Source organism: Prionailurus bengalensis, chromosome X (assembly GCF_016509475.1).
Source record: "Prionailurus bengalensis isolate Pbe53 chromosome X, Fcat_Pben_1.1_paternal_pri, whole genome shotgun sequence".
Taxonomy (NCBI): Eukaryota; Metazoa; Chordata; class Mammalia; order Carnivora; family Felidae; genus Prionailurus; species Prionailurus bengalensis.
Window position 1 is genome coordinate 70,532,149 of NC_057361.1, and position 72,089 is coordinate 70,604,237.

The 72,089-nt window shown below is 36.2% G+C and overlaps 1 long non-coding RNA gene across 1 annotated transcript; it reads left to right on the forward strand.

Moving 5' to 3' along the window:
* Nucleotides 1-6,923: 6,923 nt before the first annotated feature.
* Nucleotides 6,924-27,444, forward strand: LOC122477195. The gene is made up of 3 exons (XR_006295649.1): nucleotides 6,924-7,008; nucleotides 23,998-24,001; nucleotides 27,387-27,444. It is a non-coding gene; the product is annotated as an uncharacterized LOC122477195 (long non-coding RNA).
* The last annotated feature ends 44,645 nt before the right edge of the window (nucleotides 27,445-72,089 follow it).

Here is a 72,089-nt window from a genome sequence, read left to right on the forward strand (position 1 = left end):
ATGGTATTGGCCAAAAACAGACATATAGACCAATGGAATAGAATAGAAACCCCAGAACTAGACCCACAAACGTATGGCCAACTAACCTTTGACAAAGCAGGAAAGAATATCCAATGGAAAAAAGACAGTCTCTTTAACAAATAGTGATGGGAGAACTGGACAGCAACATGCAGAAGAATGAAACTAGACCACTTTCTTACACCATTCACAAAAATAAACTCAAAATGGATAAAGGACCTGAATGTGAGACAAGAAACCATCAAAACCCTAGAAGTGAAAGCAGGAAAAAACCTCTCTGATCTCAGCCACAGCAATTTCTTACTTGACATATACCCAAAGGCAAGGGAATTAAAAGCAAAAATGAACTATTGGGACCTCATGAATAGAAAAAACTTCTGCACTGCAAAGGAAACAGTCACCAAAACTAGAAGGCAACCAACGGAATGGGAAAAGATATTTGCAAATGACATATTGGTCAAAGGACTAGTATCCAAAATCTATAAAGAACTCACCAGACTCTACACCTGAAAAACAATCCAGTGAAGAAATGGGCAGAAAACATGAATAGACACTTCTCTAGAGAATATATACAGATGGCCAACAGGCACATGAAAAGATGCTCAACGTCACTCCTCATCAGGGAAATAGAAATCAAAACCACATTGAGATATCACCTCATGCCAGTCATAGTGGCCAAAATGAACAAAACAGGATATTATACCTGCTGGAGAGGATGTAGAGAAACAGTAACCCTCTTGCACTGTTGGTGGGAATGCAAACTGGTGCAGCCACTCTGGAAAGCAGTGTGGAGGTTCCTCAAAAAATTAAAAATAGATCTACCCTGTGACCCAGCAATAGCACTGCTAGGGATGTACACAAGGGATACAAGAGTGCTGATGCATAGGGGCACTTGTACACCAATGTTTATAGCAGCACTTTCAACAATAGCAAATTATGGAGAGAGTCTAAATGCCCATCAACTGACGAATGGATAAAGAAGTTGTGGTTTATATATTCAATGGAATACTATGTGGCAATGAGGAAGAATGAAATATGGCCTTTTGTAGCAACGTGGATAAAACTGGGGAGTGTTATGCTAGGTGAAATAAGTCATACAGAGAAATACAGATAGAATACATTTTCACTCTTATGTGAATCCTAAGAAACTTAACAGAAGATCATGGGGGAGGGGAAGGAAAAAAATTGGAGACGGAGGGAGCAAACCATAAGGGACACTTAAAAATTGATAACAAACTGAGGGTTGATGAGGAGTGGGAGGGAGGGGAAAGTGGGTGATGGGCATTGAGAAGGGCACCTGTTGGGATGAGCACTTGGTATTTAATGGAAACCAATTTGACGATAAATTTCATATTAAAAAATGAAAGAAAACCATAAGGAAAATATATTTACAGTTCTGAAATTTATTTATGGAAAATGTGCATATAAGCATACCTGTATAGTTTAAGCCCTGGTGTTCAAGGGTCAACTGAAAGGGTAGTTTTGGAGAGAAGTGGTGGTGAACACAGATAATTATTTCTCTCCTGTCATGAAGATGTTTATCTGTGTGAGTTAGATACTCCTGAAATATTTTGGGCACCATTAATGAACCTATTTGCCATGATTCTATCTTGAGAAAAAAGTTGTTTTAGAGTCAGAGATTGTATCTGGTTAATGATTTCTCCCTTGCCAACTCTAGATGAAGCCATTTCTGATCGTTTTATTTATTTTATTGGTTATTGTATGCTTTAGTTCCTTTTAGTAATCATTCACTGTAGTTTTTACATACACAGGAACATCAGTAATTAACCAAACCGTTTCCAACTAATTAATATACACACAATAAAATAATAAGAACTCAATTGCTATCTACTACAGCAGAAAGTCCCTTTTGTGACAGACAAAAAGAATTAAATCACCCCGACTGTAAACTTACATAGTGACTATGGGTTAAATAAAATGCAGCTTTTATCTATTTTCCTGATGCAGTTATTAAAGCAGCTATTGAGTGCCCCAGAGATGCAGCTAAAAGAAAAAACAATAAGAATGGAGAATTTCAGGTGGCTATGAAAAGATTGGCAAGGAGTCTGCTGAATTTTTTATTAAATACTTTAATAATTAAACAGTTTAAAGTGAATGTTTTACTTAGTAATGACAAATACAAAGGGAAAAGATTTATTTCTACTGGTGATGTGGCAATTTTGTTTGTTGTATAACAACAAAAGTGAAGAATTAACAGAATAATTCTATTCTTAAAAATGACTTCCTAATTACATAGCTCTGTCAGTGTTTCATTGATATAAAATGTCAGTAATGAATCTTCAAATCTCTCTGGTAATGTTATTTTCTCTGTTATATATTAATTAATTATTATTATTAATTAAAGGCATTCTTCTTGTTATTATATAGTTTCTGTTTATTTTTGGGTAGTTCATAATTATAGAAAGAACATCTAAATATCCTTTATAGTTTTAAGGACAGCATAGTGAAAGCTTAAAATGTCCATAGCAGCTAAGAAAAAAAAATTAACTTCTTTTTAAGATTGTCAATACAAACAACCTGAACTTTCATGTTTCTTGGATGACAGTTACATTAAAGGGAAACCCCAAAAGGCCATCAGCAGATTTTTCATCAGAAACTGCAGGAGAGAAGGGAGTAGCAGGATATATTCAAAGTGCTGGATGGGAACAATCTGCAGCCAAGAATATTCTATCTAACAAGGTTATTATTCAGTATGGTAGCAGAGATAAAGAATTTCTCAATGAACAAAAACTAAAAAAGCTCCCAAAAATGAAACCAACCCTACAAGAAATTTTAAAAGGGACTCTGAGTGAAAGCAAAAGACCATGTGAGAGTATGAAAAGTTGGAAGCAAAAAAAAAAAAACAGTAAAAAATATATATCTGTAAAAATCTGTCAAACGATTCACAAAATAAAATAATGACACCAGCATAAATATTGTGTGTGTGGTGGGGGGGGAGGGGAACAGGGGTAAAGAATGGTATTGAACTTAAGTGACCATCAACTTAATAGAGACTGCTATTTAGACAAGATGTTATATACAACCGTAATGGCAACTCACCAATAAATATGCAAAGAATAAAAAGAAAGGAATTCAAGTGTATCACTAAGAAAACAACAACAACAACAAAAAAACATGTAAGAGGAAGAGAAGAAAGGATCAGAGAAAAACTATAAACTCAGCCAGAAAACAAGTAACAAAATTTCAGTAAATACATTTCTTTCAATAATTACTTCAAATATAAATGGCCTAAATGCTCCAATCAAAAGACATACGGTGACATAATGTATTAAAAACACGACTTATCTATATTTCAGACCTAAAAACACCTACAGATTGAAAGTGAGGTGATGAAGAAATATGTGTCATGCAAATGAATGTCAAAAGTAAGACAGAATAGCAGCCCTTATATTTAACAAATTATATTTTATGACAAAGACTCTAACAAGAGATAAAGGATGACACTATATAATCATAAGGGGGACAATCCAGCATGAAGATATAACAACTGTAAATATTTATGCGCCCAACATGGTGAAACCCAAATAACATAAAATAATAAATAACAAACAAAGTAACTAGTTGATAGCAATGAAATAAAAGTAGAGGGCTTTAACACCTCACTTACATCAATGGACAGACCACCCAAACAGAATATCACAAGAAAACAGTGGCTTTGAATTATACACTTAGAACAGATGGATTTCACAGATATATTCAGAAACATTTTATCCTAAAATGGCAGAATACAAATTCTTTTCAAGTGCACACAAAACATTCTCCAGAACAGATCACATATTGGGCCACAAAACAAGTCTTAACAAATTTTAAAAGCTTGAACTTATTCCATGCATCTTTTCTGACCACAGTGTTATGAAACTAGAAATCAACTACAAGAAAAAAATCTAAAAAGAGCACAAATACATGGAAGTTAAATAAAATGCTACTAAACAATAAATGGGCCAACCAGGAAATCAAAGAAGAAATTTAAAAATTACATGGAAACAAATGCAATTGAAAACACAATAAGTGAAATTAGTCAGGGAAAGACAAAAATCATATGACTTCACTCATATGAAGACTTTAAGAGACAAAACAGGTGAACATAAGGGGAAAATAATATAAAAACAGGGAGGGGGACAAAACAGAAGAAACTCATAAATATGGAGAACAAAGTGAGGGTTACTGGAGGGGTTGTGGGAGGGGGGTGGGCTAAATGGGTAAGGGGCACTAAGGAATCTACTCCTGAAATCATTGTTGCACTATATGCTAACTAATTTGGATATAAATTTTAAAAAATAAAAAATAAAACATAATTAAAAAAAAACTATAGTACAAAACCTTTGGGAGGCAACAAAAGCTGTTAGAAGAGGGAAGTTTATAGCAATACAGATCTACCACAAAGAAGCAAGAAAAATGTCAAATACACAAACTAACCTTACACCTAACTGATCTAGAAAGAGAATAAAAAGAACAGGAAAAAAACAAAATTAGCAGAAAGAAAGAAATGATAAAGATTACAGCAGAAATAAATTATATAAAATAAACAAAAACAATAGAACAGATCAGTAAAACCGAGAGTTGGTTATTTGAAAAAACTTATTAAAGTTGACAAATATCTAGAAAGACTCATCAGAAAAAAAGGAGTGGTTTCAAATAAACAAAATCATAAAATGAAAGAGGACAAGTAACAACCAACACCACAGAAATATAAGCAGTTGTCAGAAAATATTATGAAAAGTTATATTCCAATAAATATGAAAACCTGGAATAAATAGATAAATTCAGAGAAATATATAATCCATCAAAACTGAAGCATGAAGAAATAGAAAATTTGAACAGACAGAATACCAACAATGAAATGTAATGAGTAATCAAAAAATTCCCAAGAAACAAAAGTCTGAGACCAAACAGCTTCACAGGAGAATTCTACCTAACATTTAAAAGAGTTAATACCTATTTTTTTCAAACTATTCCAAAGAATAGAAGAGAAAAGAAAATTCCTAAATTCATTCCATGAGGCCAGCATTACCATGATACCAATGCCAGATAAAGACACCAAAAAAAAAAAGAGAATTATAGGCCAATATCACTGATGAAGTTAGATGCAAAAATCCTCAACAAAATACTATCAAACCAAATACAACAATACATTAAAAGAATCATTCACCACTATCAAGTGGGATTTATTCTTGGGATGCAAGGATGGTTCAATATTCACAAATCAAACAATGTGATACATCACATCAATAAGAAAAGAATGAAAGCCATACAATCATTTCAATAGGTGCAGAAAAAGCATTTGACAAAGTATATCATCCACTCATGATGAAAACACTCAACAGAATAGGTCTACAGTGAACATACTTCAACATCATAAAGGCATCATATGAAAAACCCACAGCCAACATCATACTTAATGGTAAAAACTGTGAGATTTTCCCTTAAGGTTAGGAAAAAGACAGAGATATACACTATCACCACTTATATTCAACATAGTACTGGACGTTTTAGCCACAGCAATCAGACAACAAATATAAATAAAAGATATCCAACTTGGTGAGGAGGAAGTAAGACATTTATTGTTTGTAGATAACATAATACTACATATAAAAAACCCTAAAGACTCTATCAAAAAATTACTAGAACTGATAAATAAATTCAGTAAGGTCATAGGATATATAAATCAATGTACAGAAATCTGTTGCATTCCTACACACACACACACACACACACACACACACACACAAAATGAAGTAGCAGAAAGAGAAATTAAGAAAATAGTCTCATTTACAATTGCACCAAACATAATAAAATACCTAGGAATAAACTTATCCAAAGAGGTGAAATACCCTGTACTCTGAAAATTATAAAAATGTAAAAAGTCCTAGAAACATATAAACTCCCAAAACTGAAACAGGAAGAAATAGAAAATTTGAACAGATCCATAACAAATTAATAAATTGAATCAGTAATCAAAAATCTCCTGACAAACAAGAGTCTAGGGCTGGATGGCTTTCCAGAGGAATTCTACCAAACCTTTATAGGAGAGTTGACACCTCTTCTTTTGAAGCTGTTCCAGAAAAATAGAAATGGAAGGAAAACTTCAAAACTCATTCTGTCAGGCCAGCATTACCCTGATTCCAAAACCAGACTAAGAACCCACTAAAAAGGAGAACTACAGACCAATTTCCCTGATGAACATGGATGTATAAATTCTCAAGGAATACTAGCAAACCAAGTCCAACAATACATTAAAGGAATTATTCACCATGATCAAGTGGGATTTATTCCTGGAATGCAGGGCTGGTTCAATATCTGCAAATCAATCAATGTGATATATCACATTAATAAAAAAAAGTTAAGAACCACATGATCCTCTCAATAGATGCAGAGAAAGCATTTGACAAAATACAGCATCCTTTCTTGATAAAAACCCTGAAGAAAGTAGGGATAGAAGGAATATACCTTAAGATCATAAAGGCCATTTATGAAAGACCCACTGCTAACATCATCCTCAATGGGGAAAAACAGAGACTTCCCTCTAAGGTCAGAAACACAACAAGGATGTCCACTCTCACCACTGTTTTTTTTATTATTAATTTTTTTTACATTTATTTATTTTTGAGAGACAGAAAGAGACAGAGCACAAGTGGGGGAGGGACAAAGAGAGAAGGATACACAGAATCTGAAGCAGGCTCCAGGCTCTGAGCTAGCAGCACAGAGCCCAATGCAGGGCTCGAACTCTCAAACTGTGAGATCATGACCTGAGCCAAAGTCAGACGCTTAACTGACTGAGCCACCCAGGCGCCTCCACTCTCACCACTCTTATTCAACATAGTATTGGAAGTCCTAGCGTCAGCAATATGACAACACAAAGAAATAAAAGGCATCCAAATTGGCAAGGAGGAAGTCAACCTTTCACTCTTTGCAGAGGACATAATACTCTATGTGGAAAACCCAAAAGACTCCACCAAAAATCTGCTTGAAGTGATCCATGTATTCTGCAAAGTCGCAGGATAAACCATGTACAGAAATCTGTTGTATTTCTATATACCAATAATGAAGCAGCAGAAAGAGACATCAAGGAATCCACTGCTTTGCAATTGTACCCAAAACCACAAGATACTGCACCAAAACCCATAAGATACCTAGGTATAATAACCAAAGAGGTGAAAAATCTATACACTGAACTGTATAGAAAGGGTATGAAGGAAATTGAAGAATATCCCCTCAATAACGGAAAAACATTTCATGCTTGTGGAGTAGAAGAACAAATATGTTACAATGTTGATACTACCCAAAACAATCCACATATTCAATGCAATCCTTATCAAAATATCACCAGAATTCCTTACATAGCTAGAACAAACAATCCTAAAATTTGTGTGGAACCAGAAAATACCCTGAGTAGCCAAAGTACTGTTGAAAAAGAAAACCAGAGTTGTAGGCAGCGCAATTCCGGACTTCAAGCTGCATTACAAAGCTGTAATCATCAAAACCGTATGGTACTGGCACAAAAACAGACCCATAGATCAATGTAACAGAATATAGAACCCAGAGCTGGACCCAAAAATGTATGACCAACTTATCTTTGACAAAGCAGGAAAGAATATCCAATGTAAAAAAGACTGTCTCTTCAGCAAATGGTGTTGGAAAAGTTGGACAGTGACATGAAGAAGAATGAACATGGACCACTTTCTTACACCATACACAAAAATAAAATAAAAATGGATGAACGACCTTAACATAAGACAGGAAGCCATCAGAATCCTAGAGAAGAAAACAGGCAGCAACCTCTATGACCTCAGCCACAGCAACTTCTTTCTTGACATTTCTCCAGAGGCACAGGAAACAAAAGCAAAAATGAACTATTGGGACCTCATCAAGATAATAACCTTCAGCACAGAGAAGGAAATAATAAGCAAAACTAAAAGGCAACTAATGGAACGGGAGAAGATATTTGCAAATGATATATCAGATGAAGTATTAGTATCCAAAATCTATAAAGAACTTATCAAATTTAACACCCCCAAAACCCTCAAATAATCCAGTGAAGAAATTGGGAGAAGGCATGAATGGACACTTTTCCAAAGAATACATACAGATGGCTAAAATACACATGAAAAAATGCTTAACATCACTCATTGTCAGGGAAATACAAATCAGAACCGTGATGAGATACCAACTCACACATATGAGAATGGCTACAATTAACAACACAGGCAACAACAGATGTTGGCGAGGATGTGGAGAATGAGGAACACTTCCGTGCTGCTTGTGGGACTACAAACTGGTGCAGCCACTCTGGAAAGCAGTATGGAAGTTCTTCAAAAAATTAAAAATAGAACTACCCTCCGACCCAACAATTACACTATTAGGTATTTATCCAATGGCAACAGGAGTTCTGATTCGAAGGGGCACATCCACTCCAATGTTTATAGCAGCACTAATGACAATAGCCAAGGTATGGAAAGAGTCCAAATGTTTATCAACTGATGAATAGATAAAGAAGATGTGGTATATATTTACAATGGATTATTACTCAGTGCTCCAAATAATGAAATCTTGCCATTTGCAATATTGTGGGTGGAACTAGTGTGTCTTATGCTAAGTGAAATAAGTCAGAGAAAGACTAATATCATATGATTTCATTAATATGTGGAATTTAAGATACAAAACAGATGAACATAAGGGAAGGGAAGCAAAAATAAGATAAAAACAGAGAGGGAGACAAACCATTAAACACTCTTAAATATAGAGAACAAACTAAAAGTTACTGGGGGATGGGCTAAATGGGCGAGGGACATTAAGGTGGACAGTTGTTGGGATGAGCACTGGGTGTTATATGCAAGTGATGAATCACTAAATTCTATTCTTGAAATCATTATTACACTATATGTTAACTAAGTTGGATTTAAAATTTTAAAATATAAAATAAATGTGTAATAGACTTCACTGTGAAGCCAAACGGTCCTGGACTTTTTTGTTGAGAGTTTTTTTTATTACTGATTCTATTTTGTTGCTAGTAATTGGTCTGTTTGAATATTCCATTTCTTCCTGATTCAGTTTTAGAAGGTTATATGTTTTTAGGAACTTACCCATTTCATCCAGATTGTCCAACTTGTTGACATATAACAATAGAATATAACCAGTTTCACTTGTTGGTTGTGGTGGGTGCTAAGGTAAAAGTTACTTAAGACAGCTTCTTTGTTGACCTAATTTGGCCTTAAAATGAGGCAAAAATTATAGAATGTTACACATAAGGAATCATATAATCCTAACTCTAATTTTGCAGATGAAACAGACTGGAACAGAGAGATTAAGTGATTTACCTAAGGTTGTTCAGAATCTTACATGTTAAGATTGGAGTTTGAACTCAAAATTTCTTAATAGAGTCATGTGTTCTTTAAATTGTCTCCCTATTCATAGCTTAATTTGAAAATGGAGATAGAATACAGGAAAAACAAGGGATGCCTGGGTGGCTGAGTCAGTTGGGCGCCTGACACATGATTTTGGCTCTGGTCATGATCTCAATGTTTGTGAGATTGAACCCCATGTTGGGCTCTGTGCTGACAGTGCAGAGCCTCCTTGGGATTCACTCTCTCTCCCTCTCTCTGCCCTTCCTCTACTCTCTCTCTCTCTCAAAATAAATAAATAATCATTCTTTAAAAAAGAATATGGGAAAAAATTACATGACTATTAAAATACTATCTAAATCAATCTTTATGTTTCCTAGCCCTAGGGTAGATTAGCAATGCTTAGTTTCTCTTGCAAAATACATCTCATGGAAGACACTCAGATATTATGGTTAGAAATCAAAACAAATTTGGGGCACCTGGTTGGCTCAGCCAGTTGAGCGTCAAAATACTGATTTCAGCTCAGATCATGATCTCAATGGTTGGTGAGATGGTGGGAACCTGGCCTAATGGTGTGGACCCTGGTTGGGATTCTCTCTCCCTCTCTCTCTCTGCACCTCCTATGCACTCTCTCTCTCCATCAAAATGAATAAACTTTAAAAAATTAAAAAAAAAGAAATTAAAACAAATTTTATCCTGAAACTGATAGCATTAACATACTTACTTCAATATGGTTATCCAGTTGGAGTTTAGGAAACAAAATAGACTGTGCTCCAACTGTGCCCCTTCTGGTAACAACTCATTGTGAAGCCAGTTATTCTCAGTTGGTGTTGATTGATTACAGTGATTATTGTCAGAGCAGCTAGGAGGAAAGGCATGTACTAAAATTACTATTCACATGTAAATATTTCTTTTACAAATATTACTTATTTTTCATTGATATTATTCCTTGATCCTTGTATTCCTAAGAGGTGTTCCAGAAACAGAAATTAAAATAAAATTAATTAATTCAGTTGGTGAACTGACTTACTGGACTGCATTGATCCTCATTCAGATGAATTGGGCAAATGGTTTTCCTTAAAATGTAATTCCTTGATTTCAAAGTGGCTCATAAATGAGGAAGGGTCCAAGAGGGAGCAGAGATGTTGGTGATGTTAGTGGACCTTGTTAGCTAACCAATTGCACAGACTAGTGACTTCTTTTAATTTTTTTTCCTTTCATTAAATCAGTTACTTTGTGTTATTGCAGCATGGTGAACTCTTCAGTTGGTATAACATTTTTATTTTTATTTATTTTTTATTTTTTTTTCTTACAAACATTACAATGTATTTTTTCCAATATATGAAATTTATTCTCAAATTGGTTTCCATACAACACCCAGTGCTCATCCCAAAAGGTGCCCTCCTCAATACCCATCACCCCCCCCTCCCTCCCACCCCCCATCAATGCTCAGTTTGTTTTCAGTTTTTAAGAGTCTCTTATGCTTTGGCTCTCTCCCACTCTAACCTCTTTTTTTTCCCCTTCCCTTCCCCATGGGTTTCTGTTAAGTTTCTCAGGATCCACATAAGAGTGAAACCATATGGTATCTGTCTTTCTCTGTATGACTTATTTCACTTAGCATCACACTCTCCAGTTCCATCCACGTTGCTACAAAGGGCCATATTTCGTTCTTTCTCATTGCCCTGTAGTACTCCATTATGTATACAAACCACAATTTCTTTATCCATTCATCAGTTGATGGACATTTAGGCTCTTTCCATAATTTGGCTATTGTTGAGAGTGCTGCTATAAACATTGGGGTACAAGAGCCCCTATGCATCAGTACTCCTGTATCCTTTGGGTAAATTCCTAGCAGTGCTATTGCTGGGTCATAGGGTAGGTCTGTTTTTAATTTTCTGAGGAACCTCCACACTGTTTTCCAGAGTGGCTGCACCAATTTGCATTCCCACCAACAGTGCAAGAGGGTTCCCGTTTCTCCACATCCTCTCCAGCATCTATAGTCTCCTGATTTGTTCATTTTGGCCACTATGACTGGCATGAGGTGATATCTGAGTGTGGTTTTGATTTGTATTTCCCTGATGAGGAGCGACGTTGAGCATCTTTTCATGTGCCTGTTGGCCATCTGGATGTCTTCTTTAGAGAAGTGTCTATTCATGTTTTCTGCCCCTTTCTTCACTGGGTTATTTGTTTTTCGGGTGTGGAGTTTGGAGAGCTCTTTACAGATTTTGGATACTATCCCTTTGTCCGATATGTCATTTGCAAATATCTTTTCCCATTCCGTTGGTTGCCTTTTAGTTTTGATGGTTGTTTCCTTTGCTGTGCAGAAGCTTTTTATCTTCATAAGGTCCCAGTAATTCATTTTTGCTTTTAATTCCCTTGCCTTTGGGGATGTGTCGAGTAAGAGATTGCTACGGCTGAGGTCAGAGAGGTCTTTTCCTGATTCCTCTAGGGTATTGATAATTTCTGTGGGGGGGCCGGGCCCCGGTGCCAGGCTGAGACCGGGTCGAGCAATGTTCCCCGTTGACTCAAGCCAACCTGGTGGTTCCCCCTCCCATTCCCCCACTTTCAAGGACATACAAAAGCCTTGTCAACGCTGAGAGAGTTAATTCCTAAAGTCTGTGGTCTGCAGGTGTTGACAGTAATGCTACCTCCCTTTTTCTACCCCTAGTCAGATAAACACAAACATGAAAACTGGGTTTTGCTAACAATCTATCAACAAGGTCTTGTGACCCGTTCACAAGGTTCACAAGTTATACAAAACTAAATGTTTTGGCTGGCAGTGATCATGTGAAACCTGTTTATTCTTAAAATGACCTGATCCATAAGAGTCTTATATTATAAAAAATTGTGTACAACAACAATAAAGCCGTCACTTGGGCCATCAGCCCAGGGGACCCTCCTGTTCCCAAACTTTCTCTTCTCTCTTTTTTCTTACATTCCCCTACCCTCAGGACCCTAACCTCGATGATTGTCGCGCCAGTCGCGACAAATTTCCTGTCTCACATTCAGGTCCTTTATCCATTTTGAGTTTATTTTTGTGAATGGTGTCAGAAAGTGGTTTAGTTTCATCCTTCTGCATGTTGCAATCCAGTTCTCCCGGCACCACTTGTTAAAGAGAATGTCTTTTTTCCATTGGATATTCTTTCCTGCTTTGTCAAAGATGAGTTGGCCATACGTTTGTGGGTCTAGTTCTGGGGTGTCTATTCTATTCCATTGGTCTATGTGTCTGTTTTGGTGCCAATACCATGCTGTCTTGATGATGACAGCTTTGTAGTAGAGGCTAAAGTCTGGGATTGTGATGCCTCCTGCTTTGGTCTTCTTCTTCAAAATTCCTTTGGCTATTCGGGGCCTTTTGTGGTGCCATATGAATTTTAGGATTGCTTGTTCTAGTTTCGAGAAGAATGCTGGTGCAATTTTTATTGGGACTGCATTGAATATGTAGATAGCTTTGGGTAGTATTGACATTTTGACAATATTTATTCTTCCAATCCATGAGCAGGGAATGTCTTTCCATTTCTCTATATCTTCTTCAATTACCTTCATAAGCTTTCTATAGTTTTCAGCATACAGATCTTTTACATCTTTGGTTAGATTTATTCCTAGGTATTTTATGCTTCTTGGTGCAATTGTGAATGGGATCAGTTTCTTTGTCTTTCTGTTGCTTCATTGTTAGTGTATAAGAATGCAACTGATTTCTGTACATTGATTTTGTATCCTGTGACTTTGCTGAATTCATATATCAGTTCCAGCAGACTTTTGGTGGAATCTATCGAATTTTCCAAGTATAGTATCATGTCATCTGCAAAAAGTGAAAGCTTGACTTCATCTTTGCCAATTTTGATGCCTTTGATTTCCTTTTGTTGTCTGATTGCTGATGCTAGAACTTCCAACACTATGTTAAACAACAGCAGTGAGAGTGGGCATCCCTGTCGTGTTCCTGATTTCAGGGAAAAAGCTCTCAGTTTTTCCCCATTGAGGATGATGTTAGCTGTGGGCTTCTCATAAATGGCTTTGATGATATTTAAGTATGTTCCTTCTATCCCGACTTTCTCAAGGGTTTTTATTAAGAAAGGGTGCTGAATTTTGTCAAATGTCTTTTCTGCATCGATTGACAGGATCATATGGTTCTTCTCTTTTCTTTTATTAATGTGATGTGTCACGTTGATTGATTTGCGAATGTTGAACCAGCCCTGCATCCCAGGAATGAATCCCACTTGATCATGGTGAATCATTCTTTTTATATGGTGTTGAATTCGCTTTGCTAGTATCTTATTGAGAATTTTTGCATCCATATTCATCAGGGATATTGGCCTGTAGTTCTCTTTTTTTACTGGGTCTCTGTCTGGTTTAGGAATCAAAGTAATGCTGGCTTCATAGAATGAGTCTGGAAGTTTTCCTTCCCCTTCTATTTCTTGGAATAGCTTGAGAAGGATAGGTATTATCTCTGCTTTAAACGTCTGGTAGAACTCCCCTGGGAAGCCATCTGGTCCTGGACTCTTATTTGTTGGGAGATTTTTGATAACCGATTCAATTTCTTTGCTGGTTATGGGTCTGTTCAAGCTTTCTATTTCCTCCTGATTGAGTTTTGGAATAGTGTGGGTGTTTAGGAATTTGTCCATTTCTTCCAGGTTGTCCAATTTGTTGGCATATAATTTTTCATAGTATTCCCTGATAATTGTTTGTATCTCTGAGGGATTGGTTGTAATAATTCCATTTTCATTCATGATTTTATCTATTTGGGTCATCTCCCTTTTCTTTTTGAGAAGCCTGGCTAGAGGTTTGTCAATTTTGTTTATTTTTTCAAAAAACCAACTCTTGGTTTCGTTGATCTGCTCTACAGTTTTTTTTAGATGCTATAGTGTTTATTTCTGCTCTGATCTTTATTATTTCTCTTCTTCTGCTGGGTTTAGGCTGCCTTTGCTGTTCTGCTTCTATTTCCTTTAGGTGTGCTGTTAGATTTTGTATTTGGGATTTTTCTTGTTTCTTGAGATAGGCCTGGATTGCAATGTATTTTCCTCTCAGGACTGACTTCGCTGTGTCCCAAAGCATTTGGATTGTTGTATTTTCATTTTCGTTTGTTTCCATATATTTTTTAATTTCTTCTCTAATTGCCTGGTTGACCCACTAATTCTTTAGTAGGGTGTTCTTTAACCTCCATGCTTTTGGAGGTTTTCCAGACTTTTTCCTGTGGTTGATTTCAAGCTTCATAGCATTGTGGTCTGAAAGTATGCATGGTATGATTTCAATTCTTTTATACTTATGAAGGGCTGTTTTGTGACCCAGTATATGATCTATCTTGGAGAATGTTCCATGTGCACTCGAGAAGAGAGTATATTCTGTTGCTTTGGGATGCAGAGTTCTAAATATATCTGTCAAGTCCATCTGATCCAATGTATCATTCAGGGCCCTTGTTTCTTTATTGACTGTGTGTCTAGATGATCTATCCATTTCTGTAAGTGGAGTGTTAAAGTCCCCTGCAATTACCACATTCTTATCAATAAGGTTGCTTATGTTTATGAGTAATTGTTTTATATATTTGGGGGCTCCTGTATTCGGCACATAGACATTTATAATTGTTAGCTCTTCCTGATGGATAGACCCTGTAATTATTATATAATGCCTTCTTCATCTCTTGTTACAGCCTTTAATTTAAAGTCTAGTTTGTCTGATATAAGTATGGCTACTCCAGCTTTCTTTTGGCTTCCAGTAGCATGATAAATAGTTCTCCATCCCCTCACTCTCAATCTAAAGGTGTCCTCAGGTCTAAAATGAGTCTCTTGTAGACAGCAAATAGATGGGTCTTGTTTTTTTATCCATTCTGATACCCTATGTCTTTTGGTTGGCGCATTTAATCCATTTACATTCAGTGTTATTATAGAAAGATACGGGTTTAGAGTCATTGTGATGTCTGTATGTTTTATGCTTGTAGTGATGTCTCTGGGACTTTGTCTCACAGGGTCCCCCTTAGGATCTCTTGTAGGGCTGGTTTAGTGGTGACAAATTCCTTCAGTTTTTGTTTGTTTGGGAAGACCTTTATCTCTCCTTCTATTCTAAATGACAGACTTGCTGGATAAAGGATTCTTGGCTGCATATTTTTTCTGTCTAGCACCCTGAAAATCTCTTGCCAATTCTTTCTGGCCTGCCAAGTTTCAAAAGAGAGATCAGTCACGAGTCTTATAGGTCTCCCTTTATATGTTAGGGCTGTTTATCCCTTGTTGCTTTCAGAATTTTCTCTTTATCCTTGTATTTTTCCAGTTTCACTATGATATGTCATCAGAAGATCGATTCAAGTTACGTCTGAAGGGAGTTCTCTGTGCCTCTTGGATTTCAATGCCTTTTTCCTTCCCCAGTTCAGGGAAGTTCTCAGCTATGATTTCTTCAAGTACCCCTTCAGCACCTTTCCCTCTCTCTTCCTCCTCTGGGATACCAATTATGCGTATATTATTTCTTTTTAGTGTATCACTTAGTTCTCTAATTTTCCCCTCATACTCCTGGATTTTTTTATCTCTCTTTTTCTCAGCTTCCTCTTTTTCCATAATTTTATCTTCTAGTTCACCTATTCTCTCCTCTGCCTCTTCAATCCGAGCTGTGGACGTTTCCATTTTATTTTGCATCTCGTTTAAAGCAGTTTTCAGCTCCTCCTGACTGTTCCTTAGTCCCTTGATCTCTGTAGCAAGAGATTCTCTGCTGTCCTCTATACTGTTTTCAAGCCCAGTGATTAATTTTATGACTATTATTCTAAATTCACTTTCTGTTATATCATTTAAATCCTTTTTGATCAGTTCATTAGCTGTTGTTATTTCCTGGAGATTCTTTTGAGGGGAATTCTTCCGTTTGGTCATTTTGGATAGTCCCTGGAGTGGTGCGGACCTGCAGGGCACTTCCCCTGTGCTGTGGTGTATAACTGGAGTTGGTGGGCGGGCCGCAGTCAGACCTGATGTCTGCCCCCTGCCCACCGCTGGGGCCACAGTCAGACTGGTGTGTGCCTTCTCTTCCCCTCTCCTAGGGGTGGGATTCACTGTGGGGTGGCATGGCCCATCTGGGCTACTTGCACCCTGCCAGGCTTGTGGTGCTGGGGATCTGGTGTATTAGCTGGGGTGGGTAGGCAAGGTGCACGGGGGTGGGAGGGGCAGGCTTAGCTCACTTCTCTTTCGGTGATCCAGTTCAGGAGGGGCCCTGTGGCAGTGGGAGGGAGTCAGACCTGCTGCTGGAGGGGTGGCTCCGCAGAAGCACAGAGTTGGGTGTTTACTCGAGCTAGCAAGTTCCCTGGCAGGAACCGGTTCCCTTTGGGATTTTGGCTGGGGGATGGGCGAGGGAGATGGCGCTGGGAGTGCCTTTGTTCCCTGCCAAACTGAGCTCTGTCGTCCAGGGGCTCAGCAACTCTCCCTCCCTTTGTCCTCCGGCCTTCCTGCTTTCGGAGCAGAGCTGTTAACTTTTGACTTCCCAGATGCTAAGTCCTGCTTGCTGTTGTAACACACTCCATCCAGCCTCTCCACTTTTGCAAGCCAGATTCGGGGCTCTGCTTAGCCGGGGGGCGCTCCTCTGCCCTGGCTCCCTCCCGTCAGTCCGTGGAGCGCGCTCTGCCTCGCTGCCCTTCCTATCCTCTTCTGTGTGCCTCTCATCTGCACTTGGCTCCGGAGACTCTGTTCTGCTAAACTTCTGGCGGTTTTCTGGGTTATTTAAGCAGGTGTAGGTGGAATCTAAGTGATCAGCAGGACGCGCGGTGAGCCCAGCGTCCTCCTATGCCATCTTCCTCCCACATCCCAGTATAACATTTTTAAACAGTGATTTAAATTGTGGGCATAATGATAGATATACTAATAAGTTATGCTTTTATGTACATTCCTCAGAAGCTTGCAGTTCTTTTAAGCCCTATCTCTTTCGTCATCCATAACAAATAATAAAATTTTAGAATCCTAAAAATGAGGACAAGGTAGTATATCTGTCATAACTGAGGCCAAAATTATAGATTTGACTCAGTAGGGAAAGGAGGCACAAAGAGAATTGAATACCTTTAACCAAGAGAGAGAGACAGAGAGGAGTAACACCACAAGTTCAGGGATAGGAACTTTTATTTAGGTGTTTACCATGATTTTATTACTATCCAAATAGAGGAACAAAATAAAGTATTTGTCATTCCAGTCCAAAATAGGCCTGGGATGTTTGAAAACATGTTAGAGTCCTATGCTCCATGTCAGCTGTGCCCTTGCCATGAACTAAGGTGTGGTACTTATAAGGATGCTGTACCAATAGCATAGTCATGATTAAACAGGTGATGTGAGTTCTCAGTCAATATGCCCATGTCTAGCCTTTTGTGCCTTCCTCTAATACATCCTTTTTCTCATTAGAAAATTGAAATGGCATTGTCATTTGAAGCAGTCCTATTGTGGCTCTGTAGCCAGTTAAATTGTCAGGCCCTCGTTGAAGGCCAGTATTTTTTGGCCAAGTACTGTTATTGCAAATTGTTGAATTAGTATAAAAACCATAGACCGGGTGGTCAATATAAAAACTAGACAGTGATGAGCAATATGATTATCTGTGTGCTTTCTCTTTTTCCTAATGAGGCTCATTAGAGGCTGGTATGTGTAAGGGATGATTTAGTGTTGAGCACGCCTTTCTAAATGTCCCTATTCAGTTGTCTCTTTGTAAAAAGACAAAAAAAATTAGAGGCCATTTTGTCTTGCTTCTTTTATAACATGAAAGATAAAATTTTCCTTTTTCTCTTTTCTAATGTTGTTAAGCAAGAATGGACAACAAGTTTAAAAGGCCCCCCCAAAAAAATGTTCTTACTTGCATAGTATTCCTATGAAATGATTTACCTTACATTTACTATACAAAGCATTTTCTCATAAATTGTGTAATTTGATCTTCAAATCAGCACTAATTTCATCATCAGAGTAACACTTTGAAGTGCTGTTAGTCCAAATTTGTAGATAAAGCAATTGAGACTCAGAAATATTAAATGACTTGCTAAAGACATAATTGTCTTTATTCCCTTTGTGCCTTCTTTGGCTACTGAGATGAATCTATATTTTTGGCCTCAGTTATGACAGATAAGGTAGGAATAAAACTGCTGGATTTCTACGTAAAAGGAAAAACAGAAATTCAGATCAGTGAAATACTTTAGATCATAGAAGTCTTGAGAAGATTCATTTGTCAGTTTAAGAAGCAAGTGGATACAAGGCTTTTAATATCTTTTAAGCAAATGTAGGACTTTTGAATGTAGTCTACATAAGTATATTCAAATCTCCATTTACAACTACCAAAAAATAATAGTGAAACGAAGCATTTTAAATCTTCCCATTCAGAATCAGTGCATGATATCCATGTTTTTTTAAGTATCTTATTTGAACAGAGAAATCACTATTTTGTACAGTCAAGAAACAGGTAAGGTCACATTCTTGGTCAGGCATCACTTGGCCTTTAGAGTAGGCAAAAATACTATTACTGCAATCCCAAGGGGATCTACTGTCCCTAATTTCCTTAGTGAAGGCATTTCCTTAGTTCACAAAGAATATTGAGAATGCAGCCAGTTTTCCCTTATGTGTAACTACTTTTGATATGGTGAATATACTGTTTTCTCATGACACTGAACCAATAAGGAACTTGGAAACTTTATAAATAGGGAGTATTTTTGCAGAATTTGGACTGGCAGTACAGCAAGTGTTCTGCAAAGCTATATGTATTACCTTTCAGATATATTTTGGCTTTGCTATTTTGACATTAGCTCCTCTCCTTTAATGTTTTGCAGTGTATTCTTTGAGGAGGAGGAAATCTATTTGATTTGTCTGATAGTAGAACAGATTTACTCAGGAAAGAAGCCATAGCAAACACCAAGCTTACCTTCTGAAGCAAGTGTGCTCAGATTTGAAAGAACACAAATTGATAGATGGCAAAGCTGAGGCATATGACTTGATATTTGGCCAAAATGAGAAATATGACAAGTATGTTTTAATCCCAACTCCCTACCTTTCTGTAGGGATGCTACCGTTAATGTAGCATCTGAAGTTCTGTATCTTTTACTGGTATCTTTTCCCCCTTCTCCACTTAAACTAAAACTTTAATGTCCTCTGCTTCAATCTCTTGGATAAGAAATTGATAAACCACCAGTAAATTGTTAATAAGCACAAATTGTATTTAATCTTTAATTCTTTAGACCTTCAGATTTGGGTATTAAGCCATAGGAGGAAGTGAAAATATTGCCCACTGTGACAAGCTATTAGCTACTAGGGAATTTGAGGGATGATGTGTGTTTTACATGTCCCTCATTTGACACTATATACAGGTATTTCCACTACTTGTAGATGTACTCTAAATTCTGGTGGAGATGGGGCGCCTGGGTGGCGCAGTCGGTTAAGCGTCTGACTTCAGCCAGGTCACGATCTCGTGGTCCGTGAGTTCGAGCCCCGCGTCGGGTTCTGGGCTGATGGCTCAGAGCCTGGAGCCTGTTTCCGATTCTGTGTCTCCTTCTCTCTCTGCCCCTCCCCCATTCATGCTCTGTCTCTCTCTGTCCCAAAAATAAATAAATGTTGAAAAAAAAATTTTTTTAAATAAAAAAAAATAAAAAAATAAATTCTGGTGGAGAATGTAAAAGCCAAGGGTGTTAAGGTGGTAAAGAGAAGAATTGGGAGATGTTTCTCAAATTAATGCTATTGATTTCAAAACATGAAAGATTCTATACTTACCCATATAATAATGATTTCTGGGATTAGTAGCACACAGACCTTCTGCAGAGTAGTTCTCACTGGGATAATTTACTTATTTTCTATGCTTACTAGAACACATCTAGTAAGTGCCATACTGAGACTTCAATTCAGGTCTTTGTGCCTAATTCCAAAGCAATTTTTTCTAATACATCAGAATTTCCACAAAGCATAAACCACTCTCCCTGCTCTCTATCTTCCATGTTTTTAAGCCCTCTGAATTTAATAGAAAACCCAGAAATAGACCCACAACTGTATGACCAACTACTCTTGTACAAAGCAGGAAAGAATATCCAATGTAAAAATGACAGTCTCTTCAACAAATGGTTATTGGAAAACTGGACAGCAACATGCAAAAGAATGAAACTGGACCATTACATATACCATGCACAAAAATACATTAAAAATGGATGAAAGGCCTAAATGTGAAACAGGAAACCATCAAAATCCTAGAGAAGAACACAGGCAGCAACCTCTTTGACCTTGGCCAGAGTGACTTCTTACTAGACACATCACCAGGGGCAAGATAACAAAAGAAAAAATAAACAATTGGGACTTCATGAAGATAAAAATCTTCTGCATAATGAAGGAAACAGTCAACAAAACTAAAAGGAAGCCTATGGAATGGGAAAATATATTTGCAAATGACATATCTGATAAAGGGTTAGTATTCAAAATAGATACAAGACTTACCAAACTCAACACCCAGAAAACAATCCAGTTAAGAAGTGGGCAGAAGACATGAAAAAATATTTTTCTTAAAAAAAAAATCCATATGGCTAACAGACACATGAAAAGAGGCTTGACATCACTCATTAACAGGGAAATACAAATCAAAACCATGATGAGATACTACCTCACGCCTGCCAAAATTAACAACACAGGAAACAACAGATGTTGGCAAAGATGTGAAGAAAGGGGAACCCTCTTACACTGTTGGTTGGAATACAAACTGGTGCAACCACTCTCAAGAATAGTATGGACAGTTCCTTATAAAAAAAAATAGAACTACCCAACCATCCAGCAATTTCACTACTAGGTATTTACCCAAAGATACATAAATACTAATTCAAAGGACACATGCACCCCAATGTTTATAGCAGCATTATCAAGAGGCAAAACTATGGGGGCACCTGGGTGGCTTGGTCAGTTAAGCATCCAACTCTTGATTTCAGCTTAGGGCATGATCTCACGGTTTGTGAGTTGGAGTTCCGCATTGAGCTCTGCACTGATTGTGTGGAGCTTGCTTGGAATTCTCTCTCTCTTCCTCTGTATCTGCCCCTTCAGTTCTCTTTCTCTCTCCTTCCCTTCCTCTCTCTGTCTCTCTCTCTCAAAATAAGTAAGAACACTTTAAAAAATAACCAAACTATGTAAAGAGCCCAAATGTTCATTGACTGATGAATGTATAAAGATGTAGCATATAGACATATACAATTGAATATTACTCATCCATAAAAAATAATGAAATCTTGCCATTTGCAATGACATGGATGGAGCTAGAGTGTATAATGCTAAGCGAATAAGTCAGTAAAAGAAAGACAAATGCCATATTATTTCTTTCATATGTGGAGTTTAAGAAACAAAAGAGATGAACATATGGGAAGGGGGAACAAGAGAGGTAAGCAAACCATAAGATACTCTTAATGATAGAGAACAAACTGAGGGTTGATGGAGGGAGATGGGTGGGGGAATGTACTAAATGGGTGATGGGCATTAAGGAGGGAATTTGTTATGATGAGCGCTGGGTGTTAGATGTAAGTGATAATTCACTTAATTCTACTCCTGAAACCAGTGTTACACTATATGTTTATTAACTGGAATGTAAATAAAATTTTGAAAAAGAAAAAGAAAAAAACTGTATAATCCCATTGAATTCAATTCTACTTATTCTTATGTCCTTCCTCCTGTCGCATCAGTCCACCTCTCTGGTATCTCATCTATTGTATATTTGACACTCTCATTTTCTTTACTTTATTGAGAGAGAGCGTGAGTGGGGGAGGTTGGAAAGAGGGAGAAATAGAGAGGGAGAATCTTAAGCAGGCTCAGTGAGGAGCTTGACACGGGTCTCGATCCCACCACCCTGGGATCACGACTTGAGCTGAAATCAAGAGTGGGATGCTCAACTGACTGAACCACCTAGATACCCCAACAGTCATTTTCTCATGAATAAACACTTCCATATCTATGTGCAAGGGATTTGGAACCAGATAGTTTGGGTTCAAATTCTGAATCCACCCACCACTTATTAGCTTTTTTTTTTATGTGAACTTAACCTGGATACTTAACCTCAGTTTCTTGATCTGTAAAATGAGGAGACCATTAGTTCCTATATTACAGGTTGTTTTTTGGATTAGATGTATCAAAATATGTAAATCACCTAGAAGAATTCCTGTAATATTTTAATTGTTCACTAAATGTTGGCTGATTATTATATTTCTTCCATTTTACTTTAATTAAAACATGAGTTTTACCTGAAAAGATACTTAAAATTATACCTTACCGCTGTTCTTCTTATTCTCAATACAGATGGACTCATGTACCTCTACGATCTTCACTGGACCTCAGGATTTCCCCATATGTTCATACTTCTTTCCTTCTGTTGTAAAATAACATGTTCCTGGTTTTATTGGTTATCCCTTTCTCTCCCATTTCTTTAGCAATATAACTTCTTTCTTTCCTGTATCTCTGATCGTTTCCTCTCCATTAACTCCTTACCTGTAGTCTGCAACTACCTCCTTCTTTCAAATATTCCCTCAGCTCTATTGGTTACTCAAATTTTAGTTCCATATCTATTCTTTATATCACTGTTAAACTTTTAAAAGGCATGTGCAACATGAGCTTTGCAGGTAGAGGGAAATATCCCAACCCCCTCTCTATTACTTACAAATTGGATAATCTTAAACATGTTAACATCTCGGAGCCAGTTTCCTCATATAAAAAATGGGTATGAGAATAACTGTCTCATTGACTTGTTGTAAGAATGAAATACTGTATTTAAAAAAGTTCTTAGTGTGAGTAACATGCTGCTTCTTTATCTTGGTGCAGTTATATAGGCATGTTCATTTCTGGAAAGTTCATTAACATGTACACAAATGACATTTGCCCTTTTTGGTATATATGTTATAACATATGTTATACTTTTATGTTTAAAATTAAATAGATGATAGTGTAGTTCCTGGCATGGAGTAAGTGCTCAAAAATTGTGGCTATTATAATTTTTATTACTAGTGATTGCAGTTTGAATTCCACTTCTATGACTAGTTCACTAATGTATACAATGTCTTTTCCTATTTAAAGAGTGAATAGGGGGATGAGGGGAAGATAGCAGCGTAGGAGGACGCTGGGCTCACCATGTCCTGCTGATCACTTAGATTCCATCCACATCTGCCTAATTTACCCAGAAAACCACCAGAAGTCTAGCAGAACAGACTCTCCAGAGCCAAGCATAGATGAGAGGCCCACAGAAGAGGGTAGGAAGGGCAGAGAGGTGGTGCGCACTACACAGACTGGTGGGAAGGAGCCAGGGAGGTTGAGGGGCCGCCAGCCCACCCGGCAAGGCAGAGCCCCTGAGTCTGGCTTGCAAAAGCAGAAGGGCTGGACAGAGTGTTTTCTGACAGACAGTAGGACTTAACATCTGGAATGTTATAAGTCAACAGCTCTGCTTGGAGAGTGGGAGAGTTGTTGAGCCCTGGAGGACAGAGCTCAGCTTGGTGTGGAACAAAGGTGCTGGGAAACGCCATCTCCCTTGCCCATCACCCAGCCAAAATCCCAAAGGGAACCAGTTACCATCACTGTACTTGAATGCACAGCACAAACACACAACGATGTGCTTCTGCAGATCCATCCCTCCTATGGGTCTGCCTCCTTCCTGGTGCTACAGGGCCCCTCCCGAAGCAGACCACCGAAGCCAAAGTGAGCTGAGTCTGCCCCTCCTGCCCCACTGCACCTTGGGGATCCACCCTGGCTAATACACCAAATACCATCAAAGCAGTACCACAAGACTGGAAGTATGCAACTAGCCCGGACAGGGACCAAACCACTCCAAAGTAAGTCCTGCCCCAGGAGCAGGGGAAGATAAGGTAAACACCAGTCTGACTGTGGCCCCAGCTATGGGCTTGGGGCAGACATCAAGTCTGACTGCAGCCCCACCCACCAACACAAGTTACTCCAGACAGCACAGGGGAAGAGCCCTCCAGTTCCCTGACACTCCAGGGACTATCCAAAATGATGAAACGGAAGAATTATCCTCAAAAGAAACTCCAAAAAGTAGCAACAGCTAATGAACTGATCGAAAACGATTGAAGCAATATAGCAGAAAATGAATTTAAAATAATGGTCATAAATTAATCGCTGGGCTTGAAAAAAGTAGAGGACAGCAGAGAATCTATTACTACAGAGATCAAGGGACTAAGAAACAGTCAGGAGGAGCTAAAAAATGCTATAAATGAGCTGCAAAGTAAAATGGAGGCGACCACAGCTCGGATTGAAGAGGCAGAGGAGAGAATAGGTGAATTAGAAGATAAAATTATGGAAAAAGAAGAAGCTGAGAAAAAGAGAGATAAAAAAATCCAGGAGTATGAGGGGAGACTTAGAGAACTAAATGACATAATTAAAAGAAATAATATACGCATAATTGGGATTCCAAAGGAGGAAGAGAGAGGGAAAGGTGCTGAAGATGTACTTGAAGAAATCATAGCTGAGAACTTCCCTGATCTGGGGAAGGAAAAAGGCATTGAAATCCAAGAGGCACAGAGAACTCCCTTCAGACGTAACTTGAAACGATCTGTGCAACATATTAGTGAAACGGGCAAAATACAAGGATGTAGAGAAAATTCTGAAAGCAACAAGGGATAAACATGCTCAAACATATAAAGGGAGACCGATAAGACTCATGACGGATCTGTCTACTGAAACTTGGCAGGCCAGAAAGGAATGGCAGGAAATCCTCAATGTGATGAACAGGAAAAAATGCAGTTGAGAATCCTTTTGCCAGCAAGTCTGTCATTTAGAATAGAAGGAGAGATAAAGGTCTTCCCAAACAAACAAAAACTGAAGGAATTAATCACCACTAAACCAGCCCTACAAGATATCCTAAGGGGGATCCTGTGAGACAAAGTACCAGAGACATCACTGCAAGCATGAAACCTACAGACATCACAATGACTCTAAACCCATATCTTTCTATCATAACAATGAATGTAAATGGACTAAATGCTCCAACCAAAATACATAGGGTACCAGAATGGATAAAAAAACAAGATCTATGTATTTGTGGTCTACAAGAAACTCTTTTTAGACCTGAGGACACCTTCAGATTGAAAGTGAGGGGATGGAGAACTATCTATCATGCTACTGGAAGTCAAAGAAAGCTGGAGTAGCCATACTTATATCAGACAAACTAGACTCTGAAGTAAAGGCTATAACAAAAGATGAAGAAGGGCATTATATAATAATTACAGGGTCTATCCATCAGGAGGAGTTAAGAATTATAAATGTCTATGTGCCAAATATGGGAGCTCCCAAATATATAAAACAATTAATCACAAACATAAGCAACCTTATTGATAAGAATGTGATAATTGAAAGGGACTTTAATACTCCATGTACAACATTGGATAGATTATCTAGACACAGGATCAATAAAGAAACAAGGGCCCTGAATGACACACTGGATCAGATGGACTTGACAGATATATTTAGAACTCTGCATCCCAAGGCAACAGAATATACTTTCTTCTCGAGTGCACATGGAACATTCTCCAAGATAGATCATATACTGGGTCACAAAACAGCCCTTCATAAGTATACAAGAATTGAAATTATACCATTCATACTTTCAGACCACAATGCTATGAAGCTTGAAATCAACCACAGGAAAAAGTCTGGAAAACCTCCAAAGGCATGGAGGTTAAAGAACACCCTACTAAAGAATGAATGGGTCAACCAGGCAATTAGAGAAGAAATTAAAACATGCATGGAAACAAATGAAAATGAAAATATAATAATCCAAACGCTTTGGGATGCATCGAAGGCAGTCCTGAGAAGAAAATACATTGCAATCCAGGCCTATCTCAAGAAACAAGAAAAATCCCAAATACAAAATCTAACAGCACACTTAAAGGAACTAGAAGCAGAACAGCAAAGACACCCCAAACCCAGCAGAAGAAGAGAAATAATAAAGATCAGAGCAGAAATAAACAGTATAGAATCTCAAAAATCTGCAGAGAAGATCAATGAAACCAACAGTTAGTTTTTTGAAAAAATAAACAAAATTGATAAACCTCTAGACAGGCTTCTCAAGAAGAAAAGGGAGATGACCCAAATACATAAAATTATGAATGAAAATGGAATTATTACAACCAATCCCTCAGAAATGCAAGCAATTATCAGGGAATACTATGAAAAATTATATTCCAACAAACTAGACAACCTGGAAGAAATGGACAAATTCCTAAGCACCCACACACTTCCAAAACTCAAACAGGAAGATATAGAAATCATGAACAGACCCATAACCAGCGAGGAAATTGAATGAGTCATCAAAAATCTCCCAACAAATAAGAGTCTCGGACTAGATGGTTTCCCAGGGGAATGCTACCAGACATTTAAAGCAGAGATAATACCTATCCTTCTCAAGCTATTCCAAAAAATAGAAAGGGAAGGAAAACTTCCAGACTCATTGTATGAACCCAGCATTACTTTGATTCCTAAACCAGACAGAGACCCAGTAAAAAAAAGAGAACTACAGGCCAATATCCCTGATGAATATGGATGCAAAAATTCTCAATAAGATACTAGCAAATCGAATTCAACAGCATATAAAAAGAATTATTCCCCATGATCAAGTGGGATTCATCCCTGGGCTGCAGGGCTGGTTAAACATTCACAAATCAATCAATGTGATACATCACATTAATAAAAGAAAAGATAAGAACCATATGATCCTGTCAATCGATGCAGAAAAAACATTTGACAAAATTCAGCATCCTTTCTTAATAAAAACCCTTGAGAAAGTCGGGATAGAAAGAACATACTGAAAGATCATAAAAGCCATTTATGAAAAGCCCACAGCTAATATCATCCTCAATGGCGAAAATCTGAGAGCTTTCTCCCTGAGATCAGGAACATGACAGGGATGTCCACTCTCACCGCTGTTGTTTAAGATAGTGTTGGGAGTGCTAGCATCAGCAATCAGACAACAAAAGGAAATTAAAGGCATTAAAATTGGCAAAGATAAAGTTAAGCTTTCACTTTTCGCAGATGACATGATATTATACACGGAAAACCCGATAGACTGCACCAAAAGTCCATGAATTCAGCAAAGTCGCAGGATACAAAATCAATGTACAGAAATCAGTTGCATTCTTATACACTAAAATGAAGGAACAGAAAGACAAAGAAAGAAACCGATCACATTCACAATTGCACCAAGAAGCATAAAATACCTAGGAATAAAGCTGACCAAATATGTAAAAGATCTGTATTGTGAAAACTATAGAAAGCTTATGAAGGTAATTGAAGAAGATATAAAGAAATGGAAAAACATTCCATGCTCATGGATTGGAATAATAAATATTGTTAAAATGTCAATACTACCCAAAGCTATCTATACATTCAATGCAATCCCAATCAAAATTGCACCAGCATTCTTCTCGAAACTAGAACAAGCAATCCTAAAATTTGTACGGAACCACAAAAGGCCCCAAATAGGAAAGTAATTTTGAAGAAAAAGACTAAAGCCGGAGGCATCACAATCCCAGACTTTAGCCTCTACTTCAAAACTGTAATCATCAAGACAGCATGGTAGTGGCACAGAAGCAGACACATAGACCAATGGAATAGAATAGAAACCCCAGTACTAGACCCACAAAAGTATGGCCAACTGATATTTGACAAAGCAGGTAAGAATATCTGATGGAAAAAACACAGTCTTTTTAACAAATGGTGCTGGGAGAACTGGACAGCAACATGCAGAAGGATTAAACTAGACCACTTTCTCACACCATTCACAAAAATAAACTCAAAATAGATAAAAGACCTGAATGTGAGACAGGAAACCATCAAAACCCTAGGGAAGGAAGCAGGAAAAAACCTCCGTGACCTCAGCCACAGCAATTTCTTACCTGACACATACCCAAAAGCAAGGGAATTAAAGGAAAAATGAACTATTGGGACCTCATGAAGATAAAAAACTTCTGCACAGCAAAGGAAATAATCAACAAAACTAAAAGACATGGGAATGGGAAAAGATATTTGCAAATGACATATCAGACAATGGGCTAGTATCCAAAATCTATAAAGAGCTCCCCAAGCTCCACACCCGAAAAACAAATAATCCAGTGAAGAAACGGGCAGAATATATGAATAGACACTTCTCTAAAGAAGACATCCCGATGGCCAACAGGCACATGAAAAGATGCTCAACATCGCTGCTCATCAGGGAAATACAAATCAAAACCACACTCAGATATCACCTCATGCTAGTCAGAGTGTCTAAAATGAACAAATCAGGAGACTATAGATGCTGGAGAGGATGTGGAGAAACGGGAACCCTCTTGCACTTTTGGTGGGAATGCAAACTGGTGCAACCGCTCTGGAAAACAGTGTGGAGGTTCCTCAAAGAATTAAAAGCAGACCTACCCTATGACCCAGCAGTAGCGCTGCTAGGAATTTACCTAAAGGATACAGGAGTACTGATGCATAGGGGCACTTGTACCCCAATGTTTATGGCAGCACTCTCAACAATAGCTAAATTATGGAAAGAGCCTAAATGTCCATCAACTGACGAATGGATAAAGAAATTGTGGTTTGTATATACAATAGAATAGTACGTGGCAATGAGAAAGAATGAAATATGGCCTTTGTAGCAACATGGATGGAACTGGAGAGTGTTATGCTAAGTGAAATAAGTCATACAGAGAAAGGCAGATTGCATATGTTTTCACTCCTATGTGGATCCTGAGAAACTTAACAGACGACCATGGGGGAGGGGAAGGAAAAAATGGTTAGAGAGGGAGGGAGCCAAAACATAAGATACTCCTAAAAACTGAGAACAAACTGAGACTTTATGGGGGGTCATAGAGAGGGGTGGGTGGGTGATGGGTATTGAGGAGGGCACCTGTTGGGATGGCCACTGGATGTTGTATGGAAACCAATTTGACAATAAATTTCATAATAATGAAATAAAAATAAAAAAATTAAAAAATAGTGAACACCATTACTTTGAATCTTTTCTCTTCTTTGGCTTCTATTACATTCAAATATGACTCAGCCAGGCTTTGTTAACAGTTTTATTTTTAATTATGGGTAGTTCTGTGAATTCACATACACATATACATACCTACAGAACTTTCCATAATTTGCACATATATGGATGACAGAGAAGGAATTTTTAGAGAGTTAGGGTTGGAGTCATAATAGTGTATCACCTAGAAAACCAAACCTTTGCTTGTAATATGCAATTAATTGTACATTGATCTATGAAGGTAAAAATGAAATAATTGCAAGAAAATGTGCAAAACATTAAAAAACACTGATATTTCCATTTTAGGGATAGTAGAAAGAAAACTAAGACATAAGTTTGGCAATCTAAGTTCAATTATCAGCCCTTCTACTTGCCAGTAGTGTTGCACTTGGTAAATTTAACAAAAATTAAGATTTGTTCATTTTTAGAGTGAGAGAGACAGAGCAAGAATGGGGAAGGGGCAGAGAGAGAGGGAGACACAGAATCAGAAGCAGGCCCCGAACTATCAGCACAGGGCCCAATGCAGGGCTCAAACTCACGGACTGCAAAATCATGACCTGAGACAAAGTGGGACACTCAACTTACTGAGCCACCCTGGCGCCCCCAGCTGGTAAATTTTTTAAACCCTTGAGCTTCAGTTTTCTCATCTTCTGATATATATAATAGTCTCTCCTTGCAGTCATTTTCAAAAATTTTCTGTGGGGCTCAGGTAAGATGATATATGTAAAGATGCTTTGCAGCTCACATGACATCAGACAAATGCAGGAGATGTCAGTGTTGTTGTTTACTTTAAATTTTTTTTAACATTTATTTATTTTTGAGACAGGGAGAGACAGAGCATGAACAGGGGAGGGTCAGAGATAGGGAGACACAGAATCTGAAACAGGTTCCAGGCTCTGAGATGTCAGCACAGAGCCTGACACGGGGCTCGAACTCACGGACTGTGAGATCATGACCTGAGCCGAAGTTGGTGGCTTAACCGACTGAGCCACCCAGGCGCCCCTAAGTGTCAGTGTTATTTAAATTCCATTCTGAATGTGACAACCTGCTGCTTATTCATAGTTGAGTCATTCTTTCTTATATTTATAATCAAATCCCTGTAATCAACTGTGCCTGACTTATATGGGGGCTTCAGTGAAGAAAATAGGAAAGAAATACATGAAGTGCTTTTGTTCCTACTACTTATATTAGCTAATGGAAAGATGAAGAATAGATATTTTAGGAGTTAAAGGATCAATTCGATTCTCAGAAGGATGTTTGTGAGTTTTTAACCTGGAGAACTGAATTTTATTGTAAATGCTAAACTTCAGGGTTAAATTTTTGGGACACAGGACTTTATAACATATATATATTATATTTATATGTAATATATACATATATATATTAATATATATAATATACATACATATATATTAATATATATATTAATGGAAACTTTCCTGCTTAAAACAGATGTCTATCTTGTCTGAAGTACTTGAGCCTTACAAATAAAAAGAAAGAAATGGGAAATATGAATCAAGTGTGATTACACAGTTAAATTGGATTCATGTTTTCATTTATATCTTAATAAAATAAGGAAATTTGCTAATAGCATTTTAACCCTGTCTTGCTATTTGGCAGAATTTTGCACTTGAAGTAGAAGAGACAAAAAAAGCAAGATATTCTGTTTATGAGATAATATATTGAAAATAGCAAATCCATAACATCTTTGAAAATCTTGGGAAGCTGTACTTTTTGCACTAATGTTTGGTATGGTTATTATTATGGAAATTGTGCCAGAGGTTCTTTGCAAATACTCCCCAGGAGTAATATGAAACTCACCAAATATGTTGTAGTTGTAATAGTCATCAAAATGAGTTATTGACTTTATTACATTTTAATTAATAGCTATTATCAAGCCACAAATTTAATTGTCTCTGTTGACAAAATGTAGCAGTGGCTATGTACTCATAAGAATTTAGTCTTGTTTTCTGGCAAATGGTATATCATCAGTGGAAGGAAATGAGAAAATAGATGGGGAAAGCCCTTTGAAATCTGGACATGATATTCATAAGCCCTACTACTGTATTTTTCATTATTAGTTTTTTATTATACATATTTTAAATATTTATATTTATAAGTATTTGTAAATATATGAACTTTAAAATTTTTTGATTTAAATTTCAGTTAGTTAAATTACAGTGTAATAAAGTTTCGAGTGTACAATTTGGTGACTCGACACTTACATACACCTGGTGTTCATCATCACAAGTGCACCCCTTAATGCCTATCACCTATTTAACTCATTCCCCCACTCACATCCCCTCTGGTAACTACCAGTTTTTCTCTGTAGTTAAGAGTCTGGGGGTGCCTGGGTGGCTCAGCTGGTTAAGCATCTAACTCTTGATTTTGGCTCAGGCCATTATCTCACAATTTGCGAGATTGAGCCCTGTGTCAGGCTCCACACTGACAGTGTGGAGGCTGCTTGGGATTCTCTCTCCCTCTGCCCTGCTCGTGCTCGCTCACTCTCTCTCAAAATAAATAAAAAATAAACTTTTTTTTAAAAATAAAGACACAGTTCCTTGGTTTGACTCTATCTCCCCCCTCATGCTCATTTGTTTGTTTCTTGAATTCCACATGTGAGTGAAATCATATGGTATTTGTCTTTCTCTGACTTATTTTGCATAGCATAATACTCTCTAGCATCATCCACATCATTGCAAAAGGCAAGATTTCATTCTTTTTTAAGGCCAAGTAATATTCTATTGTATATATATACCATACCTTCTTTATTCATTCATCAGTTGATGGACACTTAGGCTGTTTCCATAATTTGGCTATTGTAGATAATGCTGCTATAAACATTGTGGTGCAGGTATCACTTTGAATTAGTATTTTTGTATCCTTTGGGTAAATACCCAGTACTGCAACTGCTGGATCATAGGATAGTTCTATTTTTAATTTTTAGAGGAACCTCCATATTCTAGAGTAGCTGCCTCAGTTTGTATTCTATCCAAAAGTGTAAGAGGGGTCCCCTTTGTACACATACATATGTTGTTTCTTGTGTTATTAATTTTAGCCATTGTGAACATTTTAATATATTACATATATTACACATATCACATATATGTAGTTTTAAGGGACAAACAGAAAGGAAATTGAGGAATAATTAAACCTTGCCAGGTTTCCCTGATTGCAATTCAGTACACAAATCTGCTAAATTACAAATATCATACAATGGATATTAGCAACAATTATTAACAAATTAGCACAGACTAGTTTATAAGATTAACTTTCATGAAGTTGAAATCCTGGAGAATAACAGCAAATAGAGTGTTCTGCTTAAACTCCAAAGAGACATATTCTATTAGTTAAATAACAAAAAATAACATTTCCACAATTTGAATATGCCAGTGCTAATCTACCTTCTGTAATACAGACACTTTTGAGTGACACACTCAACTTCCAAAAAGATAGTTTTTGGCTGCAGGAATCCAGAAGTTATGTTAATTATAGCCATAATCATAATTACTTAAATTTGTGCAGTATAATATGAGGTATGTATAAGATTCAGTGGCTGAGCAAACAGGAGAGAAGATACTTTGGGACAACTGATTAAGGTGGCAAAAATCTGTTTGTAAAAGTGGATGTGAGCCAAAATATTTCACCCTGTTTGCTAACTTATTATAACAACTTCATTTGGCCAGAAGTGATTCATGGATGTTCCCACTTGAAAAAAACTCATAGTTTTCTATATTGCTTCTAGCTCTTCCACTCATCATCCCCCGCTTTCCTCGCTTATCATCAGTGTTTGGGTGCTTTTTGGTTGTTTGGTTTGGTTTTTCACCCCTTCCTGTGTCTACATCCTGGGAGACAGAAACCCTTTGTGTGACTTCTTCCCAAAACTTTCTCCATTTGCTTGAGATGCCATTTAATTCTGCTGTATATGGGGTTTGGTTGAAGGATCACTGATGTTCAGATACCTGGGCTCTTTTTCTAACTGCCACTAAATTATTATATAACTTAAAACATGTCTCTTCTATCGGGGCCTCAGTATTCTTATCTGTAAATGAGGGGATTAGATAAGGTTATATTTCAGATTAATGCTAGCTACATTCAGTGTTTGTTATACTTGGTTATATGGACTGCCCTGGGAAATGTTTTCCAGTTAATATAACTATTAAATAGAAATTTTGATTTTGTTCATTACTGCTTTTAGACATTTGCTTTGATAAAGCACTTTAAACATAAACATAAAAGTGCTTTAAACACATTTATGGGATCACAGCTTCAAGAACAACTGGTGCAGGAAAAGGAATATTCAAATATGATACTGAGAAGGAATAAAATAGCATGAAAGGATTATTTCAGCTCTGTTTAAAATGGGGTTCACAGGGGCGCCTGGGTGGCGCAGTCGGTTAAGCGTCCGACTTCGGCCAGGTCACGATCTCGCGGTCCGTGAGTTCGAGCCCCGCGTCAGGCTCTGGGCTGATGGCTTGGAGCCTGGAGCCTGTTTCCGATTCTGTGTCTCCCTCTCTCTCTGCCCCTCCCCCGTTCATGCTCGGTCTCTCTCTGTCCCAAAAATAAATAAAGAAAAACGAAGAAAAAACAATTTTTTAAATGGGGTTCACAAACTCAAAAAGTCAAGGGATGCAGTGTTCTGGTGATTGTGTTCAAATGAAACAAGCTATTCTTTTAAATTTCATTTTGAACACCAAGTACTACTGTGGGTCCCCTTTTAAACTGGCATAATGTAAATCCAATAGCACATCAAAATAGGATCTACTTTCAGTAATCCTAAGAGTGTAAGACTACTAGAGACCCTAATTCTAGCCTTTTCCCACCCCCAACTGTGGACCTCAGTTTTAGGGTCCATAAAGTTACATTAAGAAAAGATGGGGCACCTGGATGGCTCTGTCAGCTGGGTGCCCGACTTCGGCTCAGGTCATGATCTTGTGGTTCATGGGTTTAGGCCCTTAGTGGGCTCTGTGCTGAGAGCTCAGAGCATGGAGCCTGCTTCGGATTCTGTGTCTCCCTGTTTCTCTGCCCCTTCCCTGCTCATGCTGTGTGTGTGTCTCTCTCTCTCAAAAATAATAAACAAAAAGACTGAAAGAACCACGTGGCTGGCTTAGTTGGTGGAGCATGCAACTCTTGACCTTGGGATTATACTTGGGTGTACAGATAACTTAAAAAAATAAAATCTTAATAGAAAAAGGAAAAAAAAAAGTGGATCTCCCATAAATGTCAGAGAGGTGCTTGACTTCACTTGTCTCAGCATTCCAGCAAATGTTTTTTATTGAGAAATCTGTGACCACTTGTTGCTTCCAGGTTAGTTTTCTTCTTTCCTCGAACTCATATTCACTCTGAGAGAGTGTGTGTGTGTGTGTGTGTGTGTGTGTGTGTGTGTGTAATCTTCTCATGAGAATCCTTACAGTAGCCAACAGATATTTGGACAGTATCTTAAGGGAAACAAACTTTTAACGGCTATTATGGGCAGTGAAAGGTGAAGACAAACTCCCTGTCAACAGGCCCCTCCCTGCACATTGTAGGCCAAGAGCTACGTCATAGAAACTCCCGGAAATGCACCAGGCTCTAGGGGCAACGCATGCGCAGTGCGGGGCAGTTGAGAACGCCCTTTTCCAGACCCAGCTGCCGGTTGGTAGCTGTGGGGATCGTCTCCCCGCGTCCTCAAGCTGACAGGGTAGGGAAAAAGGCAAGTAATAAGACTGCTTACTGTAGCCCTTGCTTGTGGCTGTAGAGGGAGGTGTTTCCTTTTCTGAAGAGCCTCCCTTCCAAAGCCCTAAATGGCGACGCGCGGTCTGACAGGAATGAGGGTACCTCTCCATGGGAGGTGGCTTACAGTAACTAACAGGGAGGAGGGGCGGGTTTAGTGTGAGGGTGACCACGCAGCCCCTGACCCCACCCCCAGGCTCATGTGGTAAGGCCGCCTTGGCCTTCAACCTCATCTCTGAGCCTCACATTGTAGATGGAGGTCCGGATAGACTAGTGGCCGATCTTTGGGTGGGGACAGGGCTGGAAAACTGTCTTATGAAAAACCAAGATGGAAAAAGGGTGTACGGGAGGGTTACATTGGCCAACTGACAACTCACTGAGAGTTGGCAGATTGGTTGATGCTCGTGAAAATCTTCAGAGACTCCTTCCCAGGAACAGCATGAGGCAGAACTAGGACAAAAATAGGAGTAGGAACAAGAGTTCAGAAAAGGTTGACTTCAACTAAACACGAGGAAAACTTCCCAAATAATTTTAGCTGTTGGCAAGCTCACGCTGCTGCCTCATCAAGCTCTGTGCCACTTTTGTGAAAGCTATCCCAACTGTCGAATTCCAACCTTTTGGTTAGATATCACCTCTATTTTTTAAAATCCCGAATCGATGATTCTCCCTTTATAGTAATAATATAATAATCCATCTCAGCATTATTTATATTATTCTGTTATGGAAAAAGAAATTCACCATGCTCAGAATGGCTGATGATATAATTTAGAATTGTTTGTTTTGAATCGTATTACTTTATTGTCTGTGATATGGATAATAGGACTTCTGTGGTTGTGCGTTTAAAATACATTAGGCTTAATTAAAATGCTAACACTTAGGGGACATTTAGCGTCTAGTTTATCCCCCTACATAGTCCTATAGACCCAAGCCTTTCAACATAAAGGAATGTAATTGAAAAAAAAAATTTAAAGCTAGTCAACATTTATAAAAATAGACACTGAAGTCTTGAGGAGGGAATTTTTCCACTATCTTAGCTCATTAACTTTTACTTATTTTTCGTGTTTGTTTTACAAGTTTTGTTTACCTCCTTTCCTTCCCCCCCTTTTTTGTTTTTAAGCAAAAAACAAAAGTTTTTTAGCTGAGAGTTTTTAAACCTGAGATGAAACACCTTGGTCAATATTTTGCATAAACATCTATAGGGAATTATAAGAAGAGAAAATAGGCACTAGTCCTCTGAACTGAATTTAAATGAAGAAAGCAATGGAAGTTGGAAAGGCCAAACAAACAAAAAGAGAGAGAAAAAAAGTCATTTAGGTAGATTCAAGAAATAATGTAAATGTTAAATAGCAAAAAACAAAAACAAAAACAAAAACAAAAAACAAAAAAAAAACCCTCAAAAAACAAAAGAATAGAGAAACCACTGCACACCAAAACCCCCTTTCCTCAAAATTAGAGGACTTTAAGTGATGTCGTACAATTATATAAAACACAACCACATCTTTTAATCAATGAAATTTCCTCTGCCTGACACATTGTAAGTGCATCATTACCCATTTGTTGAATATGCTTGAAGGAAATGCAACTTTTGCCTGTTTAACCAAGTCTCTGCTAAATGCAAGAACTTCACTATGTATTTCTGTCTATTAACTTTATTTATTTTTATTTTTTCAGAATAACTGAAACCTATTGGAGAGTCACTTCACCGCTGGAGGCTACCCAAATCTTCTTTCCTTTATCCACCACCCACACTGTGTACAGCCTCTCCTACCCTCACACCTCAGGTGAAGGTGAAATCAGAGAATGATCAGCAACTTGCTCGTGTTGCCAATTTCATCATGAATTTTAAGACTACAGATAATCTGACTGTAAGCATCAGGATTCTTTCAGATTTTCCTATTCCCCTAGCAGCTCTCATTTTCAGTCTGAGCTTGTCCACCAAGTATATAACCCTAATGCTTGATTGGAAGTTCTAGAACTGTAACAAATTGGAGTTTCAAAACTATCAGGTAACCACATGTGGCTATTTAAGTTTCAATCAATTAAAATTAAATAAAATTAGGAATTGTGTTCCTAAGTCTCACTAGCCACATTTTACATGCCATATGTGGTCAGTAGCTACTATGTTGAATAGTGCAGATGTAGAATATTCTAACATTGCAGGAAGTTATGTTGGACAGTGATGCTTTATAAAGTTTGTCTGCCTCTTGTCATTTCTGAAGTTTAAAAGATATTCAGATTAAAATCCAATTTTCTTGAGGGGCAAGATAAAAGTAAACACAAATATGCTGTAGTAGTTCAAAAAGTGCTATGAAAGGCAGGGCCTGAGTTAATTGGCTGAGTGAAGAGGATGATAAAACATGGCAGCCCACTCATCTAATATGGTCCTACTTCTTTTGTCTGGGAAAGTGCTACCCATATCCAAGTTTTTTTCAGAAGTGGACTTAGCTGTAATTGTAGACCATTTGTTTAACGTGAACATCAATGATTTACATTTGTAAAGCATTTGTATATACAAGGTCATAAAATTTAGTTTAAAGATGGTAAAATGGAAGGGGAGAACAATTGATTCTTCCAGAATTATCACAATTACACAATATTACTTTTAAAATTGTCATTACTATGTCCTTTGTATCTTGGTTTCAAAAGCTGAGTGATATAGGTAAGGAAAACTGAAAGCTGCAACAAATTGGAGTTTCAAAACTACCAGGACTAATAATGATTCACATTTCCATAATGAATGTTTTACATTTTAGAAAGTGTTCTCCTTCCCATTTGTTTTTCTTTCCATAGGTCTCACAAGACACTCCTGATGTAGGCAGGAAAGATATTATTATTTTTCTCTCGAGGTTCTTTTCTGTCTAGTTTGGCTTAACTCAGATGCCACCTGCTGCGTGAAGCTATCTCTTTTCCTTGCAGTTAAACATAAACTCCTTAGCACTTTTTCTGTATAGTACTTGTCTTAATGCTGTTCATGTGCTTTTTATCTTTCTTAATAGATTCACAATTTTTGTTTGACAGAAGTTGTATCAGGTTTATATTTGGTTTTTATTTTTTGGCCTTTTCAATTTTATCTCATTGAGGTAAAATTTACATAACAAAATTAACAGTTTTAAAGTGTGCAATTCAGAGGTATTTAATATATTCACTATGTTGTACAACCATCACTTTTATCTAGTTCCAAAACATTTTCATCACCCAAAAAGGAGCCTTGTACCCATTAAACAGTTTCTCTTCCCTATTCTCCCCGGCTTCTAGCAACCACTAATCTTTCTGTGTCTATGTATTTGCCTATACGGAATTTTTCATCTAAGTGGGATCAGACAAAATGCAACCTTATGTATCTGGCTTCTCTCACTTAGCATAATGTTTTCAATGTTCATCCACATTGTATCATGTATCAGTACTTCATTCGGATTTATATTTGAGGTTTTGTATTTTACTAAAGAGGTGTTCAATACATATTAATTAGTTAATTGATGGTGGATTATTTTATCCCAAACTCCACACCTGACAGCATATGCTAATATAATGTAGTCTGTATGAACAGATAATGCCTGAACCTGATTAAGTTCTGTTATTTCATTCTTAGCTACTTGGATTATCTAAGTCTTAACTATTAACCACCAGAGGATTTGCTCTATTTATCCATCCTGAGACATGGCACAATCATTTAATCTTTTTCAACAAGATCCTACTGTGACATCCTCTCCTACTGAAGTTCGTGTGTGGATAGAAGGTAAGATGTTTTGAAGTATCTTAACTCTGCACATCACTTCTCATCTTTTGCATGCTCAGCTGACAAGATTTCACATATTATTTTGCAGTCTCTTACAGAAAATGCTTTAATATTAAAGACTTGAACCTTAAATCTGTAATTTTAAGTTCTTAACATTGTTTTAATAAACACATCCCAAGAATAATTTCCTTGCCTTGATTAATATCTTTTTTGTATGAACATTGGAATTAATGTATTATTTTTACTTAACATATTAATGTGTGGTTATATGTGAATATTAGAAGCAACCAAATATTCTAAAATAATGACATTAAACAGTAAAACACACTACTTAAAAGATATGATTTACATTCTTCTATTGGAATGAGCCATTGCTGACTGAAGAGGATGGATTGTATAAAGGAATAGATGCAATGAAAGGAAGAGTGAAATGCAATTAATTTAAATAATTTTATTATTAATTATAATTTATTACATGTAATATATAGTTTACATTTGAAAGCAAAGGCTATGCCTGCTTCTATCACTTACTGTTTGCATTAATAGTTACTAAAATAATAATATATCCAATGATTTAAGAGGTGGGAAAGATCCAAAGTGTTCTTTATTATCAGCTGTCTTTATTAGCGTCATGCTAAGGAGCACTTTAGGAAAGATTGCGATGTTTACCACTTTTAATTACAGAAACTCTTCTAAAGATGATACTATGAAGCTTTGCTCTATTGCAGTGTTTTCTTTATGTATAGCTGGTTTAGCATATTCTGTTGTGTTAAGTATAATGGATTAGACACTACATAGATGAAAATAATATATTATCATTACAGAATTATAGTATCTTTTTAAAGTTTTATTTCCCCATCCATAAAATTCAGTGCAGTAAGATTTCCCTCCCAATACATTGAATTCATACAGTTTTATAGCATGATATATGTGAAAATTTATTATAAAGTAATTTCAATTATGTGAATAAAATTACTTTAATGCAGAGGAATTTCAAATGAAAAATAAACTCCAAGTTTTCTTGAATCATGCTTTAATCCTAACTTTTATAATTTTTAACATCAGGAAACTTAAATATTCTTTCATCACCCTCACTAACTTAGGGAATAAAGTATTGGTTCCTGCCTTTGGAAGGAAATTCCAAGTTTTCTTAGCTGCATTGTTATTTTTTTCTGAGTAATTGATTTTAAACTTCAGGCCTTTGCATTTGCAAAGGTAGCATTATTTTCAGTAGCATTTGCAAACTACTGAAAATAATACTAATGCAAGAAGAAATGTCTTCTTTCCCCTGTGATTCCGTAATATTTCCTTTGCTTTTCAAAGCATTTTGTGCCTATCACTGTATTTGTGTGTGTGCGTGTTTCATCTTTTCACTATCAAATTGAAAATAGTTTAAAGGCAAAGTGTAATATTTTACTTATCTTTGTATCTCTGACAACACTCAGCACAATACCTTGCAAAGAGTAGGTACTTAGCAAATATTTTTATTATTGACAAAATAATGACTTTAATATTCCAGTTCTCAGTTTTTCCTATAAAATTGGACTAATGCCCAAAAACTTTCAGGTTGCCACTCTTAGTTAACTTTTGTTTGGTGATATTGGCATATTCTTAAAACAATAATTATAAAAGAAAGTAATTTCAAATAAGCAGGCTATGAATTATAGATACCAGACCTCAATACCTTATTGGTATCCTAGCTTGGATTTGGTCTTTGATTAGTGGTAAGTTACAAAATTACTTTAAAAAAAAACAGTTTCTGTTATATGGGCAGAAAATCAAGGATGATTATAACAATTTGACTTACTGGAGACCTTTTCACACAGTTAATTTAGAGGGAAAAACCTAGAGCAGTCTAGCACTATTAAAACTGAGAATGCCAGAGGTTTTTTGTATTTTTTGAGTAAATACCCAATAATGTAATTACTGTTCAATTTTTAATGTTTTGAGGAACCCCCATACTATTTTCCAGAGTGGCTGCACCATTTTGCATTCGCACGAACAGTGCAAGAGGTTTCCTTTTTCTCTACATCCTTGCTAATACTTGTTTTCTGTGTTGTTGATTTCAGCCATTCTGACTGGTGTGAGGTGATATCTCATTGTAGTTTTGATTTGTATTTCCTTCATGATGAGTGATGTTGAGTATCTTTTCATATGTCTGTTAGCAACATTTTTATAGATATGTTTTCTGAGGCAAGAGAAATTAAAGCAAAAATAAACTATTGGGATGACATCAAATAAAAGTCTTATGTACAGGGAAGGAAACAATCAACAAAACTAAAAGACAACCTACTGAATGGGAGAAGATATTTGCAAATCGCATGTCCAATGAAACATTAGTATCCAAAATATATGATTTGTTTTTAAGTAAAATAATTTTCTGGATTTTAGTACAAATAGAAAATGTGATTTAAATTTGACAGTTGGAGCATTTGAATCTATTGAAAGAACATAAGCTGAGTTTGGATCCCTAACTTCTAGGCTTGATTGTACCATTAAACCCCATTGTGACTATAAACAAGCCACTGTGACATTAGGATTTCTAAAGTTTTTTTTTAATTGGTTTTCTTTCTTTCTTTCTTTCTTTCTTTCTTTCTTTCTTTCTTTCTTTCTTTCTTTCTCTTTCCTTCCTTCTCAAACTGGCAACACACATATGTATGTCTGAGAGGTATATTGCAATGAAAAATAATAATCAATAATAACAAGTTTTGGAGAAGGTTAAGTACAAAATAAATGTGACAAGTATTTTATCATTGTTCTACTTATGTTTATCCAACTATCAATTACACTATTGTTATTGTTATGCTAGTGTTACACTGTCAGAAGCACCAACATATTGTTACTATTTATGGACTCTTGGATCTTACAGGTTTAGAAGGTTGTTAGATCTATCTATATGTGGATTTTAATAGCAAAGCCAGGTGTATCTCAACTTAGAAAACATTGACTAGGGGATAATTTTCATTAAGAATACATTTGTTTGTCTGGAAGAGATGAATTAAGGTAGAGAGCTTGCAAAATTAATAAATTAGGAAAGATCATAATAATGGGCCATAAGGGCCTCTCCCTTCATTGATGATGTACATGCATATTGTCAAAATCATAAGCTATACAAGGTGTATTTGATAGGGGGATCATTCTGCTATAGTGACTATGACAATAGTGAGTTTATTATTCTGGAAGATACCTGTGAATGAGCAGAGGGCTCATATAAGTTGAGAATGGTAGGTATCAAAACATCAAGAAAGAGACAAAGTAATTGTTATAGCTTATTCCCTGAAATAATAAAAATACATATATAGATTTTGGAAGAGGTTGAGTACAAATCACCAGTTATGAAATCTGATGCAGTAACAAGAGAAAAAATTTTTATTTGTGGGTAAAATTCTTTCAAGTGATTCTTAGATTACATTTCAGAAATAACTGGCTGTGCTGTCTTTATCTCACATGTGAGGCTAGTATTGAGTAGTAGGATAGTGATAGACACCCAGGGGGAAAAAAAAAGATGTCACCCTTCCTTGTCTCTATCATTATTCAAGCTCTGGGTATGGAGATTTGGTCCTGATAATTAATACTGAGTTGGGATGACTACAACTGCTATTTAGAGACCACCTATACCAGATTTACCATAGTAAGTTATTTACATTCAAATTGTAAGTTAGGCACTTGGGGAGCTGCTTTAACTTTCAGAGTTCCAAATGCTATTGCTGGGTATGTTGATGTAATTGTTTTATTTAACAGTCTGTTAGAGATCCCAGAAACCTATGCTATTGCACAGAAGATGATTTCTTAAACATTTAAGTGTCATAAATCCTAATACCTTTGAAAATCTGATGAAAACCTAGACTCTCTCCTTTAAAATTTACATATATGCTCTTTTTTGCATATCATGACAATCAGACAGTTTATACACCCAGTATTCCAGACCAAGGAATGCTTTCACTAGGTAATGAATCATTAATGGGTGATAAGCAGATCTTTCTTCCCATTTCTTCTCAACCTTTTCCCATACTTCTAAGCTTATTGCTCAGATTTAGAGCACCTAAACAGTCCTAACTGAAAAGTTAAAGTTGGATAGTATACATAAAGCAAAAGAAGCATGGAGACATAAAGACTAGGAACAGATTCCTGTCATGAAGAACAGTCACTTCCCTTATTGGTTGCCAGAGTTATCAAGTGGGTAAGAACCACTCATATGTTTATATATCTGCAGTATTTTTACAGTATTAATATCTACCACAGTTTGAAATAATTTGTGTAACTGTTGTTGTTTCTATCAATTTCTTTTTGCCTGCTTGTAGGCTTTTTGCTTTTTCCCTGAGTGGTTGATGGAAAAGTGACCATATACACAGTAATTTCTCAGTATCTGTTTTAGTTTTCTTCCAAAGCAGATCTTCTTAACATCATCAAAGACTGCATTTCTTCACCAAAAAACACGGCATTGTAAGACTTCTGTGCTTTCTTCAATCCCCACCATGCCCTTAACAATCCTGAGCTGAGCTTTTTCACAAAACCAAAGTGATCTATATTTATTTCTGGTAATGGTCTATGGGTAAGAGGACTGAAAATATCTGAATATCCAGTATATAAATTGAATAGTGAGTCCCTATTGAAAAGAATAATATTTATTTGTAGAATCCAATCTTTCCCCTCAGTCAGAATGGAAACTAAAGGTCTCAGTTGTTTTTTTTTTTTTAATATATTTTACATTTTAGGGCAATTTTAGGTTTATAGCCAAATAGAGCAGAAAATGTAGAGAATTCTCATATATTCCCTGTTCCCCCATATGCACAGTCTCCCCCACCATCAACATTCCAAGCCACAGTGATGCATTTGTTACAATTGATCTAGCTACATTGACACATCATTAACACCCAAAGTGATAATTTACATTAGGGTTCACTCTTGGTATTGTACGTACTGTGGGTTTTGACAAATGTATGGCATGTACCTACATTGTAGTATCATATAAAATAGCGCCCCCAAAAGTCTCTGAACTCTGTTTATTCATTCCCCTTTTCACCTGAAGGGAAGGAAAAATTCTTCCTCTACCCTTCAACTGAATTGAATTAAATTTACATAAGACAGGTTAACAGGAATAAAAAAAATGGAAAGTTTTGTTACTTGTGCAAAGAGATGCAATATTGAAATTGAGACCTAAAGAAATGACCAAAGCAGGTAGTTCTTATACTCCTTAGACAAAGAGACAATAAACTTGTGAGGAATTGACAGGATAAAGGAAACAGATGTTTTGGAACTTTAATCCCTAAGGCATTCCAAGTATTTGGGCTGAGGTACTAGGTTAGTTAAAAAGGAACACAGTTTGTTCCTGTAGCTTTCTCAGCTATAGAGAGAGCTACTATCTCTGATAATAAGAATGTCTTTTTACTTCTTAGTACAGCCAGAGTGCTTTTCATATGAGAGATTTGTTTCCTGCTTTTGTGGGACAGGGGAGGGTCTGAGTGTCCTTGCACTGGCTGTTAAGTAACTTTTATTTTAAATAATACATATGTCAAAGTGGCACATTTTGAGGTGGCCTGCCCTTGGCCCCTACACAACCTAACCATTGGTAACTACTTATCTTTTTACTGTCTCCATAGGTTCCCCTTTTCCAACATGTCTTGTAGTTGGAATCATACACTATGTAACCTTTTCAGATTAGTTTCTTTCACTTAGTTACATGCTTTTTAAGGATGTTGCATGTCTTTTCATGGTTTGATAGGTCATTTGTTTTTTTTTTTATTAGTTTCAATATTTAGGCTTATTTTTTTTCCAGAATGAGGTTAAGTAACAATTTAACTAATTATCAGGTTGTATAAATTAACATCCATTCAGATAAAACATTGCTGCTTAAAAGTGGCTATATTTTGTAAGTAATAAATATATTTTATGTTTAAGCTAACAGGCACCATCTTGAGAGCAGAAAAAGGTTTTTTTTAGCCAATAAATAAATTACATTCAAGAAAACAAGATTTTTATATATAAAATATGATATTATGATATATCCTTAAATGGTTTTCTTCACATAGCACCCAAACTTCCCAAATGTCTAGAAAGTATCTCCCAAAATATAACTCATAACTTAAGTCATAAAAATAAAGGCCAAGACAAATCAATTTAAGACAAAAATTTACATTCCCACCTCATATGTGGAACTTGAGAAAGTTAACAGAAGACCATTGGGGAAGAGAAGGGGAAAAAATAAGTTCAAACAGAGAGGGATGCAAACCATAAGAGATTCTTTTTTTTTATTTTATTTTTATTTTTTTATTTTTTATTTTTGGGACAGAGAGAGACAGAGCATGAATGGGGGAGGGGCAGAGAGAGAGGGAGACACAGAATCGGAAACAGGCTCCAGGCTCCGAGCCATCAGCCCAGAGCCCGACGCGGGGCTCGAACTCATGGACCGCGAGATCGTGACCTGGCTGAAGTCGGACGTCCAACCGACTTTATTTATTCAATAAAATATCAATGGCAAATTTATTGAAAGTAAATTAACTGTATATATGCAATTTGTTAGTGCTGAAAATCTGAAATATATATTTGAAAATTATCAAAGACTTACTCTCTGGGGCACCCGGATGGCTCAGTAGGTTAAGCGTCTGACTTCAGCTCAGGTCATGATCTTGCAGTTTCTGCGTCGGAGCTCTGCATTGGGCTCTGTACTGACAGCTCAGAGCCTGGAGCCTGCTTAAGATTCTGTGTCTCCCTCGCTCTCTGCCACTCTCCCACTCGTGCTCTGTCTCTCTCTCTCTCAAAAATAAATAATTTTTTTTAAAAAAGACTTACTCTCTGATATTTTTATGCAAAATGTGTTGAAACTTTCTTCAGGATTACATCAACAAATTTTCAAACAGTTGTGGATTCTCAGAAGAATTCTAATTGCATCAATAAGGGTCATTGCTTGTTTTCTTTTCCCTGTCCTTTAGCCTGTGCCACACTTTGGGAGCAAAGCTGTAGGCTTGGACTGTTCTGGGATTTCCTTGTTTACTAAGGAGTACTGTCAGTGTTCTGTGTTGGGATATAAGTATATTTACCAAAAACAAACAAACAAAAATAATGGATGGGTGTTAAAGGATAAAGGGGTAGAGGTGGGAGTGAAAGAATGAAAACTAGGGAAATAAAATGCTTGATGGTTATCGGGTTTGTCACCAGAGATGCAATATTTTAAGACCTTAGATAAAGAGAGTTTTAAAAATATCTGTTTGACCCATCTTCCCCCAACATACCTACCCTCTGGTAACCATCAGTTTGTTGTCTGTAGTTAAGGGTCTGTTTCTTGGTTTGCTTCTCTCTAACTCTTGTTTCCCCCTCCCTTTACTCGTTTGTTTGTTTCTTAAATTCTACCTATGAGTGAAATCATAATGTATTTGTCTTTCTCTGAATGACTTATTTTGCTTAGCATAATACTGTATAGCTCCACCCATGTCATTGCAAATAGCAAGGGTACATTCTTTTTTATGTCTAAGTAATATTCTATTGCATGTGTATACATATACACACACACCACGTCTTCTTTATCCATTCATCAATCAATGGACATTTGGGCTATTTCCAAAATGTGGCTATTGTATATAATGCTGCTGTAAACATTGGGGTGCATGTATCCCCTTGAGTTAGTATTTTTATATTCTTTGGATAAACAGTAGTGAAATTGCTGGATTGTAGGATAGTTCCATTTTTAACATTTTGAATAACCTAGATATTGTTTTTCACTTTCCTACACCATACACAAAAATAGATTAAAAATGCATTAAAGACCTAAATGTGAGACAAGAAACCATTCAAATTCTAGAGGAAGAGGCAGTGCCCTCTTTGTCATTGGCTGTAGCAACCTCATATCAGATATGTCTTCTGAGGCAAGGGAAACAAAAAAAATAAAGTATTGGGAATTCATTAAAATTAAAAGCTTCTGCACAGTGAAGGAAGCAATCAATAAAACTAAAAGGCAACATACAGAATGGGAGAAGATATTTGCAAATGACCTAAGAAAGGGTTAGAACTCCAAGTATACAAAGCACTTATAAAATGCAACACCCTAAAAATGAGCAATCCAATTAAAATATGGGCTAAAGAGGGGCACCTGGGTGGCTCAGTTGGTTAAGCATCTGACTTCGACTCAGGTAATAATCTCGTGGTTCCTGAATTGGAGCTTCACATCATACTCTGTGCTGACAGCTCAGAGACTGGAGCCTGCTTCGGATTCTGTGTCTCCCTCTCTCTCTGTCCCTCCCATGCTCATGTTCTATCTTTCTCAAAAATAAATAAACATTAAATAAAAAAAATTGGCAGAACACATGAATAGAAATTTTTTCCAAAGAAGACTACAGATAGCCAACAGATACATGAAAAGATGCTCAGCATCACATGTTTGCTCTTATCAGTGGTTTGATTTGGAACATTCTGATAGGTGTGTAGTGGTATCTCAAAGGTGTTTTCATTTACAGTTCCCTAATGTTTTTGAAAAGACTATTCTTTCTCCATTTTATTGCTTTTGCTCCTTTGACCAGTTAACTATATTTATGTGGGTCTGTTTCTGGGCTATTCTGTTCTATTGATCTATTTGTTGTTGTTGTTGTTGTTGTTGTTGTTTCACCAATTTCACTCTATCATGATTACTGCAATTTTATAGTAAGTGTTTAAGTCAGTGTCAGTCTGTCAACTTTTTCCCCTATGATATTGTGTTGGCTATTCTGGATCTTTTATCATTCCATATAAACTTTAGAATTTGTTGATATCCACAAAATAACTTGCTGAAATTTTGATTGGGATTATATCAAATCTATATATATCAATTTGGGAAGAACTGATATCTTGACAATATTGAATCTTCCTGTCTCTAAACATGGAATATCTCTTCATGTATTTAGTCCTTTGATTTTGTTGATCAGAATGTTGTAGTTTTCCTCATATAGATCTTTTATATATTTTGTTAGATTTATACCTAAGTATTTAATTTATTGAAGTGCTAATATAAATGTTACTGTGTTTTTAATTTCAAATTCCATTTGTCCATTGATGGTATATAGGAAATTAATTGATTTTTGTGTATTAACCTTGCATCCTTCAACCTTGCTACAATTGTTTGTTAGTTCCAGTTTTCTTTTACAGATTTTGTTATATCTATACCTATTTCATTTTTTGGAGTCCTTAATATAAATGGCATTGTATTTTAAATTTCAGATTCCACTTGTTAATTTCTGGTATATAGGAAAGTGGTTGACCTTTGTATAGTACCTTGTATCCTGCAAACTTGTTAGAATCATTTATTACCAGTTCTTTTTTTCCAATTCTTTTGGGTTTTCTATATAAACAGCATGTCATCTGTGAACAGAGTTTTATTTCTTTCTTCCCAATCTGTGTATTTTTTATTTCCTTTTTTTCTCTTATTGCATTGTCTAAGACTTCCACCTTGATGTTGAAAGGAGTGGTATGAAGGGACATCCTTGCCATATTCCTGATCTTAGGGGAAAAGCTTAGAGTTTCTCACCACTAAGTGAGGTGTTAGCTATATAGCTTTTTGGTAGATGTTCTTTATCAAGTTGAGGAAGTTCCTCTTTATTCATAGTTTGCTCAGAGTTGTATTATGAATTGGTGTTGGATTTTGTCTAATGCTTTTTCTGCATCTTTTGATATAATTGTATGCTTTTTTTTCTTTAGACTGTTTATAATATGGGTAACATTCATAGATTTTCAAATATTATACCACTAGCCTTGCATACCTGGGATGAATTCCCTTTATCATGGTGTATATTTATTTTTATACATTATTTGATTCAGTTGGTTAATATTTTGCTGAAGATTTTTGCATCTATGTTCATAAGAGATAACTTGTCTGTTATTTTATTTTGGTGCTTTGTCTGGCTTTGGTATTAGGCAATTCTGGCCTCATAGAATGAGTAGGGAGTATTTCCACTACTTTTATATTCTGGAAGAGATTGTAGAGAATTTGTGTAATTTTTTCCTCAAATAATTTGGCAGGATTCACCAGTGAACCCATTTGGAACTGATGCTTTCTGTTTCGGAAAGTCATTAATTATTGATTCAATTTCTTTAATAAATATAAGCCTATTTACATAGTCTACTGTTGTATGAATTTTGGCAGATTGTGTCTCTCAGGGATTTGGTCCATTTTACCTAGTTTATCAACTTTGTGTACATAAAATTGTTCATAGTATTGCTTTATTATGCTTTTAGTGGTAGTGGGATCTATAATGATGTCCCCTCCATTTCTGATATTAATAATTGAGTCTTTTTTTTAGTTAGCTTGTGTAGATGCTTACCAATTTTATTAATGTTTTCAAAGAACCAATTTTATTAATGTTTTTGGTTTTGTTGATTTTCTCTATTGATTTCTTATTTTTAAATCATAATTTATGCTCTAGTTTTTATTATTTTTTCTGCTTACCTTGGATTAACTTTTACTTTTCTTTTTCTAGTTTCCTAACATGGAAATTTAGATTATTTAGTTTAGAATTTATTTTTTTAATGTACACATTCAATGCTCTAAATTTTTCTCTAAACACTGCTTTCACTATATCTCACAAATATTTATTTATGTTTTATTGTTTATTTATTTAGTTTTGAGAGAGAGAGTGCACATGCATGCACAGGGGGAGGGGCAGAAAGATAGAGAGGCAGAGAATCTGAAGCAGATTCCATGCTGTCAGCACAGAGCCTGATGTGAGGCTTGATCTCAGGAACCATGAGATTATGATCAAGAGTTGATCTGAAATCAAGAGTATGATCTGAAGTCAAGAGTTGGACGCTTAACCTACTGAGCCACACAACTGCCCCATTTCACAAATATTTATAAGGTGTATTTTCACTTTCATTTATTTCAAGATAATTTTTAAATGCATCTGGAGATTTATCTTTTGATCCATGCATTAGAAGTATGCTGTTTAATCTCTAAAATTTTTGAATTTTCCATATATCTTTCAGTTATTGATTCCTAATTTAAGTCCACTGTTGCTTGACAGCAGACATTGTATAACTTTTATTCTTTTAAATGTTTTAAGGTGTATTTGATGATCCCAAATATGGTCTACATCTGGTAAATGCTAAATGAGAGCTTGATAAGAATGTGTATTCTGCTACATTTGAATGCAATAGTCTGTAGATGTCAATTATATCCAGATGATTGATGGTGCTGTTGGTGATTGATGGTGCTCATTAATTTTATGAGGACTCAAATACTCCATTTCAGATAAATGTATGTTAAAGTCTCCAAATATACTATTGGATTTATCTATTTATTCTTGCATTAGATCAGTTTATGCCACATGTATTTTGATGCTGTAGCATTAGGCCCATAATCATTAAAGATTGTTATGTCCTCTCGCGGAACTGACCTTTGTATTATTACATTATTCTGCTCTGTCTGAAATTAATATAGTTACTCCAGCTTTATTTTGATTACTGTAAATACAGTATATCTTTCTCCATCCTTTTACTTTTATTCTATATGTTTCTGTATATTTAAGTGTATTTCTTATAGACAACATAATGTTAGATCATGTTTTTTCGTTTGTTCTGATAATGCCTTTTAATTGTTGTATTTAGACCATTGAAATTTAAAGCTAATTATTGGTATAGTTTGATTAATATCTTCTGTATTTGTTACTCATCTCTATTTATTACCCTTGATTTTTTAAATTTGTATTGTCCATTGTGTTTCTACCTTTGTGATTTTAACTAAGAATTTTGTATGATTTTATTTTCTCTTCTAAGCTTATCAATTATATTTTAATTTTTTATAGTTGCTTTAAGTTTTGAAATATATATTTATAATTAATCCAAGTCAACCTTCTTTTTTTATGATATCAAAATTTTATTTTATTTTTAATTGTATTTATTAAAAATTAGTTAGCATATAGTGCAACAATGATTTCATGAATATATTCCTTAATGTCCCTTACCTATTTAGATCATCTCCCCTCCCACAATCCCTCCAGTAACCCTCTGTTTATTCTCCATATTTAAGAGTCTCTTATGTTTTTCCCTCTCCCTGTTTTTATAATATTTTTGTTTCCCTTCCCTTATGTTCATCTGTTTTGTCTCTTAAAGTCCTCATATGAATGAAGTCATAAGATATTTGGCTTTCTCTGACTAATTTTGCTTAGCATAATACCCTTCAGTTCCAACCATGTAGTTGCAAATGGCAAGATTTCATGCTTTTTGATTTCCAAGTAATACTCCATTGTATATATATATATATATATATATATATATATATATATATATATACCATTTCTTCTTTATCCATTCATCCATCGATGGACATTTGGGCTCTTTACATACATTGGCTATTATTGATAGTGCTGCTATAAACATGGGGGTGCATATGTCCCTTCGAAACAGCACACCTGTATCCCTTGGATAAATACCTAGTACTGCAATTGCTAGGTCATAGGGTAGTGCTATTTTAACTTTTTGAGGAACTTCCATACTGTTTTCCAGAGTGGCTGTACCAGTTTGCATTCCTACCAGCAATGCAAAATAGATCCTCTTTCTCCGCATCCTCACCAATATCTGTTGTTGCCTGAGTTGTTAATGTTAGCCATTCTGACAGGTGTAAGGTGGTGTCTCATTGTGGTTTGATTTGTATTTCCCTAATGATGACTGATTTTGAGCATTTTTCATGTGTCTGTTGCTCATCTGGATGTCTTCTTTGGAGAAGTGTCTACTCATGTCTTTTGCCCATTACTTCTTGTATTATTTGGTTTTTGGGTGTTGAGTTTGATAAGTTATTTACAGATTTTTTTAATATTAAATTTATTGTCAAATTGGTTTCCATAAAACATGCAGTGCTCATCCCAACAAGTGCCATCCTCAAGACACATCACCCACCCTCCTCTACCTCCCACCACTATCAACCCTCAGTTTGTTCTCAGTTTTCAACAGTCTCTTATGGTTTAGCTGCCTCCCTCTCTAAGGTTTTTTTCTCCTTCCCCTCCCCCATAGTCTTCTGTTACATTTCTCAGGATCCACATAAGAATGAAAACATATGGTATCTGTCTTTCTCTGTATGACTTATTTCACTTAGCATAACACTCCCCAGTTCCATCCACATTGCTACAAAAAGCCATATTTCATTCTCTCTCATTGCCAAGCAGTATTCCACTGTTTATATAAACCACAATTTCTTTATCCATTATTCTGTTGATGCACATTTAGGTTCTTTCCATAATTTGGTTATTGTTGAGAGTGCTGCTATAAACATTGGGGTACAAGTGCCCCTATGCATCAGCACTCCTGTATCCCTTGGGTAAATCCTAGCAGTGCTATTGCTGGGTCATAGGGTAGATCTATTTTTAACTTTTTGAGGAATCTCCACACTGTTTTCCAGAGCAGCTGCACCAGTTTGCATTCCCAACAGCAGTGCAAGAGGGTTCCCATTTCTCGACATCCTCTCCAGCATGTATAGTCTCCTGATTTGTTCACTTTAGCCACTCTGACTGGTGTGATGTGGTATGTGTGTGTGGCTTTGATTTGTATTCCCCTGATGAGCTACATTGAGCATCTTTTCATGTGCCTGTTGGCCATCTAGATATCTTTTTTAGAGAAGTGTCTATTCATGTTTTCTGCCCATTTCTTCACTGGATTATTCATTTTTTGGGTGTGGAATTTGGTGAGCTCTTTATAGATTTTGGATAATAGCCCTTTGTCCAATATGTCATTTGCAAATATCTTTTCCTATTCTGTTGGTTGCCTTTTAGTTTTGTTTGATTGTTTCCTTTGCAGTGCAGAAGCTTTTAATCTTTATGAGGTCCCAATAGTTCATATTTTCCTTTAATTCCCTGGCCTTTGGAAATGTGTCAAGTAAGAAATTGCTGCGGCTGAGGTCAGAGAGGTTTTTTCCTGCTTTTTCTTCTAGGGTTTTGATGGTTTCCTGTCTCACATTCAGGTCCTTTATCCATTTTGAGTTTATTTTGGTGAATGGTGTAAGAAAGTGATCTAGTTTCATTCTTCTGCATGTTGCTGTCCAGTTCTCCCAGCACCATTTGTTAAAGAGACTGTCTTTTTTCCATGGGATATTCATTCCTGCTTTGTCAGAGATTAGTTGGTCATACTTTTGTGGGTCCAACTGTGGAGTCTCTATTCTATTCCATTGGTCTATGTGTCTGTTTTTGTGCCAATACCATGCTGTCTTGATGATTACAGCTTTGTATAGAGGCTAAAGTCGGGGATTGTGATGCCTCCCGCTTTGGGCTTCTTCAATATTACTTTGGCTATTCGGAGTCTTTTGTGGTTCCATACAAATTTTAGGATTGCTTGTTCTAGCTTCGAGGAGAAGGCTGGTTGAATTTTGATTGGGATTGCATTGAATGTGTAGATCGCTTTCGGTATTATTTATTTCGGTATATATTTATTCTTCCAGTCCATGAGCATGGAATGATTTTCCATTTCTTTATATCTGCTTCAATTTCCTTCATAAGCTTTCTATAGTTTTCAGCATACAGATCTTTGACATCTTTGGTTAGGTTGATTCCTAGGCATTTTATGCTTCTTGGTGCAATTTTGAATGGGATCAGTTTCTTTATTTGTCTTTCTGTTGCTTCATTCTTAGTGTATAAGAATGCAACTGATTTCTTTCCATTGATTTTATATCCTGCGACTTTGCTGAATTCATGTATCAGTTCTAGCAGACTTTTGGTGGAGTCTATTGGGTTTTCCGTGTATAATATCATGTCATCTGCAAAAAGTGAAAGCTTGACTTCATCTTTGCCAATTTTGATGCCTTTGATTTCGTTTGGTTGTCTGATCGCTGATGCTCGCACTAGGGTAGTATTGACATTTTAATAACATTTATGCCTCCAATCCATGAGCACAGAATGTTTTTCCCTTTCTTTATATCTTCTTCAATTTCCTTCATAAGCTTTCAATAGTTTTCAGCATACAGATCTTTGACATCGTTGGTTAGGTTTAATCTAGGTATTTTATGATTCTTGGGCAGTTGTGAATGGGATCAGTTTCATTATTTGTCTTTCTGTTGCCTCATTATTTGTGTATAAGAATACAACTGATATGTGTACATTGATTTTGTATCCTGCAACTTTGTTGAATTAGTGTGTCAGTTCTAGCAGACTTTTGGTGGAGTCTTCCAGGTTTTCCGTGTATAATATCATGTCACCTGCAAAAAGTGAAGGCTTGACTTCACCTTTGCCAATTTTGATGCCTTTGGTTTCCTTTTGTTGTCTGATTGCTGATGCCAGAACTTCCAACTCTGTGTTAAACAACAGCGGTGAGAGTGGACATCCCTGTCATGTTCCTGATCTCAGGGGAAAAGCTCTCAGTTTTTCCCCATTGAGGATATTAGCTGTGGGCTTTTATAAATGGCTTTTGTGATGTTTAACTATGTTCCTTCTATCCCGACATTTTTGAGGGTTTTTATTAAGAAAGCATGCTGAATTTTGTCAAATGCATTTTCTGCATTGATTGACAGGATCATATGGTTCTGTTCTTTTGTTTTATTAATGTGATGTATCACATTGATTGATTTGCAAATGTTGAACCAGCCCTGCAGCCCAGTAATGAAACCCACTTGATCATGGGGAATAATTCTTTTTATATGCTGTTGAATTTGATTTACTAGTATCTTGTTGAGAATTTTTGCATCCATATTCATCAGGGATATTGGCCTGTAGTTGTCTTTTTTGCTGGGTCTCTGTCTGGTTTAGGAATCAAAGTAATGCTGGCTTCATAGAATGCGTCTGGAAGTTTTGCTTCCCTTTCTATTATTTGCAACAGCTTCAGAAGGATAGGTATTATCTCTGCTTTAAATGTCTGGTAGAATTCCCCAGGGAAGCCATCTGGTCCTGGACTCTTATTTGTTGGGAGATTTTTGATAACTGATTCAATTTCTTTGCCAGTTATGGATCTGTTAAAGTTTTCTATTTCTTCCTGTTTCAGTTTTGGAAGTGTGTGGATGTTTAGGAATTTGTCCATTTCTTCCAGGTTGTCCATTTTGTTGGCATATAATTTTTCATATTATTCCATGATAACTGCTTGCATTTCTGAGGGATTTGGTGTAATAACTCCATTTTCATTCATGATTTTATCTATTTGGGTCATCTCCCTTTTCTTTTTGAGAAGCCTGGCTGGAGGTTTATCAATTGTGTTTATTTTTTCAAAATACCAACTCTTGGTTTCATTGATCTGCTCTACAGTTTTTTAGATTGTGTATTGTTTATTTCTGCTCTGATCTTTATTATTTCTCTTCTTCTGCTGGGTTTGGGGTTTCTTTGCTGTTCTGCTTCTATTTCCTTTAGGTGTGCTGTTAGATTATGTACTTGGGATTTTTCTTGTTTCTTGAGATAGGCCTTGATTGCAATGTATTTTCATCTTAGGACTGCCTTCGCTGCATCCCAAAGCATTTGCATTGTTGTCTTTTCATTTTCATTTTTTTCCATATATTTTTTGTTTGTTTGTTTGTTTTTTAATTTTTTTTTATGTTTATTTATTTCTGAGACAGAGAGAGACAGAGCATGAGTGGGGGAAGGGCAGAGAGAGAGGGAGACACAGAATCAGAAGCAGGCTCCAAGCTCTGAGCTGTCAGCACAGAGCCTGACACGGGGCTCGAACTCACAAACCATGAGATCATGACCTGAGCCAAAGTCGGTCGCTCAACTGACTGAGCCACCCAGGTGCCCCCATATATTTTTAAATTTATTCTCTACTTGCCTGGTTGACCCATTCATTCTTTACTAGGGTGTTCTTTAATCTCCATGCTTTTGGAGGTTTTCCAGACTTTTTCATGTGGTTGATTTCAAGTTTCATAGCATTATGGTCTGAAAGTGTTCATGGTATGAGCTCAATTCTTGTATACTTATGAAGGGCTGTTTTGTGACCCACTATGTGATCTATCTTGGTGAATGTTCCATGTGCACTCGAGAAGAAAGTATATTCTGTTGCTTTGGGATGCAGAGATCTAAATATATCTGTCAAGTCCATCTGATCCAATGTCTCATTCAGGGCCCTTGTTTCTTTATTGACCCTGTGTCTCGATGATCTACCCATTGTTTTAAGTGGGGTATTAAAGTCCCCTGAAATTACCACATTCTTATCAATAAGGTTGCTTATGTTTGTGATTGTTTTATATATATGGTGGCTACTGTTTTCAGCACATTGACATTTATAATTGTTAGCTCTTCCTGATGGATATTCCCTGCAATTATTATATAATGCCTTTCTTCAACTCCTGTTACAGCCTTTAATTTAAAGTCTAGTTTTTCTGATATAAGTATGGCTACTCCAGCTTTCTTTTGGCTTCCAGTAGCATGATAGATAGTTCTCCATCCCCTCACTATCAATCTGAAGGTGTCCTCAGATCTAAAATGAGTCTCTTTTAGACAGCAAATAGATGGGTCTTGTTTCTTTATCCGTTCTGAGACCCTATGTCTTTTGGTTGGTGCAATTAGTCCATTTACATTCAGTGTTATGATAGAAAGATACGGGTTTAGAGTCATTTTGATGTCTGTAGGTTTCATGCTTGTAGTGATTTCTCTGATACTTTGAGGTCCTTGCAACATTTCCCTCACAGAGTCCCGCTTAGGATCTCTTGTAGGGATGCTTTAGTGGTGATGAATCCCTTCAGTTTTTGTTTGTTTCTTTTATCTCTTCTTCTATTCTGAATGACAGACTTGCTGGATAAAGGATTCTCAGCTGCGCATTTTTTTTCTTTGCATCACAATGAAGATTTCCTGCCATTCCTTTCTGGCCTGCCAAGTTTCAGTAGATAGGTCTGCCACTAGTCTTATGGGTCTCCCTTTGGAAGTTAGAGACTGTTTATCCCTAGCTGCTTTCAGAATTTTCTCTATATCCTTGTATTTTGCCAGTTTCACTATGATATGTCGTGCAGAAGATCAATTCAAGTTACGTCTGAAGGTAGTTCTCTGTGCCTCTTGGATTTCAATGCCTTTTTTCTTCCCCAGATCATGGAATTTCTCAGCTGTGATTTGTTCAAGTACACCTTTAGCCCCTTCCTCTCTCTCTTCCTCTTTTGGAATTCCTATGATATGGATATTGTTCAGTTTCATTGCATCACTTAGTTCTCTAATTCTCCCCTCATACTCCTGGGTTTTATCTCTCCTTTTCTTAGCTTCCTCTTTTTCCATAATTTTATCGTCTAATTCACCTATTCTCTCCTCTGCCTCTTCAATCCGAGCTGTGGTCGCCTCCATTTTATTTTGCACCTCACTTATAGCATTTTTTATCTCCTCTTGACTATTTCTTAGTCCTTTGATCTCTGTAGCAATAGGTTCTCTGCTGTCCTCTATCCTTTTTCAAGCCCAGCGATTAATTTTATGACTGTTATTCTAAATTCTTGTTCCGTTATATTGCTTAAATCATTTTTGATCAATTCATTAGCTGTTGCTACTTCCTGGAGTTTCTTTTGAGGAGAATTCTTCCATTTCATCATCTTGGGTAGTCCCTGCAGTGGCTCCTAACTTCAGGGCACTTCCCCTGTGCTGAATGGAGTAACTTGTGTTGGTGGGTGGGTCCACAGTCAGACCTGATGTCTGCCCCCAGCCCACCTCTGGAGCCACAGTGAGACTGGTGTGTACCTTATCTTCCCCTCTCCCAGGGACAGGACTCACTGTGGATTAGGATGGTCCCTGTCTGGACAAGCCCACTTTCAAATAACACTCTATCACTTCACTGATAATGCAAGTATCTTATAGTAACAAAATACTAATTCCTTCATCCTGTTCCTTGTATTATTACTGTTTTTCATTTTACTTTTGTATAAGCTGTAAATATTTGGTATACATTTGCTATTAATTTGAGTACACTGTTATCTGTTAGATCAATTCCAAAGAAGAAAACAAAAGTTTATATTTTACCTTTACCTAATCCTTTTATAATATTCTTCTTTCCTTTTATAGATCCAAGTTTCTGACCTATATCATTTTCCTTCTCCTGGAAGAACTTCTTTTAACATTTCTTGCAAGGCAGGTCTGTGTGTAACAAACTCCCTCAATTTTTTCTTGTCTGAAAGTATTTATTTCTCCTTCAGTTTTGAAGGATAATTTCACGGAATAAAGAATTCTAAGTTGGTGGGATTCCTTTTCTCAAGACTTTCTCAAGTATTTCACCATACTGTCTTCTTACTTACACATTTTCTTGGAAGTTGGGTATAATTATTATGTTTGCTTCTGTATAGGTAAAGTTACTTTCATCTGGCTTCTTTCAGGATTTTTTCCTTTTCTTATATTTTCTACAATTTGAATATGATATGCCTACATACAGCGTTTTGGCTTTTTGTTTTTTATTTTTGCCATGTATCCTGATTGGTCTGAGATTTCTGGATCTGTGATTTGAAATCTGACATTAATATTTGGAAATTCTCAGTCATTAATACTTTAAATATTTTATCTGTCCCTTTGTCTCTTTCTTCTTCTTCTCATAATCTCATTATGATAATATTTCCCTCTGTAGTTGTCCCATAGTCCTTGGATATTCTGTTCCATTTTTCAGTCTTTTATCTCTTTACTTTTCAGTTTTTGAAATTTCTATTGACATAAACTCAGACTTTGTTTTCAGAGCTGTGTTTAGCTTCCTCGTGAGTCCATCAAAAACATTCCTTTTCTGATATAGTGTTTTTGATCTCTAACCTTTCTTTTTGATTCTATGTTAGAATTTACATTCTAATATTTACATTACTCATCTGTTATTTCATGTTGCCTACGTTTTGATTTAGAACTCTTATCATATTAAACATAGTTGTTTTAAATTCTTGATATGATAATTCAAACATTCTGTTACTGGGTTGCTTGGTTTTTGTTGCAGATGCACCAAAGAATTGGAGACCCAAGACCAGAATGGGGAAATAGACTTTATTGAGTAGATAAGTATAATACACCTTCAAGAGAGAAATTAGGCCATTACCAGAGCAAGAGTGGCAATGGCATGGAAAAGCTCTAGCTGCATCCTTTTAAGCCTGCCTTGTGTACCTGGAAATTGGGCTTTGATTGACTTTTTTGATTGGCAGCTGGTAGTTATATAACATTTTGGCTTCTGTGCATTCCCCTATGCATGATGCATTTTGTTATAATTGTATTCCCTTATGTAATGTATATTTATGAGTGCCTAGTAAGCTTTTGTTGTGACCTTAGAGTTACTTAAGGGAAAATTGCCCCCAATGTGTGCATGCTCAGCTCTTAGAAGTCTCCTTGTGGCTTTTGAACTAACTCTGTGGCTAGGCCTTTCATGTTCTGTTAGCCCTTAGAGGTGGCTCTGAGGGTGTTGCCAGCATCTGTTTTATCCCTCCTTGCTCATGTCTAACTAACTGCCTAACAATCCTGCCATATCCAAGTCTGCTTTTGATGCTCTCTGTGTCTCTTTGAAAATGTTTGTTGTTGTTGTTGTTGTTGTTGTTGTTGTTTGTGTGTGTGTGTGTGTTTGCTTTGTAGCATGACTTGTAATTTTTTCTTGAAAGCTAAACATAATGTACTTGGTAAAGGGAACTCTGGTAAATAAGCCTTTAAGCCTTTAGTGACGTGATGGTAAGGTCTGGTGGGAATATAAGCATTTTATATTCCAATGATTGGGCCTTAGATGTTAGTGAACTTGTGACCTTCAGCTATGACTTTCATAAGTGCCTCTAAGTTTTTTCCCCACCTTTGGTGGCACAAGATGTCCAGTGGGGGTGGAATTTTGTGTTTTCCCTCCCCCACATGGAAGGCAGAGCAGGCTAGAGTATTTTCTTCCCCTAGGTAAGTTAGACTCTGATAGAAGACCAATAGGTGAGGCTCTGGTAAAATAGTTTTTCTTGAGGTCAGGCCTTCTAAGAACTTAAAGCTCTGGTGCATTTAAAAAAGTTCCATTTTGCCTCTCCCTGCTGGAAGCATAAGGGGGTTTTTCTTTGATATTCACTGTAAGAATGCAGTAGGGCTCCTATTGGTAAAACTCACAAAAGTGTGAAGTCTCTGTGTAAGTGACCCCACTTCCAGAGTTTTTTAACTCTCAGACTTAGCCACACTGAATCTCCAACAATTCAGCAATTATAGTTTAGATTTTTCTACCCTGGTACTGGTTCCCAAGGTTTTTGCTCGTAATAAAGGTTATGTTCTCAGTAAATTGTGATTCATCTTATCTGCCTGTTGGTCTTTCCCATTTTTGGAGCAGCAGTTTGCCCTGTGACCTTGCTTCTATGAGGTATCTAAGAAGAGTTGTTGACTTTTCAGTTTGTTAAAATTTTTACTTGTTAGGATGGAGCAATGACTTCCAAGCTCCTTGCATTCCAGACTGGAAAATGGAAGTCTTCTTGGGTTTGTGTTTTTTACATTTTTTATATTTCTTTCTTTCTTTCTTTCTTAATTTAATTTAATTTAATTTAATTTAATTTAATTTAATTTAATTGTTTTAAGTAAGCTCTGTGCCTAATTTGGGGCTTCAGCTCACAACCCCACGATCAGGAGTCACATGCTCTACCAATTAACATAGCCCGGTGCCTCTATATATTTACATTTTAGTGAAACAATACAATGCAGAACATGTCTGATACAACTTTTAAACGTTCAAATAACTTTAATTTCAAATCTGAACAAAACAATTTATAATTTACTTTGAGAACCTGCTAGTTTGTGGTCGCATTCCTTTTATTCTTGTACTTAAATGAAGTAATTGTGTACAATCTGAAATGCAGTTACCAGATTTTTAAAAATGTCTACAGTTATTGATATATTGTATTTGTTCTTATTCTGTGATAGGAACAACATCTAGCAGTAAATTCTAGGATTAAAAAAATATATTCTAAATTTATCATATGACTTTGTGAAGTTGAGATATTTTTATGACTCTGATTTGCCTTTGCTTTATTAGAATGAACATACTATTGGTTCATATTTACAACATTGCAAAGTGATAAAAATCCACATATATCTAAATAACAAATGCTACCTCTGACAAGAGTACCAAATTACAATTTTCAGTGAGTCATTAAAGAATGTTTGTATCTGATATGAGTGACATGTATAATTTTCATATCAAGCTATAAAGAGGAAAAACAGCTTCAGTACATGAAGGAAACCCTTTCAGCAGAGAGGACATGTATTTTTTCCTTAATAGGAAATAAAGATACACCAAAACTAGGAGGTAATTCAGTTTGCATTGATTTTACTTAGAATAATTATAGATTTGGTTTACGGGTTTACTTAATGTGTAATTCTCTAACTTCAGGCAAGCTTGAGGGAGGGTGGAAGGAGAGGCAAGAAGTGGAGAGGAAAAGCTTCTGGCATCATTTGAAGTCTTTAGCATTCCCATCACACAGCCCTTTGCAAACTTTTTGAATCTTTTGGTTTTCATTATATCACTACCTGCATTAAGACTGCTTGACCCTAACTATGAATCTCCCAGATTTCTTAAACTTTGCCATTTTGTTGTTTTATCAGCTTACCTGCCTGGGGAATATGACATGTTAGATGTTAATTACTTATAAGGAAGATATCTTAATAGCACAGAGCTCTTCCGTAGGAAATAGAAATATAAAACTCAATTTTTTCTGGTAGTATATTGTTAAAATTAGTTATTTACTAAATATAAAGTGACTTTCAGGTATGTGTGAGAATGTAACTGTTACTATTTCCAAGCAGGGCCCCAATGAGTATACTCTGTTTATGTGACTAATAGCCCCATTGTACATTAGAACACTAAATTGAAATCAGTGAAAGTGACACTTGTTATTCTTTTGTTTTTCAAGTTTTTATTTAAATTCTAGTTAGTTAACATATAGTGTAATACTGGTTTCAGTAGTAGAATTTAGTGATTCATCACCTAACATATAACACCCAGTGCTCATCACAAAAAGTGCCCTCTTAAATACCCATCACCCACTTAGCCCATCCTGAGCCCAATTCACGTCCAACAACTCTCAGTTTATTCTCTGTAGTTAAAAGTCTCTTATGCTTTGCCTCCCTCTCTTTTCTTCCCTCCCTATTGTTCATCTCTTTCTTCAATTTCACATATGAGTGAAATCATATGGTATTTGTCTTTTGCTGACTGACTTAATTCACGTAGCTAAATACATCCTAGCTCCAAACATGTTGTTGCAAATGGCAAGATTTCATTCTTTTTAATGGGTGAGGAATATTCCATTGTATATATATATATACCACATTTCTTTATTCATTCATCAGTTGATGGACGTTTCCATAATTTGGCTATTGTTGATGCTGCTGATATAAACATCAGGGTGCATGTGCCCCTTTGAATGAGCATTTTTGTATTCTTTGGGTAAATACTTAGTAATGAAATTGCTGAGTCATAGGGTAGTTCTATTTTTAACTTTTTGAGAAACCTCCATACTGTCCTCCATGGTGACTGCACCAGTTTGGATTCTCACCAACAATGTAAGGGAGTTCCCCTTTCTCCACATCCTTGATCATCTGTTGTTTCCTATGTTAATTTTAGTCATTCTGACAGGTGTGAGGTAATATCTCATCAGGGTTTTGATTTTTAGTTCCCTGATGATGAGTGATATTGGGAATCTTTTCATGTGTTTGTTAGCCATTTGTATGTCTTCTTTGGAAAAATGTCTATTCATGCCTTCTGATCATTTCTTAACTGGATTGTTTGTTTCTTGGGTTAAGTCCTTTATAGATTTTGGATATTAGCCCTTTATCTGATATGTAATTTGCAAATATCTTCTCCCATTCCATAGCTTGTCTTTTAGTTTTGTTGATTGTTTCCTTCACTGTGAAGAGCTTCTTATCTTGATGAAGTCCTAATAGTTTATCAATGCTTTTGTTTCCTTTGCCTCCAGAGACATGTCTAGTAAGAATTTGCTATGACCAAAGTCAAAGAGGTTGCTTCCTGTGTTCTCCCTCAGGATTTTGATGGTTTCCTCACATTTAGGTCTCACCTTTAAGTCTTTCATCAATTTTGGATTTATTTTTGTGTACAGAATAAGAAAGTGGTCCAGTTTAATTCTTTTGAATGTTGCTATCATGTTTTCTGAACACCATTTTTTGAAGAGACTGTCTTTTTTCCTTTGGACATTCCTTCCTGCTTTGTCTAGATTAGTTCACCATATATTTATGGGTCAATTTCTGAGTTTTCTGTTCTTTTCCAGGGATCTAGGTGTCTGTTTTTGTGACAGTACCATACTGTCTTCATTATTACAGCTTTGTAATATAGCTTGAATTCCAGAATTGTGATGCCTCCAGCTTTGCATTTCTTTGTCAAGATTGCTTTGGCTATTTGGGGTCTATTGTGGTTCCATATAAATTTTAGGGTTGTTTGTTCTAGCTACGTGAAAAATTCTGGTGGTATTTTAGTAAGGATTGCATTAAATTTGTAGATTATTTTGGGTAGTATAGACTACCCAAAATTTTAGCAATATTTTTTCTTCCAATCCATGAGCCTGGAATGTTTTTTCCATTTTTTTGTGTCATTTTCAATTTCTTTCATAAGTGTTCTATAGTTTTCAGAATGTGGATCTTTTACCTCTTATATTAAGTTTATTCCTAGGGATCTAATGTTTTTTTTATAAATGGTATCAATTCCTTGATTTCTCTTTCTGATTCATCATTGGTGTATAGAAATACAACGAATTTCTGTACATTGATTTTGTATCCTTTGAGTTTACTGAATTCATGTATCAGTTCTAGAAATTTTCTGGTGGAGTATTTCAGATTTTCTACATAGAGTATCATGTAGTCTACAAATAGTGAAAGTTTGACTTATTCCTTTCCAATTTGAATGTCATTTATTTCTTTTTGTTATCTGATTGCTGAGGCTACGCCTTCCAGTGCTATGTGGGAGTGGACATCCCTGTCTTGTTCCTGAATATAGAGGAAAAATTCTCAGTTTTTCCCCACTGAAGATGATATTAGCTGTGGGTGTTTCATATATGGTTTTTATGATGTTGAAGTACATTCCCTCTATCCCTGCTTGTTGAGGGTTTTTGTGAAGAATGGACACTGTACTTTGTCAAGTGCTTTTTCTGTATCTATTGAGAGGCTCATGTGATTTTGTCCTTCCTTTTATTAAAGTGGTGTATCATGTTGATTGATTTGAAAATATTGAACCACTCTTGCATCCCAGGAATAAAACCCACTTGGTTGTAGTGAACGATCCTTTTAATGTATTGTTGGATTCAATTTGCTGGTATCTTGTTGAAAATTTCTCTGTTGATGTTCATCAGGGATATTGGTCTGTAAATCTCCTCTTTCGTGGGGTCTTGGTCTGGTTTTGGAATTAAAGTAATGCTGGCCTTGTAGAAGGAGTTTGGAAGTTTTCTTTCCATTTCCATTTTTTGGAATAGTTTGAGAAGAAAAGGTATTAACTTGTTTTTATACATCTGGTAGGTTTCTCCTGGGAAGCCAGCTGGCCTTGGACTTTTATTTGTTAGGAGGTTTTTGATTACTGATTCAATTTTTTCCTGGTTATGGGTATTTTCAAATTTTCTATTTCTTCCTGTTTCAGTTTTGGTAGCTTGCATGTTTCTAGTAATTTATCCATTTTCTCCAGATCACCTAGTTTGTTGGCATATAATTTTTCATAATATTCTCTTCTTAATGTCTGTTTTTCTGTTGTGTTGGCTGTGATCTCTCCTCTTTCATTTGGGATTTTATTTGAGTGCTTTCTCTTTTCTTTTTGTTTTTGAAGTTTATCTATTTGTTTTGAGAAAGAAAGAGTGCATGCATGTACACAGGGAAGGGGCAGTGGGAGAGAGAGAATCCCAAGCAGGCTCTACCCTGTCAGTGCAGAGCCCGACATGAGACTCGATTCCATGAACCATGAGATCGTGACCTGAAATGAAATCATGAGTTGAACACTTAACTGACTGAGCCACCTGGGTGCTCCCTTTTCTAGGTCTGGCTAGAGGTTTATCAATTTTATTAATTCTTTCTAAGAAACAGCTCCTAGTTTCATTGATATGTTGTACTGTTGTTTTTTTTCTTTGTTTCTTTATCATTTACTTCTACTCTAATCTTACTATTTCCCTTCCTCTCCTGATTTTAGGCTTTATTTGCTGTTTTTTTTTCTAATCCTTTAGTTTTAAGGTTATGTTGTGTATTTGAAAGGGGTTTTTCTGTTGTTTTGTTTTGTTTTTACTTCATGAGGTAGGCCTAGATTGCTATATACTTTTCTCTTATATGCTTTTGCTGCTTCCTAAAAGTTTTGGACTGTTGTGTTTTCGTTTTTATTCGCTTCCATGTATTTTTTAGTTCTTCTTTAGTTTCCTGGTTAACACATTCTTTCTTTAGTAGGCTGTTTTTAACCTCCATGTATTTTGTGGTCTTCCCAAATTTTCTTGTGCTTGACTTCAAGTTTCATAACATTGTGGTCAGAAAATATGCATGGTATGATTTCAATCTTTTTGCACTTTTCGAGCACTGATTTGTAATCCAGTATTGATCTCTTCTGCAGAATGTTCCATGTGCACTTGAAAAGAATGTGTAATGTGCTGCATTAGGATGAAATATTCTGAATATATCTGTTAAGTCCATCTGGTCCAGTGTGACATTCAAAGCCATTTTTTCCTTGTTGATTTTCTGCTTAGATTATCTGTCCTTTGATGTATGTGGGTTTTTAAAACTATATGCTGGCAGGCAAAAGCCAGCATTCAGGTTAGCTGCCCTCAGCAGGTGTCTGTGCCCCTATGCTAATGCATGGGGCAGCAAAATGGTGTCCACCACCTCTTTTGTCCCCTGAGAGGCAATGCCACCTCTCTGAAATACACTCCAAGGAGGGCAAGTGTCTCTCCCAGTGTTACCTAGGGGATCCTTTCAGGCCACAATGTCTGCTTCTGGGCCTCTGCCCTCCTCCACAGGAGGTTGCCACCCCTGTCGGGCCACTGTGTGGACTTCTAAGACCTCAGTCTTTGAGCTGTGCTAATTGTAAAAACTCAGGATCTTCAGCCTCTTTTGTTTTCATACTCAATGGTTTTGGATAAGGGTTTTTCTTGTGCGTTCCCCTGTTTCTGCTCTCTTTCTCTCTCTGTTCTTTCTCCATGATCTGGGATCCCTCCTCTCTGCAGAACCTGCAGTTCTTTTCTCCCCCAAATCATGACCCTGCACATCATACCTTCCATGGAGTGTCCTCTTTTCTCCCTCTAGTTGTGCAGTTTGTTCACTCTAAAAGTGACACTTGTTAAAAAAGTATTGCATTTCAACTTCTTTGCATTATTAAAGACGTTTTAGTTTTGAATTTATACACTTAGTACCTTCCAGCTGGAGTTCATTTGGAAGCAGTGTTTTCTAAAAATACTGCTTCTTTGGGCATGTCTGGGATAAGCATCCGACTCTTGATTTTGGCACAGGTCATGATCTCATGGTTTGTGAGATTAAGCCCCACATCAGGCTCTGTGCTGACAGCATGGAGCCTTTTTGGGATTCTTTCTTCCTTTCTTTCAAAATAAATAAGTGAACATTATTTTTAAAAAATACTGCTTCTTCAGGATAATTAATTAGTTCTTTCAGGATGCATACACCACTAATGAAATTTTAATCTATTTAAAAATACACAAGTAACATTTATTGTGTACTAAGAAAATATAGAGAAGAAAAAAAATAAGAAACTCAGAATCATCCATAATCTCTATAATTCAGGTAACCACAGGCAATTTTCCCAAATAGGCTTTCATATAATTTTATCTACATAAATACATGCAAATATATCTTTTTCTTTAAGAACAGTGGATTATGCATGTACAGTTTTGAGGGCTCTGGTATTTATTGAAGTTTATTGATAAAGAATGTGATTTGATCCCATCAGCAACAGAAAAAAAGAGTTAAAGGATTATGGGGTGTGTTCTTTCTTTCTTTCTTTCTTTCTTTCTTTCTTTCTTTCTTTTTTTATTTTTTGACATTGTTTATTTGAAATCCAGCTAGTTAATATGCAGTGTAATATTAGTTTCAGGTGTACAATATAGTGACTCAGCACTTTCATAAAATACCCAGGGCTCATCATAAAAAGTGCATTCCTTAATTCCCATCAACTATTTCACCCATACCGCCCACCCAATTCCCCTCTGGTAACCATCAGTTTGTTCTCAATAGTTAAGGGTCTATTTCTTGACTTGCCTCTCTCTGTCTCTTTTTTTCCCCTTTGTTTTGTTTCTTGAATTAAACATGAGTGAAATCATATGGTATTTGTCTTTCCTGATTGACTTATTTTATGTGCCACAATACTCTCTAGTTCTATGCATCTCCTTGCAAATGGCAAGAATTTATTCTTTTTTATGAATGAGTAATATGACATTGTATATATGTATATACCACTTCTTCTGTATCCATTCATCAACCCATGGACACTTGGGCTGCTTCCATATCTTAGCTATTGTAGATAATGCTGCTATAAATAACAGGGTACATCTATTTCCTTGCATTAGTATCTTTGTATTCTTTGGGTGAATAGTAGTGCAATTGCTGTACGGTTGGATAGTTCTATTTTCAACTTTTTGAGGAACCTACATACTGTTTTCCAGAGTGGCTGCACCAGTTTGCATTCACACAAACAGTGTAAGAGGGTTCCCCTTTCTCCACATCCTCACCCACACCTGTTGTTTCTTATGTTGTTGATTTTATCAGTTCTGACATATATGAGGTGATAACGCATTGTAGTTTTGATTTGCATTTCCCTGGTGATAAGTCATGTAGAGTATCTTTTCATGTGTCCATTGGCCATCCGTATGTCTTCTTTGGAAAAGTTTCTATTCATTTCTTCTGCCCATTTTTAATTGAATTATTTTGAGGGGGATGTTGAGTTTTATAATTTCTTTATATTTTTTGCATACTAACCCTTTATCAGATATGTTATTTGCACATATCTTCTCCCATTCTAAAGGTTGCCTTTTAGTTTTGTTGATAGTTTTCTTCATTGTGCAGAAGCTTTTTATTTTGATGAAGTCCCAATAATTTATTTTGCTTTTGTTTCCCTTGCCTCAGAAGACATATCTAGAAAGAAGTTTCTACAGCCCATGTCAAAGATACTACTGTCTGTGTTCTCTTCTAGGATGTTTATGGTTTCAGGACTCACATCTAGGTCCTTAATCCATTTTGAATTTATTTTTGTGTTTGGTGTAAGAAAGTGGTCCAGGTTCATTCTTTTCTATGTTGCTCTCTGGTTTTCCCAACATCATTTGTTGAAGAGACATTCTTTTTCCCATTGGATATTCTTTCTTGCTTTGTCAAAGGTTAATTGACCATGTAGCTATGTGACGATTTCTGGGTTTCCTTCTGTTCTATTAATCTATGTGTCTATTTTTTTTTGTGCAAGCACCATACTGTTTTGATTAATACAGCTTTATAATATAACTTGAAGTCCAGAATTGTGATGTGTCCTGGTTTGCTTTTCTTTTTCAATGTTGCTTTGGCTATCTGGGGTCTTTTGTGGTTCGATACAAAGTTAGGGATTGTTTGTTTTGGGTCTGTGAAAAATGCTGTTGGTATTTTGAGAGGTATTGCATTAAATGTATAGCTGGCTTTAGGTAATACATGCATTTTGACAATATTTGTTCTTACAATCCATAAGCATGAAATTTTTCAACTTCTTTCTGTCATTTTCAATTTTATCAGTGTTTTATAGTTTTAGAGTACAGGTGTGTCACCTCTTTGCTTAGATTTATTCCTAAGTATCTCACTGTTTTAGTACAATTTTAAATGGGACTGATTCCTTGATTTTATTTTCTGCTGCTTCATTATTGGTGTATAGAAATGCAACAGATATCTGTACATTTATTTTTTATCCTTCAACTTTATTGAATTTGTATTTCATTTCTAGCAGTTTTTGGGTGGGGATGTTCAGTTCTTTTATATATAGTATCATGACATCTGCAAATTGTGAAAAGTTAAATACTTCCTTATTGATTCAGCTGCCTTTTATTTCTTTCTTGTTGCTGATTGTTGTGGCTAGGACTTCCGGTACTATTTTAAATAACAGTAGTAAGAGTGGAGATCCCTGTCTTGTTTGTTACCATAAAGGAACACACTCAATTTTTCCTCCCTGTGCATGATATTAGCTGCGGGTTTTTCATAGATGGTCTTTATTATGTTGAAGTCTGTTTCCTTTAAACTCAACTTTGTTGAGGGTTTCTTCCATGAATACATATTGTACTTTGACAAATGCTTTTCCTGTATGTATTGAAATGATGATATGGTTTTTATCCTTTCTTATTAAAAACATTTATTGTATTTATTGTTTTTATGTATTTATGTATTTATTTATTTATTTAGATGAGAGGGAGAGAGCAGGGGAGGGGCAGAAAGAGAAGGAGAGAGAATCCCAAGCAGGCTCCATGCTGTTAGTACAGAGCCTGACACGAGGCTCGATCTCATGAACCATGAGATCATGACCTGAGCCAAAATCAAGAGTCAAATGTTTAACTGACAAAACTACCCAGGTGCCCCTCCTTTCCTTTATTAATGTTATATATCACATTATTTATTTTTGAATATTGAAGTACCCTTTCAACTCAGAAATAAATCCCACTTGACCGTAGTGAGTGTGTGTTTTTATGTATTTTTGGATTCAGTTTGCTAGTATTTTATTGAAAATTTTATATCTGGGTTCATCAGGAATAGTTCTCTTTTTTTGAAGTCTTTATCTGGTTTTGCTATCAGGGTAATGCTCCAGTCTTAGAATTAATTTGGAAGTTTTCATTTCTTTTCTATTTTTTGGAATATTTTGAGAAGAAGGGGTATTAACTCTTCTTGAAATGATTGGTAGAATTCCGTTTGGCTATGGACTTTTGTTTGTTGGGATGTTTTTGGTTACTGATTCAATTTCTTTGCTGGTTTTCAGTCTGTTCATGTGTTTGATATTTTCCTGTTTCAGTTTTGGTAGTTTATATGTTTCTAGGAATTTATCATTTTCTTCCAAGTTGCCCAATTGTTTAGCATGTAATTTTTCATAAATATAATCTTATAGTTGTTTGTATTTCTGTGATGTTGGTTATTTCTCCTCTCTCATTTGTGATTTTAGTTGTTTGGGTCCTTTATCTTTCCTTTTTGATTATGTCTGGATAGAGCTTTGTCAATTTTACTAATTTTTTTTTCTAAGAATGAGCTCCTGGTTTCATTGATCTGTTCTATTGTTATTTTAATTTCTATATAATTTATTTCAGCTCTAATTCTTTGTTTCATTCTTCTGGTTTTAGGCTTCCTTTGTTGTTCTTTTTCTAGCTCCTTTAGGTGTAAGGTTAGGTAGTGTATTTGAAATTCTTCTTCCTTCTTGAGATAGGCCTGTATTGCTATGTATTTCCCTTTTAACATTGACATTGCTACACCCTGAAGGTTTCGGACCATTGTGTTTTCATTTTCATTTGTTTCAATGTATTTTTCCATTTGTTTTTTGATTTACTGGTTGACCCATACATTGTTTGGTATCAGGTTGTTTAACAGCCATATATCTATGGTCTTCCAGATATTTTTGTTGTTGTTGTTGACTTCCAGTTTCAGAGCAGTGTGGTCAGAAAAGGTGCATGGTATGATTTCAGCCTTTTTGTATTTGTTGAGGCCTGTTTTGTGATCTAATAAGTGATTTACTCTGGGGAACGTTCCATGTGCACTTGAAAAGAATGTCTGTTCTGCCGTTTTAAGATGAAATGTTCTGATATATCTGTTAAGTCCATCTGTTCCAGTGTGTCACCCAAAGCCATTGTTTCCCTTTTTATTTCCTGTTTAGATGGTCTGTGTGTTTATGTAAGTGGGGTGTTAAAGTCCTCTGCTATTATTATATTATTATTAATTAGTTTATTTTTTATTAATTATTTGATGTATTTGGGTGTCCCCATGTTGTTGGGTGCATAAATATTTACAGTCATTAGATTTTCTTGCTGTATTGTCCCTTTTGTTTGTATATAGTACTCTTCTTTGTTTCTTGATAGAGTTTTTGTTTTAAAGTTTAGTTTTATTCCAAATAAGTATTGCTACCGCTGTTTTTGAAAATATTTATTTGCATAATAATTGTCCATATCCTCACTTTCAATCTGTATGTGACTTTAGGTCTAAAATGAGTCTCTTTTATTCAGAATATAGATGCATCTTTTTCTTTTATCCATTCTGACACCCTATGTCTTTAGAGTGTTTAGTCCATTTACATTCCAAGTAAGTATTGATAAATATGTACTTATTACCATTTTATTACTTGTTTGATATTGTTTCTGGAAATTTTCTCTTATTCTTTTCCATGTTGCCACTTTTAATCTCTCCTTTTCATTCAAAGAGTTCCCTTTAATATTTCTTATAGTGCTGGTGTAGTGGTTATGAACTCCTTTAGGTTTTGTTTGTCTAGAAAACCTTACCTAACCTTCTATTCTGAATTATAGCCTTGTTGGATAGTATTCTCCACTGCACATTTTTCCCATTTAGCACTTTGAATATATCATGCCACTCCCATCTGGCTTATCAATTTTCTGTTGAGAAATCTCCAGATAACCTTATGGGTTTTCCTTTGTAAGTTAAGGACTTCTGTGTCTTACTGTTTTTAAGATATTTTTTCTTTACCACTACGTTTTACAAATTTAACTGAAATATGTCTTGATATTGACCTGCTTTTGTTGATTTTTGATGAGAGTTCTCTGTGCCTCCTGGAAAAGGATATCTGTTTCCTTCCCCAGACTGGGGAATTTTTCAGTTATTATTTCTTCAAATAAAATTTCTGCCACATTTTCTCTCTCTTCTTTTCCTGGCACTCTTATAATACGAATGCTATTATGTTTGATGGAGTCACTGAGTTCCCTAAGTGTATTCTCATGTTGCATAGTTCTTCTTTCTCACTTTTGTCCAGCTTCATTACTTTTATTACTTTGTCTTCTAGGTCAGTAATTTGTTCCTCTACATCTTTCATCCTGCTGTTTGTTGCATCATGTGTGTTTCTAATCTTGTTTACTGCACTGTTCATCTGTGATCAATTCTGTTTTAACTTTTTTTTATGTCTGTATTAAGGGTCTCTTTTCTCAAGCCCAGTGAATATCCTTATGATTTTTGCTTTAACTTCTTCATCAGTCATGTTACTTCTGTCTGTTTTTAGATCTCTGGCTGTGGCTTTATCTTGTTCTTTCATATGGGATAAGTTCCTCCATGTTCGTAATTTATTAAAGTCTCTGCCTTCTTCTGTGTTAGAAGAGTCAGTTATGCCTCCTTGTCCTGAAAGTAATGGCATTATAAATAAGAGGTCATATAGTGCCCAGGTCCTGGTGCTTCAGGGAGTGTCTCTTATTTGTGCTGCATATACTTTGCTGTTATGTTTTGGCCTCTCTATCCTTCAGACCAGTCATCTGCAGAGGCTCTACTAGCCTGTTGTGGGCAGTGCTTGGTCACTGGCCTGAATGTGGCAAGTTTTTTTTAATTAAATGTTTATTTATT